The sequence below is a fragment of the Rattus norvegicus genome, chromosome 13 (genome assembly GCF_036323735.1).
Source record: "Rattus norvegicus strain BN/NHsdMcwi chromosome 13, GRCr8, whole genome shotgun sequence".
NCBI classification, from domain to species: Eukaryota; Metazoa; Chordata; class Mammalia; order Rodentia; family Muridae; genus Rattus; species Rattus norvegicus.
Genome location: NC_086031.1, coordinates 39,524,651 through 39,596,739, shown reverse-complemented (window position 1 = coordinate 39,596,739; position 72,089 = coordinate 39,524,651). Strand labels below are relative to the sequence as shown.

Sequence of the window (72,089 nt, the reverse complement as noted above, 5' to 3'; positions counted from 1 at the left end):
ACGCACGCACGCACGCACGCACGCACGCACGCACGCACGCACGCACGCACGCACGCACGCACGCACACATACATAACAGTCTGGAGTCGTGGATCAGCAGCTAAGAACAGCTGCTGCTCTTGCAGAGGACCTGGGTTCAGTTCCCAACACCTACTTTGGGCTGCTCGCAACTGCCTCTTACTCAAGCTCCAGCGCATTCGATACCCTCTTCTGACTTTCACAGGCTGATACACGTACATAAGCATTTTTTTAATCTTAAAAAAAAAGTTTTTTAATAAGTGAAAATGTATTAAAAAAATGTGTTGGAAGGGTCCTAGGGTGACACGGAAGTCCTCCTTTCGGCAGTCGCCACCATGTACTTTTCTCTCCCTGGTTTTTTCTCTTCACTTTCCTAATCTCCACTATATGCCTCAAGGGAAGTCAATAAATGGGCAATAATTCCCTTAAACTCTGTGAAATTAATTTCTTTTTGACTATCGGAATTGGCACTTCAGAAAAAACCTAGATGCCTTAATAATTAAAAAGAAACCTTAAAAGTTCCTCCTCTGAAGGTTCGTGGCTATAAAAGTAATAAATGAAGCGCTCAAAATGCTGTGCTGTGGGTCGGGTTAATAATCCCATCCTACTGGATTCTACAATTTAGCCAACCATCAGCATCCGTGCTGCCATAGCGCCCCCTGCTGGCCAAAAGCAAATAAGTTTAAGTGGGACGTCAACCCTTGTAGAGAGGACTGCCCTATGTTAGCCTCAAGCTCCCAGTGTCTCCTCTCCAGCCTTGACTCCTGCTTCCCTGAAAGGGTGAAAATACTGCTAAGGGATGTGTGTGTGTGTGTGTGTGTGTGTGTGTGTGTGTGTGTGTGTGTGTGTGTGTGTGTGTGTGTGTGTGTGTGTGTGCGCGCGCAGCAAAGTGCTCCTCTTAGCTGCTAAGCCATCACCCCAGTCCACCTCTCCTCCAGCTCCTGTTCCTTTTGTGGCTGTCGTGCCCCACTGCATTTAATTAGAGTTGGCTGCATGAGCATGGGTGGAAAGCTATTTACTTGAGTAAGACCATCCTGTGACATTCTTAATCTCAGCTGCTGGTATTTGAGTCCTTCGACGCCCTGCTGCTTGGCCGGCCGTTTGTACCAGAATCCGTTCAGAGACCCACGTCTGTTCCCTCTTACGCTGTGTCCACCTGTCCCCAGGTTGCTGCTTCTATAGCACACCGCTCTCTGTCTCTGCACTCCTGAGTGGCCGGCTGGTCTCCAGTCACTGCCCCATCTCAGCCACCTTTGTCAGTCCCCACTGATTCCACACGTCCAGGTTCCTTAAACTAAGATCTGTGAATGAGACCGTATAAACACCATCCATCTGGATGTCGGTTCAAACTGCGGACTCCTGAGATCTTCTGAAGGGTTAGTGCCAACAATTAAAACAAGTATTCTCTCTCTCTCTCTCTCTCTCTCTCTCTCTCTCTCTCTCTCTCTCTCTCTCTCTCTCTCTCTCTCTCTCTCTGTGTGTGTGTGTGTTTTGTCTGTCTGTCTCTCTATGTCTCTCTATGTCTCTGTCTCTCTCTGTCTGTCTCTCTCATGCACACATAGGCACACACACCTTGTTTTTTTGGTCTGTTTTGTTGTTGTTTGTTTTGTTTTCAGTTTCTCCAGATCACATGATTTTCTGTAGAAATTTTCTGTGGCTTGTAACCCTGTGAATAATTAGTGGAAAAGACTCATTCTTGCTTTCAAGGTTTGGGTACATTATTCAATATATTTGACATTGCTTTCCTTTCTGAAGACTGGCTATGTCCCCTGCACCACTGAGGACAGGTATGGCTGTATCTGGCTTTGTCCACTGAGTCGTTTGTACTCGTGATGTAGGCCGCCTCCAGGAAGGCACTGTCACACTTGTCCCATACTGTCTTTTCACCAGTATTGATGGCATCTGAGACACAAGTGTTTCTTCAGATGGCCCAGGACAGACACCAGGGAACAGAGGTGATGGCTGACCAGAAGGGAATGCAGTACACAGGGTAAAATGGAGAAAGAAACTGAGGTGCTACTGTGGCTTCAAAAAGCTTTTGATACTGCATCTAAGTCTGTGTGGTTTGCCCTGGAGTTATCTCTGTTTTGATGCTAATTCCACTGCTCCAAGGACAGCTGCCTAGTCACATACTCAGGACTCTGGTGACTTCACCAGAACCTTCTCCCCATTGAATTTGTAAAATACAGGTGAAGGGCAGGTACAAGATAGAAGGAGGCCTGTCATTGGAGGAGAAGGAAGGATGGGAAGGAGAGAAGTTTGAAGGAAGAGGAGGAGACTGGAACGGAAAGGAGGAGAGACAAGAGGGAGAGGGGAGAAGCCGTGGCAGGACAAGATGGCAGGTGATGTTAAGATTCTGCTCTGTGTGTTTACAGGTTGTTATTAATGTTCTTAAGGGATGGATGGTACTGGGCTTTGTATGTTTAGGTGGGCAACTATATCTTATCAATTGGATAGAGGTAATTGTGTTGTGTGTTCTTTCATGTTTAGATTTAAGTGTAATGGAGTGTGGGCTGGCTGGTCTGGGCCACCATGGAATTGGAAAGATATCCAGCAGATATCTTAGGGCACTGCAGTGCCAGATCTAGTGGGGATAAAAGACAGCCATTTTTTTTTTTTTTATATTTTTACAACCTAAGTCTGCCTAAGCAGACTGAGAAAAACACTCACAGTTTACTACACTGGCCTCTATTATTTTCTACATCAGTTATTTTTGTGTTGCTGTAAGAAAATACCAGACCAACAAAAAGATTATTTTGGTCATTGTTTGAGGGTACAGTCCATCATGGTGGAGAAGGCACAGCAGCAGGAGTGTGAGGCAGCTGGTCACATGACATCCACAGTCAGGAAGCAGAGAGATGAATGCTGGTGCTCAGTTCACTTTCTTTTATTCAGTTCAGAGTCCATGACTATGGTGCTGCCCAGGTCTGGGGTGGTTCTTCCCACCTCAATGCAGACCATCAAGATCATCCCTCACAGATGTACCCAAAGGATTGCCTCTTTGGTGTTTCCCAATCCTTTCAAGTTGACAATCAGCTTTAATCACCACAGCTCCTAGCACTTTATTATTCTAGTTACAAAACACCTTCCCCTAGGATTGCACAGACCTGCCCAGGTTTACAAAATTGTTTGCTTTCTTCTCCCCTGAGCCTCTCAAAAACTGCCCTTCACCTTCAACATCTACCCCAATGTCACCTTCTGGGTTGCCACCCCCTCACAAGGGTTACCTAAGACCAAAAAGAAACACTGATTCATTACAGTAGCAAAAGTAGTTATGAAGTAGCAATGACTATCATTTTATGCTTGAGGGTCACGCCCACATAGGGGACTGTATTACAGGGTCACAGCATTAGGAAGATTGAGAACCATTGCTCTTCATGAAGCCTTTCTTTCTTCATGATGGCTGAGAATGCCCACCCTTCTGAATCATCTCCAAAGACAACTTGTGCAACCCATTCACTGTTGTCATTTTAATATGTTTCCGTACAACATGCTTCTCTCTGCGGGCATCTATTCCTTGACACTGGAGCATCAATTCAGTGATGTACTCCCTGAAGCTTCTCGAATATTTGTTCCCCCAACACAGATGTGTTGAATCCAATTACCTTTCTCACCAAGAGAGCTGTTATTTGGTATACACATAATGTTTGTACAGGTAGATTTCAAAGAACATTTACCATGGTCATTGAGCAAGCAGAACTGAGAGGTGGGTTGTGTTATTTATATTTTGAATTTTACTTTTCTTGGATATTTTATGTATTTGCATTTCAAATGTTATCCCCTTTGCCACTTCCATTGCCCCCCCTCCCCCTGATTCTATAAAGATGCTCCCACTCCCACTCACCCACTACTACCTCAACACCTTGGCATTCCCCAACACTTGGGAAAGGAACCTTCACAGGACCAAGCGTTTTTCCTCCCATTGATGCTGGATAAGGCCATCCTCTGACACATATGGGTCTGGAGTCATGGGGCCCTCCATGTGTACTCATTGGCTGGTGGTTTAGTCCCTGGGAGTTCTGGTGGGGTCTGATTGGTTGAGATTGTTGTTCTTCCTATGGGGTTGCAAACCTCTTCAACTCTTTCAGTCTTTTTTCTGACTCCTCCATTGGGGTCCTCTTGTTCAGTACGATGGTTAGCTGCAAGCATCCTGATCTGTATCAGTAGGGCTCTGGCAGAGCCTCTCAGGAGACACCCATATCTGGCTCCTGTCAGCAAGCACTTCTTGGCATCAGCAATAGTGACTGGGTTTGGTGGCTGCATATGGAATGGATCCCCAGGTGGGGCAGTCTCTGGATGACAATTCTTCAGTCCCTGCTCCACTCTTTGTCCCTATATTTTCTCCCGTGAGTATTTTGTTCTCCTTTCTAAGAAGGAATGAAGCATCCACAGTTTGGTCTTCCTTCTTCTTGAGCTTCATATGATCTGTGAATTTTTTCTTAGGTATTCCAAGGTTCTGGGCTAATATCCACTTATCGGTGAGTGCATACCATGTGTGTTCTTTTGTGACTGGGTTACTTCACTCAGGATGATATTTTCTAGTTCCATCCATTTGCCTAAGAATTTGATGTAGTTGTAGTCATTGTTTTTAATAGTCAAGTAGTACTCCATTGTGTAAATGTAGTGTTGCTTATAATAGCAAAGACATCTAGTGAGTCAGATGTAACTCAAGGTTTCCATCTACCATTCTGCCTATCTCTTCCTGTGTCTCTCTCCTTTCATTTCCCTAGTTACACATGAGAAGTCATCTGCAAAAGAAAAGAAGAAGAAGAAGGAGGAGGAGGAGGAGGAGGAGGAGGAGGAGGAGGAGGAGGAGGAGGAGGAGGAAGAAGAAGAAGAAGAAGAAGAAGAAGAAGAAGAAGAAGAAGAAGAAGAAGAAAAGAATCTTGCACCTTTATCACTTGCTCTCCCTTAATTATTCCAAGTCTTCTTTAAAATTATGAGGCTATGTGTGTCGCAGCACACTTCTGACAGTCAGAGGACAGCACGTGGGAGTCTGTTTTCCTCCTGTGTGGGTCTTAGAGCTCAAACCAAGGTCATTAGGTGTGGCGGCAAGTTCCTTTACCCACCGAGCCATCTCTCCTGCTCATCAATCCAGATTTAATGGGAGCCAATGGGAAGCCCAGAGCAGAGGCTCGCCCTGCGTGCACCAGGATTGCCAAGGACTTCTTTCGTGGCTCTATTTTTTTTTTTTAAATCAGCCAACCTTCTATTTTAAGGGCAGGCAACGAGACAATGATTTTTCCATATCTGACTAACTTATCTGACCTTTGTTTTTACATTTAGGAAAAGGCAGGTCCCCACTTACGCTTCAGACTCGATTAATTGTAATTCCGATTTCAAAACAAGTGCGCACTGAACCCCAGCAACAAAGGGAGCCTCATTCTCAGTGACCACTAGCCGAGACTTCTTTAAAACTCCCTTCTGCTTCTAACAGCCCAAAGTCCTCCCAGACATTTTGGCCTTAATTGCAAAGCTGCTTCAGCTTTTTCTGAATCTATTTGAAAGGGATCGGAGACGTTACTTTTGGACTGCTTATCAGTATTACGCTACATGGTATTTTACTGCAAGCTAAAGATGCTTTGTACATATTAGGGGCAGAAAGTTGCTTGCAGAGCACTCCAAGCCTGCTGAGAGAGCTATAGAAATGGATTGTCTCTTCAGATTGCTCATTATCTCAGGAGGGGAAACATTTCTACTGTCAAACCTCAGATGACACACACAACAGAAAGACGTCCAGCTTTTTGTCAATCACTAAGTCAGCGTTTTTTTTTTTTTTTTCTAAGCCACGTTCTCTGGGATGGAAATATCTCTGTACAAGACAGCAAAAGAACAAAAACTCGCCAATCAAATACATTTAAAGAAAATTAAATTGGACTGTGTCTTAGCTTTTCTTCCTTTGTTGTGACATGATATCCTGACAAAAGCAACTTAAGGAAAGAGGGATTTATTTGGGTTTACAGCTCCAAGGGATACAGGTCATCGTCCTGGCAAAGAAGACGCGGAGAGAAGCAGGGAAGGCTTTTTGGCAGGGGCAGAGGGCAGGCTGATCGCACTGCGTCCACATTCAGGAAACAGCAAAGTGGGAGGGACTATAAAGCCTCCAGCCCCGCCTCCCCAGTGACCCACTTCCTCCAGTGAGGCTCCAGTTCCTGAATTACAACCTTCCCAAGCAGTAGCACAACTGAGCTTCAAATGGACAAACACACGAACATTATAGGGGACATCTCCTATTTAAACCACATCAGATCATGCCCAGTGTAAAACGTCCTCATCCTTAAAATCCTCTTTAATCATTTCATGGAATGCCGGAGTGAAACTTCCAACAGATCATCCAGCTTAATCCTGGAATCAGGTTTTGTTATGTTTTGCTCTGTAATTCTCATTAAGCCAACCTAGGGGACACTAGTACTGAGCAGTATGTATATATAGTACATATACATATGATAGCATATCTATGCATAATATACAAGTATAAAAATACATATTGTATAAGCTTGGCCCAGGAAGTGGCACTATTAGAAGGTGTGGCCTTGGAGTAAGTGTGTCGCTGTGGGCATGGGCTTAAGACCCTCACCCTAGATGCCTGGAAGTGTCTTCTGCTAGCAGCCTTCAGATGAAGGTGTAGAACTCTCAGCTCCTCCTGCGCCATGCCTGCCTGGATGCTGCCATGTTCTCGCCTTGGATGATAATGGACTGAACCTCTGAACCTGTAAGCCAGCCCCAATTAAATGTTTCCTTTATAAGATTTGCCTTGGTCATGGTGTCCGTTCACAGCAGTAGAACCCTAACAAAGACACATATAAACACATATATGCACATACACATACATATACATATGCATGCATATGTGTGGCTTGTTCTCTTTGTTCTGGGACCTGGCATGGCTGGGTATGACCTGTGGTTAACCACAACTTTAACGAAAGCATAGAATAACTCATTTTGTGTAAGGTACAACAATTTGCCTTTTAAGATTGTTTTCTTTGTCTTTATGTTTCATACATTAAGGAAAACCTTCACAAAAATTATCAGGATGAGAGGCTGGAAAGATGGTCAATAATTAAGAGCTCGCTGCTCAGTCATTGGGTCCAGGGTTCGGTTCCCATTCCCCACACTGGGGAGCTTAAAACTGTCTGTAACTCTGCTTCCAGGGTACGTGATACCCTCTCCTGGCCTCTGCAGACAGATAGCATGAACAGACATGCACACATGCAGGTAAATATAACCGACAAGGGATGTGATCTGAATGTACAACATCCTACACAAGGATTGGCTAACCTCTAATGTTAAATCATACCTGGGCACTTACTTTAGATTGTGCTAGGTAAACCACTGCCCTGTATTATATGTCGACATTTATTTAACTTATTTTTGTTATTACCAGATATCTCAAGGTATGCTAATAAAGTGAATTAACATTTTAATGGCCTGTCTGCATTTAGTATAACCTCTTTGCTCAGGTTTTAAAAAGACTTCTAAAACTCTCTCTGTCTCTCTGTCTCTCTGTCTCTGTCTCTTGTGTGTGTGTGTGTCTGTGTTTGTCTGTCTGCCTCTGTCTGTGTGTCTGTGTGTCTGTCTGTGTGTGTCTGTGTGTCTGTCTCTGCATGTGTGTGTGCACATTTGCATTTGTATGTCTGTCTGTGTCTCTGTCTGTCTCTGTGTGTGTGTATGTGCATGTGTTTGTGTGTGTCTGTGTCTGTGTTCTCTGTCTCACTCTGTGTGTGTATGTGTGTGTGCATGCGTTTGCATTTGTGTCTCTGTCTGTCTCTGTGTATGTGCATGTGTGTGTCTGTGTCTGTGCTTCTGTCTGTCTGTCTGTCTCACTCTGTGTGTACGCATGTGTGTGTGTGTTTGTGTGTGTCTGTGTCTATGTTCTCTGTCACACTCTGTGTGTGCGCATGCGTTTGCATTTGTGTGTCTGTCAGTCTCTGTGTGTGTCTGTGTCTCTGTCTGTCTCTGTGTGTGTATGTGCATGTGTGTGTGTGTCTGTGTCTCTGTCTGTCTGTCTCACTTGTGTGTGTGCATGTATGTGTGTGTGTGTGTGTGTGTGCACCCATGCATGCGCTCATGCATTAGTGTCTGACGATGAGTACAGCTACAAATGTACACAGAGGCCAGAAAGGGGCATCATTTGCTCTCTTCCGTCATTCATCCTCTCTCCTCCTTGGACCTGGGGCTTGCATCTTGGCTAGGCTGGACAATAGCAAGCCCTATCCATCCTCCTTGAAGCTGAGGTAACAGGCATTAGCTATACTGGCAGTTTATTTTGAGGGTTCTGGGATCTCAACTCTGGTCTTCAGGATTTACAAAACAAGAACTCTTGCTAGCTAAGTCATCTTCCCAGCTCAAAGGCTTGTATGAACTTGCATTCACATTCACAAACACAATACAAATATGGGGGGGGGGCAGAGAGACAGAGAGACAGAGAAAGACAGACAGAGGGAGAGCGTGAAAGAGAGAGAAAGAGGTGTCATGGTTTGAATATGCTTGGCCCAGGAAGTGGCACTATTTGGAGGTGGTGTGGCCTTGTTGGAGTAGGCATGGCACTGTGGGTGTGGGCTTTAAGTCCCTCACCCTTTCTGCCTGGAAGTCAGTCTTCCACTAGCAGCCTTTAGATGAAGATGTAAAACTCTCAGTTCTTCCTGCACCTTGCCTGCCTGGATGCTGCTATGCTCTTGCCTTGATGACAATGGCTCAAACCTCTGAACCTGTAAGCCAGCCACAATTAAACGTTGCCCTTATATGAGTTGCCTTGGTCATGGTGACTGTTCACAGCAGTGAAACCATGACTGAGACAGAAGGTAATTAAGGATCCCTGAATTGTGTAAAGGGAATTTTGAGTATACTGAGGCCACTATGAATACAACTGAAGACATAAGCTCTAACTATAAGTCTATAAATTGACCAGGTTGCCCACGCCACATCACCATTAAAAACCCAACGTACAACATTGTACAGTATGTTATGGTATATGTTAACTTCACAAATGTCAGATAATATTTATCTCTTATCTCTTCAAATTCTTCTAGAAATATTACCCACTAACAAAGCCTATTCTGAAAGGAGTGCAGGAAGAAATAACAGCAGCTCATAATGCTTAGGCTGGTGATGGCTTTAATTCATTTGCTAATAAGATTTTAGAGAGCATTGTTTCTTAATTAGCTCCTGTGTCCTTTCCGGACATTTCATTTGTTCAGCAGGCATGCCATGGATGGGTGCTATAGACCTGACGAAAAAAGTGGCTTCTGGAAAGTTCCAACCCCAGGTTGGCCCTGCATGATTGATATCAAAGTGGACGTTAGCATTCTTCCTGACACAGGGCCGGATACCTCTGAGGACATTTGCACTTAACCTTGTGAGCTCACTTCTATGAGACAATGAGTTCCGTCCGTCAGCTGGCAGGCAAAAACCAGTTTAATGTAAAGAATTAATTATGGCAGGCTGACAGGAGCCAGTATCTCAAGAAAAACTTTAAAATTTACTTAAAGGAGAAACATAGACGCACAACACATACCAAATGACCCTCCAAGCTCCTAGACACATCCATCCCCGCTCCCCTGACACTGCCTCGTTTCCATTTTGTTACCCATGAAGTTCTGATTATCGTCAACCATGAAATTAATTTTCCAGACAAAACACACTTTCTGGGGCAGAGGAGATGGCTCAATCTATAGAGTGTTTGTCATGTAAACATGAGAACCAAGCTCAGGTCCCCTGCAACCCCAAGAGGCTGGGCATAGTGGTTTAGGTCTGCAAGCTTAGTGCTTGGGGAGTTGAGAGTGGAAGAACCCAGGGACTTGCTGGCCAGACAGCTTAGCCAAATCTGTGATCTCCAGGTTCAGTGAGAGACTTTGTTTCAGGAAACATGATGGAGGCTGGAGAGATTCTCAGCCCATGGAGACACAGATGCCAAGCTGGATGACTTGAGTGTCATTTCTGGGATCCCACAGTGTGTCCCCTGACCTCCACATGTACTGTGGCATACACATACACAGAGAGATAAGTGAATAAATAAAATTTCCAAAACCAAAAGCAGAGAGTGGTCTCTACTGTGAATTCTGGCTTCCATCTGCACACATGTGCAGTTACACAAATGTGTACACAATTCTGCATCTATCAAAAAAACCCTCAAAACCAAAACACAAACACACTGTCTCCACCAGGACCATAATGTGACACATCGGGTAATAATGAGATTTTAATTATGCAGGAGAAGACTGAAAACAGAGTTCAGAGATTCTTAATGTGTTGAGCTTCAGAAAACTAACTACAGACTCTTGTTGGGGAAGTGGGGAGGCCATTAGCTACTACTTGAATGGGACTTTTGTCATCATTAATTTAAAACACTTTTTCTATTTTATTTATTAGTGTGTACCCTGTGCACCCATGGAAGTAAGAAGACAACTTGTGAGAGTCAGTTCTCTTCCCTCACTGACCTGGCAACAAATGACTACCAATCAAGCCATCTTCTTGGCTTCTCCCTACCACTTCTAAAGGTCTACAGTGCAGTCTCTATAATCATAGGGCCAGCTTGCCTTCCTCCCTCTGCTTCCCTCCCTTATGTATTTATTGTGACATCTAATGTCACTTGTCAGCTTGACACACTTTGGAAGAGGGACCCTCAACTAAAGAAGTACCTCCCTCAGACTTGTCTGTGGTACATTTTCTTGATTGCTAATTGATGTTGGAGGGCCCAGTCCACTATGCAAAACTGTCTTTTCTGCTCCTGTTGGAACTGTCACTGTGGAGGCTTACAGCTGAATAAGCTCACCCTTTCCTCTTCTTTCTGAACTCTGGCTAACTGGTTCAACAGCTTGAGTCTCTAAGCTGACTGATTCAATCTGGCTTCTCTCGTCTTCTTACTGAATTTCTCTGCTTGGCCTCAAACCAACTCTAGTGGCAATTGGTTCTGGTCTTCTGGCTCCTTCTTATTCTCTGGCACCAACTGCCTCTGCCAACCTGCACTGAACTGCAAGAGCTCACGAATGAAGGCAGCTCCATTGCACTGCAATGTGCTGTGCTGACTCCAAAGGACTGATTTCTGTTGTGGTCTGCCCTGGAGTTATCTGTATTTTGATGCTAATTCCACTGCCCCAAGGACAGCTGCCTAGTCTACTCAGGACTCAGGTGACTTCACCAGAACCACTCTCCATTGAATTTGTAAAGTACAGATGAGGGGCAGGTACAGGATAGAAGGAGGCCTGCATTGGAGGAGAAGGAAGGATGGGCGGGAGAGAAGTTTGAAGGAAGAGGAGGAGACTAGAACAGAGACAGGAGATGGAGAGAAGCCATGGTAGGTGATGTTAAGATTCTGCTCTGTGTATTTACAGGTTGTTATTAATGTTCTCAAGGGATGGATGGTACTGGGCTTTGTATGTTTAAGGGGGCAATTATATCTTATCAATTGGATCTAAGATTGTTGTGTTGTGTGTTCTTTAATGTGTAGATTTAAGTAATGTAATGGAGTGTGGGGTGAATGGTCTGGGCCGCCAGGGAGTTGGGATGTGTTTCCGCCAAGATATCTAGCAGATATCTTGGGACACCGCAGTGCGGACCTAGCGGGTAAAAGACAACTACTCTTTTTTATTTTTATATTTTTATAACAACAGATTTCTCTCCCTGTGCTTCTCTTAAATAGTCCCTATTTTCTTTGCTAGCCTACTGAGAGTAGGTATATCCTGTCTCTCACTTCTGTCAATCACTTTCAAGCATGGCTGCTTCCTTCTACCAACTAACCTTACCTATATTGTTTGGAATTAAAGGTGTGTGCTAAGGGTGCATATATATTCCAGCTAGATCACAGAGATTTATAAGGATGTGACCCCTTGCCAGAGCAGCCATGTTACTGGATAAAAATTCCTCTACATCACTGTGAGTGGTAAAGTTCTTATTCAATGGACCTATGCTGTGCGATTCTGGGAGCAGGCCAGTAAGAATTGCTCCTCTATGGTTTCTGCTTCAGTTCCTGTCTCCAGGTTCCTGCCTTGAGCCCCTTCTCTTACTTCCTTCTATGATGGACTGTGCCCTATAAACATAAATAAACTTCCATTCCCCCTATCCCCTGCAAGTTGCTTTTGGTAAGAACATTTTTCACAGCAACATGATAGCAAACTAGAATATTTGTTACACTATGTTATACTAGCTCCCAACTCCAGGGTTGGAATGATCTTACTTCTGTCTCCCTGGGAGGTGGTATACAGACCATGGTACCCAGCTTCTAGCACTTTACTTTTTTAGACCATCCCTAAAATACAAATCACAGAGGCCAAGCACACACCTGTAATTTCAGCACTTTGGAGTACAGGCAGGAGAATTAGGAGTTCCAAGGACAAAATTAACTATACAGTGAGTCTGGGGCTACGCGGGGAATAAGACCATCTCAAAACAACAAAAAGAACAAGAAGAATGGGAGAAGGAGGGCAAGAAAGAGGAGGCAAAAGAAGAGGAATAAGGAGGCAAAGAAGAAGCAGGGGCAGGGCATTAGAGGAGAAGGCCACAGCAGACACCTTTGGTTGGAGAGATCACAGCTCAGTGTATAAGAGCACATACTGCTCCTACAGAGAACCCAAGTTTATTTCTCAGCATCCACATTGATTGGCTCCCAACCACCTATAACTCCAGCTCCAGGGGACTCAACACTCTCTTTTGGACCAAAAGCACTGTACTCGTGTGCATATATCCACACATAGATATACACATATCCACATAAGAAAAATGGGCTGCTTCCATTTGGAACAGAAAGCAGGAAAGAGTAGGATCTTCAGACATCCTGACCTCTGCTGAGACCATATTACATATTAGTCCAGAGGTCATGGGCCACCAGGGCTGCTGGAGTCATAACCCCTTCTTATCAACTGCTAGGTCAGCCACAACAGAACTAGACCCAGAAAGGTGTGGGTTCTGTCACATACACGATTGGCCTGCCATCCCAGAGTACCTAGTGCTTCAGAGATGGCCTGTCCAAATGAGAAGTCTTTACAGGAGCCCAGTGTGGTAGATGGCTGTCTGTCAATGCAGGAACTAGCAGGATTGGCTGCTGGGTGACATTGGTGGCCTGAAGATGAGCCAGGAAGGCTGATGTGGACACTGTCTAACGTTGGAGCTCAGCAAGATGTATTTGGAAAAGTTCACCATGGGCAATATACTTCCCACCTGAAGATGTGAAGATCCTACTGCTGAATGCTTCACACTCGTTAGAAGAAATCCTGCTGGAACTAAGCTGGAAGGTTCCTTCCTGCTGGCTGGCTTTCATAGTACTAGATGTGCTATGCGAGCTCTGGGGAGAAAAGCCATCAGCAGGCTTACTCGACTGTGGACCCCATGTGCTACAAACAGACCCACCAAGCAATGTGCCCACCAGCGTAATAATGGCGTGACCATAAGGGGACCATAACTACTCTGGCTGTATTGGAGGCTGTCTCCACCAACGGGAATCCACTTGTTACTGTAAAGCTGTTCAGTAGCCTTTGGATGGGGACCTAGGTTCTACTGAGAAGGTCCTGCTGTTGTCCTCGATTGGGTAGGGGCTCCTGAGGCCCTACTCCACCAGGGGAGATAGTAGCCATGGCAGGCTGCTAGGGAAAAGGTAGTCATTGTCATTAGTGACATAACCAGTGACAAGTTACTTGTGAATCAGTGGACAGCTTCACAGTGGCTCACGAAGCAAAAGGAAGAACAAGCACATAACACTTCACAGTGAGATAGGGACATGGCGGAAGGATGGTGTGGGAAGGTGGGTTGGTGGGGGTAGGAGAATAAGAGGGAGAGGAAGATGAGAAAGCTAGATTATATACATGTACAAAATGAACCAGAATAGATCAATTTAAAAAATAATAAATTGCCGCCCAGAATAACTTCAGGGGAAGATGGCAGATAGGGGAGTAAAGGGGCAGTGATTCACCCCAATATTCACCAGTACAATGGTCTTCCCTCCAGGGAGGTGCTGCAGAGCCACCCCCCAGGGTAGCAGAGGTTCAGTCAGTAGTGTCTAAAGCCCAAGTGGCAGTGATCATCTACGAGACAGGAGTTCACCCACTGTGTCCATTGTATTTAATCATCTGACGCCTGGGTTTCACTTCCATGGTCTCAATTATTTCTCCCTGGAAACTGCTCAAGGTCTTTGTAAATTGTGATAGCAAAACCCAGAAAACTACAAGAATTAGTCTTGAAGTCTTTGAGTAATTGACAGGCTTCTTCACGTAAGTTCTAAAAATTCTTCAGAAATCCACATCGTGTGTGTGTGTGTGTGTGTGTGTGTGTGTGTGTGTGTGTGTTTGCATGTATTCATGTCTGCCTTGAAGAGGTGTGTGTGTAAATGTGAGGAATGTGTACAGGTGAGAGGTCACTATCAACAGCCACTCCTCAGGCACTGGATTTTTTTTTTTTTTTAATTTTTGGTATGTTCATGTGCCAGGCCCACACAAGCCGGAGTGTGTGTGTTGATCAGAGAATACCCTCGGAAGTTGCTTGTTAGGCCCCAGCTTGCTAACACTGTAACGCTGTACTGGATACTTTAGACTCCCAGCTTCCTGGTAACTCTTTGGTCTTTACCTCCTGCCTCACCTCAGGAGTGATAGGATTACAGAGGCAGATCTCCACATCACGCTGTTTTATACAGGTTCTTGGGATCAAAGTCTGATCCTCAGGCTTGGGCAGTGATCAGAGCCATCTCCCTAGCACAACAAAGCGTTTTTTGAGTCAGGGTCTTCCTACCTTGCTAACTGGGCCAGCAAGCCCCAGGGGTTCTCCTGTCTCCACCACCTCCACGTAGGGCTATTTTTATATGTGTTCTGCACTCAAGCCCGCATGCTCAGCAAAGCAAGCACTTTGCTGACTGAGATCTCTCCCCAGCCTCTACTTCCTTTGTGTGGCTTTTACCCTGCCAACCAGCATTAGTTTTAGCATAAGAATTTCTGGTGGCCCCAAGTGAGAAACACAGCTGTCCGATACTGTCTGTGTCAGAACTAAGCAAACAGCCACATTTTAGATTCAGGGTAACACCAGACCAATTTTAAGAATGTAAAGAGGATAAAGCTGAACTCTGTAAAAAGACTTTTTTTAAATGAGATTCATTAAGAGGATCAGAGAATGATTCTCACTTCGCTTGAAACGGGAATGGATTCTGACTGACCAAAAGCCAGAGAGTCCTCAGACACGGGCTCACCGACAGGAGCAATGCCAGAAGCACACGCACTGCGAGAATGCCTAAGGCCTCGATTTAGGAGTCAGGTAGGAATATTTTGACAAGTTTTTGATACATATCTCATTCTCTAAGGCTGGCCCCATATTCTCTAGGTGGGATGCATAATTTTGACCTCCTGATCCCCCGCTTCTGCGTCCTGAGTGCTGGGATCACAGGTGTGCAGCATTTCTCTTCCTTCATGCAGGCTGAGACCGGAACCCAGGGCTTCAGGTGTGCCGGGCAAGCATTCCACCCACTGAGAGGAACTCCCAGCCCCACGATTTAATGGTAGACAAAAAATAAAAATACAAAATTTTAAAAAATCAAATGTCATCCTTTAAGCAGTTTTTATTTGCCTTTCTTTTTTATTTTAACCATTTAAATTTACTTAGGAAAAGTAAGATTATTTAAGGAAGCAGCACCCAGTTTTAGAGTAATTTAGCACATTTATATGTGAAAAATACAAAATTACTCAATACATCTTTAATACACAAATACATATACAAACATTTTATTCTAATAATATTCTTTATCACTTCAATTTAAACCATTCCATTATGAAAATTTCTTAATTGAAGAGAGAATATTCCTTTAAAACTCTAAATGAAACAGAGCTTTCTCAACTAATTTATAGCCACACAGCCTTTAGAATACATGATTTTCCAGTTCACAAGTCTTCCCTTTAAAACTGTTACGGCTTGTCATGGTTTTTAAGATAGAAGGCCCCAGACAGCAGGGAGGACCCCAGCGTGCAGTGCTCAGAGCAGGTCTTCTCAGGTGCCCACCCACCCTCTAAGTGCCACCAACCTCGCATGAGCACACTTGCCACACTAACATTTCTTCTGAGTGCTCACTTGGCCATCTACCAAACTCAAACCAGAGCCTGCACCACTGCAGGCGTGCAGGCTGGCACCCGCCGTCAGAAATGCTCATCTCACGTAGGTGAGCTCCCGGACACTGGGAAGTATGTTAAACAGGGTCCCCAAAGGAATCCCGTTCCTTGAATGGTCCACCTATTCCTTAACTGAACGGACACGTAAGGCAGGCTGGTCCTGGACAGCAACTGGACTGCACGCACTACAGGGAACGCCCTTCACCCTGAAGAAGAGGCACACGTGTGGACGATGGAGACTTTCAAAGAACTGAAATGGCTCCTGCTCAGACTAGGCACTGAAACACCTCTACAAAGAACTCGCCAGATTGTCTCTTCACTGTAGAATGTTCCATTAAACTAAAAGGAAAAGGATACAGAAAATGGTTATTTATCATTCACATCATCTTAATGTCTATACTATCGAGTCTGAGAAGTTGAAATACCCATTATACACAACACACATATTTATTCAAGTAATTGGTGCTTGAACATGAGTTAGAGGAATTCAGGATAGGGCCAACAATATGGCTCAGGAGAAAAAGGGGCTTGCCACTGAGTCTGCTTGACCTGAGTTCAATTCTTAGAACTCACATGTGAAAGAAGATCCAAGTCCCTCAAATGAGACTCTGACCTCCAAACATATGTTGTTTGTTGGGAGATGGAGACAAGGGATTCCCTGGGATTTGCTGGCCAGCCAGTCTAGCTTAATGAGTGAGCTCCAGATTTAGAGAGAGACTGTCTCAAACATAAAGTCAAGACTAATAAAGGAAGACAACAGATGTCAACCTCTGGCGAGAGGCCACATACATGAACACATGAACACCAAGTAAATAGATTAAAAAGAAATAGGCACTTAGGATAAGTTTCATGGCAATGGCAGGTCTGACAGCACCACTGAGTGAGAACTGTGTGCCAGGACTTCGTTTTACTTCTGGCATATTCTACTGTGCTCTGTGGGGCAATGCCTCCTCCTAGCTGGTTCTGCTCTAGGCTACCCAATGATGCTCCACCTTCTCTAGTCTTCACTATCTCTACTTTCTCTGGTTCTCACTTTTCCCACTACTGAAACACTACCTGGGTGGGTTGGGCTTGAACATGACTCTGAGAATGAGGACAAGCATCTCATGGAAAGACAACCTGTAAATAATGCAGTGGCGCTAAGAAGCTGTAAATAACTATGTTTACACTCATTTACAGCTTAACGATTTTATTTCTGTTTGTGTGTGTCTCTGTCTGTGGGTGTGTACACACAAATGCAGTGCCTGAGGAGGCCAGAAAGGTCAAGGGATCCCCTGCAATCGGAGTCGCAGGCAGTTGTGAGCTGCCTGACACATGTGAACCAAGCTCTGTATCTTTGAAAGAAACTCAAGCACTGTTAGCTCCCGAGCCTTCTCTCCAGCCCCATTATTTTTAATTGAAACACGGCACACCTCTTTCCCACGCCTCACTAAAATGTCAGTAGATAATAAAGGACAAGTGTTCTTAGAAGGAAACTACATGAAAAAGAGATCAAGCTACAGCAATCAACTCTTGGTGGCTGTGAAGAAATACAGCTAAGTGCTTCAGTCTGAAAGTGGGAGGGAAGCAACAGAAAGTACATTGAATGTCAGCTCTGCAGTCACATAGCTTCCCTGTATTTTATACAACAGAAAAATTGTAAAGTTTATTCTCTAAATACAATGGCAGGAGAAATTCTAGAGAAAATATCAGGTAAGGTAGAGTTTTAATGATGTGGTCATATCTTATTTAGTCGTGGAAATATAAACACAGAATATAGATCTACCCAAAATTGTGCAGCAACTATACAAAAGTGTGGAAACTTTGTTTTGTTATTGGTGTTTTCTTTTTCCTCTGAAATAAAGTCTCATGTAGCCAGGCTGGCGTCAAACCCACTGTATGTCGAAGGACGGCCTTGAGCTCTTCCTGCATCTGCCTCCCAGTGCTGGGTTCATGGCCTGTGTCACCATGCGCCATCAGATGATGGAGATTGGCCTTTCCAGTCTGGCTAGAATGGCATGCAATTGAGAGGCAAGCATGTGGTGTGGAAGTGGAGATCCTGATCTGTCTTACTGAAAAGTTTTGTCAACTGCCATGCCTGAAGTTGGACAGACAAGCAACAGAAAAGGAAGAATAATCTATAAAGAGACAGGCAAATCCAAGAAAATCAGCCAAGACTTGGGGTTAAAGGCAGTTAAGATTTGATTCCACCCCCTCCTGAGGTTCTGGTAAGTCAATAGTTGCTGAGGAAGGAGCGATGTTTTCTTCAGTGCTCTACCACAGGCAGGCTGCTCATGCTCTTATCAAAGTAACTCCTCCCCACGTTCCTGTAAGAACAGCACACACAGACACACACACACACACACACACACACACACGCACGCACGCACGCACGCACACACAGGAGAGGGGCAAAGTTAAAGGACAGCATTTGAAGAGGGTGAGCTCAGCAGGAGTGGAGAGAGTCAAGACAGAGTAACAGGGAATAGGTATGATCCAATGCCTTACACACGTGTGTGGACATGTCATCATGAAATGCATTGTTACATGTAACTAATTCCTGCTACAGAAGTGTCTGGAAGAAGACCCAGCTATTTGTTTTACAGGACCTAGGCATAAGCCCACAAGCTGGTTGCCCACATGTTCCCAGCTATGCTGTGGCCCCATGTGATTTCCTGGGGGAGCAGAGTGGCCAAGGCAGGGAGGCTGCTCTGTACAGCTTTGCAGAGCCCGACCTCAGACTGTGTCCAAAGATACAACCACAGAAACCCAAGAAAAGTAGCTTAGGGTGAATTACGATGCAGATAACAATTAGGCCACAAGACCCAAGCTACTGGTAGAAGCTGGAAAAGCTGCAGGAAGTTGTGGGTGGGAGGGAAACTCCAGGCAAGATCATGAAACAGGCCAGCAGGAAGTGTCTAGGGATGTCCCAGGATACAAGGCTGGGATCCCAGCACGCCAGTCCCTTACTGCAGCTTCCTAGTCTCAGTAAGTACGGTGGATTTGTGCCTACCAACCGTATGCTGGTTATTCCAAGATGTTTGTCAACTAATATCCGTCATATATGCTCTCAGTCTTGTAAGAAATATAAAGGGCACCAATTCTTTAAAAAAAAATTAAAGTAGGAAAATGATTCTGAAACATTAACAAAAGCAGCTCACTACCAGTCATATAAAATATACATATGCACATGCGCACACACACATACACACATGTACACACATGGTGGGGAGCAGGAAGAGAAGATGTGATTCACTCTAAAAAATTTTATTATTCTAAAGTTTATAATGAGGACATGTCTTTCTAAAGTACATAATCAGATAAAATGATTCAGCATAAAGAAGAGCAGGATAGGAGGCTGGAGAGATGACTGAGCTGGTAAAGTGCCTGCGCTGAAGCCTGCGGACCTGAGCTCAGATCCCCAGCATCCACATAAGAAGCCAGGACAGCAACGCACACCTGTAATCCCAGTGCTTGGGAGATGGAGACAGGGGTGGGGTGGGGGGGTCCCTGGGATTTTCTGGCCAGCCAGTCTAGCTTAATGAGTGAGCTCCAGATTTAGAGAGACACTGTCTCAAACACAAAGTCAAGACTAATAAAGGAAGACAACAGATGTCAACCTCTGGCCAGAGGCCACATACATGAACACATGAACATCCATGCATGTGGAGGAACACAAGCGTGCACATACACAGACAAAATGACTTAGACTCACTGACTAATTTGAGAAAGGAACCGCTGTGATACTTTGAACTCAATACCTGCAAGATGGTTTTATCATAATGCATTTCCCAAACAAGGAAGCAGGCTCAAAGAGACCAAGAAACTGAAAGTATCATCAGCCATTTGTGGAAGAACCTGGAGACCTGGAACCCAAGTGGTTTGACTCCAGAAGCTGTACCACCTTTGGCCACCTCAAGCAACTCATTTGAGGAAATCTTGCAGGGACAGAGTGTGGTGTGGCACAACTTAGATCTCAACATTCTAGGTGTAAGAGGCACATAGATCTCTTTAGGTTTGGGTTTGTCTGGTCTACATAGCAAGTTCCAGCCCAGGCATGGTTATGTAGAGAGATCTTGTCTCACAGAAGAAAGAAGGAAGGAGGGAGGGAGGGGGAAGGTGGGGGGAGGCATGCAGGTAGGCCTGCCTACATTTGGATATCCCAAGAATGAGAAGACCATGCAGCACAGTGCTGGCTCAAATACACACCTGACTACAGACCACAGCAGCTAAGCAGCTCCATCCTCCTGAGAAACGCTGTGCATCGAAATGAGGCTCTCGCACTGTTCACTGTCTTCTGAAACTCTAAAGGAAAAAGGCAACAGTTAACAAAGCTGTAGAACTCAAAAGAAACTTCAGAAATGATCCGCTACCCTAGCTAAAGCTGGGAGGTCATGATAAAGCAGTGGTAGAACCTATCAGTTCCCTGTTCTTGAAGCACAATATAAAAGTCTTCTCTCTTAAAAAATGTTTAAAAAAACTTAGAAAAGAATATATAAGACAGGGTTAACATATTATGACCTGCACCCAAACCAAAGTTTTCTACATTTAAATTAATTGTAGACCATCAATAAGTACTCTTTGTTTTACCTGTGAACCAAAACATTTCCTTCTTAAAACTTAGCAGTAGAGAAATTATTTAATCATCCTAAGGATCCAAACGCATTTCTTTCTCCTTATACAATATGAATTATATAATTTGTTCTTTAACAAATCCTGTCAAAATCTCTAAAGCCACTGTGGTGATTCTCCATTTACTTAGCTAACCCATCACTGTTGTCTTTTGAGACAGGGTTTCCCTCTGTAGCCCAAACTGGCTCCAATCTCCCAACCCTACTGGTCTTCCTGAGTTGCTGAGATTAAAGCAAAGCACAGTCACACACAGATCAAACATAGAAGATCTATGTTATGATCCCAGAGTTCAATAAGCTAAGGCAGGAAGATCACGAAGAGTTCAAGGCCAGCAAGGATTACAAAGTAAAATGATAGCTCAAAAAAAAAAAAACAAAAACAAAACAAAACAAAAACCCCAAAATAAACAAAAAATAAAAATAAGGGCCAGTGAGGCTTGGTTGGTAAAGTACGTGCCCCAAAGCCTAAGGACATAAAGTCAATCTCCCCTAACCATAAAAAAACAAAAACTCAAGGCAACACAGGTGGATCTGGGGCTCACTGCCTGCCAGCCTAGTTAAATTGGTCCAGGCTACCCAAACTGGCCAGTGTCAGTACAACGCTCAAAACGAAGGTGGAGTGATTAGAGAAGACACTTGACATTACACCTCTGATCTCCCCTCATACATGTATACACACATGTAGGTTCATGCAGACACAAATGAATGGATGAACACACACACACACACACACACACACACACACACACACAAGCTAAAAAACATTATGGGATAAAACGTACCTCTGAATTCGATGTTTTCTGCATATAAAGGCAAAAACTCTTCTGACTCCTACCATCACAGGATCCCAATTATTATAATGGCATAGGAGAGTAACAATAAAAAATGAAAAAAATACAGGGATAGCGCCTGCAAAAAATAACCAAGAAAACTGCACCTAAAACAAAAGATTAAAATAAAACCCCAAAATTATCATTAAGGCAATTTTTTTTACCTTTAATGTACATTAAAATACAAAGAAGACAGAGTAAACACTGACAATATGTTATAAAGTATTACTATTTAAGAGGATTCAGGACTTCAATTTACAATTCTACTTGCCTAAATAACCAGTAGTAACACTTACTACTCTAAAAAGAAAAGTAGGCAAAAGAAAAGCAACAGCGGCGTGCCAGTAGTTACAAGGCCGCTGCCCAGAGAACGGGAACGACCACAAATGGAGGCTCTGGGCCAAACACCATGTGATGCTCATTTCCTCTGCCATGGTCACCCCTGCTCACAATTGGAGTTTCCTTCCTCAATTTCCCATACTATCTTCAAAATTTTACATTTGGAAATAAATATTATGTTCCAGCTGTAGTTCTTAATGTTAAAAGCAAGTGAAACCCTTAGGACAACTTCTGCGAGCATTAGTGTCTGGTTCCCATGAAAGTATCCAAAGCAGCTCTCTAAGCAGCCTGCACCGAGGCCTGCGGTGGATGAGGGACACACTGGTCATCTGGTTTATAAAAGCCTGCACCAAGGCCTGCGGTGGATGAGGGACACACTGGTCATCTGCTTTACAAAAGGAAATAGCCACTCCTAATTGCTAGATGAGGAAGATGCGTTTATCCTCTTCTGGGAGTTACAAAGAAAGATAAGGATAAAGCAGATGGCTCAATAAAGTGTTTGACTTGTAAGCAGAAAGAATTAAATGTGATCCCTAGAATCCTAATAAAAATTCTGGAAATCCCAAGAACCCAAATAAAAAATAAGTGGGTAAGGTGGTGCATACTTGCCCTAGCACTGGGCAGTGGAAACCCAAGGATCTGTCAAGCCCACTGGCCAACTAGTCTACTTAGCAAGCCCCAGGGGCCAGGGAGAGACTGTCTCAAAATGGCTGGACAGCACCTTAGGAATAATACTCAATTCTGTCCTCTGGCCTAAATTTGTGCTCGACCGCACGCGCGCGCGCACACACACACACACACACACACACACACACACAGAGAGAGAGACACACACACACACACACAGACACACACAGACACACACACACACACACACATGTGCCATATGTACTTATCCAAACACATGCATGCGCATAAAAGAAAGGAAAGAAAGGAGAGTTTTCATAGGCAAAACTCCCTCTGCTGGAAAGCACATGCTGGCCCATTTAACACCACCATTAAAACAGAAAAGTTTCATGAGATGATGTGTTTGGTGAAGGCTTTCAAAGAAAACATAACAATAACCCTCCAACAGTGTTTACCATGCAGCCTCTTTTACATGGTATATACACACAGAGGTTAAGTGACTTGGGTAACGCTTACCCAAGAATGAGTACTCACTGCATTTAGATATCGAAGTATTGATGAACTGTAACATTTTTGAATGATTACCAGAACATCTAATAATGTAGAAATGCCAGCACAGAAGTGTTTGTAAAGATGTATTTATTTATGTGTCTATGTAAGTTCCTGAGTATAGGTATGTAGAGGTGCTGGTAGAGGCCAGCAGAGGGAGTCAGATCTCCTGGAGCTGGCTGTAAGCTGCCTGAAGGAAACTAAACCCAATCCTCTTTAAGAGCAGTGCATGCTCTTAACATCTGAGCTAGCTCTCTAGCTCTACAGTATGATTTTTAAACAATGAATATGTATATCATTTAGAGTATTTGGCCTTTATCCTTGAGCTATACAAAGACCTTAAGAAAAATAGCACTAAAATAAGGCTATTAGCATACACTATAAATCTTGTAACTTTCAAATATTTCTCTTTTTAAATTGTATTAAGCTAAAACACACATATATACTATGATTACCTATGACTTAAAATATTTAAAATTCAAATGCAGAATAAGTGGCTGTCTTCCTCACAGTTTTAGGCAAAGGGACACCTCTCTCCTCTGCCACCCTTAGAAGCCCTGAAGAAACCTTTTCCTCAGGATGTGGTGGCACATGGCTTTAATTCCAGAACTTTGGAGGAAGAGGCAGGCAGATCACTATGAGTTTAAGGTCAGAAAAGAAACTTCTAAGTCATATGGGTAGGGGTGAACTAGGATGCATGCTATGCCATTACTGTAGACGCCAGGGGTCACCTGGTTGTCCTTCCTTAGGTGCTGGCTTTTCAAAGAGTCACTTACGACCAGACTCTCCCTGTGGCTAGATGGGCTGCTCAGTGAGCCCCAGGATTTCTCCTGTCTCCACCTTCCCCAGCATTGCAAGCAACAATACTCCCAGCACTTTTTTTCACATGGATTCTGGGGATCGAGCTCAGTCCTCAGGTTTGTGGGGCCCCCTCCTCAGCCCCAACTCTTTAGGTCTCTATGTCCCAGAGCCTCTCTTAGAAAGAAAGGCATCAAGCATTGTCCATGTCTGCCTCCCTTATTACCGACATCGCCCTTAACCATCACTAGGTCTCCTTAGCCAGCCCTGCAGTATCTCCTGAGCTTACCTTTTGCATGCACATGTCCGCTATGATGGAGAGAGGTATCGTAAGGCTTAGTGCAAGTGTGCCTATCAACGATGAGGTAAGAAAGCAGCCCCTAAAAAGAAGAAAGGAAACATAACTTCTACATTGCAAACATACGAAAAATGCCACTGAACAAATTGAGCCAACATTTCATGTCCTGTAATATGTGCCTGAAAGGGGAACACTGAGGGCAGACAGGGATACAAAAATAATAGCTACTAAAATGACTCCAAAGCTTATCTTTGACTAATGAAAATGCAAACATGGAATTATAATGTGTTCTGGGTACTTTATAGTATTTATGAGATCTGCTTGCATATATTATTCAACTCTGGACATATAGTTTATATTTCATTAATTTAAAATATTACTGAGCAGAGGTTTTAGTTTTGTGCTGATACCTAGCAATACCTTTAGATTAAAAAATAAATTTTAAATTATGTGTATATGTGTGGGTTTTTACATGTGAACGCAGTCTCCTTAGGGACCAGAAGAGAAGGTGGGATCCCTCTGAAGCTGGAGTTACAGGTAGTTGTAAGCTCCCCAACATGGGTGCTGGGAGCTGAATTCAGGTCGTCTGCAAGACCAATATGCACTTTGAAACACAGAGACATCTCTCTAGCTTCCAAAAACAGCATTATTAAAACTGAAATCACACATAAACTTTAAGAAACTGATAAGCTTGTGCCCACAAGGCCCACCTCTTAAAACTTCAATCTGAGAGAAACTGAGTTAAGTATAAGACTATAATGAATGAATCACAAAGTCTATATGGGATACTGTGTTCAAATGTACTTTAAACTTATTGTCATTAAAAGAGAAAAACTGTAACACATGTCAGCATCCCAAGCTAGTTCATTCATGATTTCCATATCTGGCTCATTCATTTGCAATGTACTGAATATAAACATAACCACAAAAAGAGCCTGTGAACAAACAAATATTCCTACACTCCTCCCTAAGTAAGCAATCCCAGAGTCCTATATCCGCAAATTCACATTGCATTCCCAGCTCGTATGCTGGATGTCCATTCCTTCACGGCAACTTTCATTTGTACAAGACTACTCTTTATATGGTGTGCACGCACGTGTGCTCATGCAGGCTAGAGGCCAACAACCACTCTGTCCCCTCACCACCTAGTTTCCAGATGAGCTCTCGAGCTGACCCTAGGGCTCAGTGGCTCAGCTATGCTAGCTGGCAAGCAGCTTCCATGGCTGTCTCCATCTCTGTGCTGCCTGAGTGTTAGAGCTGTGTGCCACTCTGCCTGGACATCCAACTCAGACCCTCGTGGGTGCAGAAGAACTTTATCAAGTGAGCCATCATCCCAGCCCCCGAAACTGCACTTTAAAAATAAATATTTTTACTTTTTGGCAGTTCCATACATGTGAACCAACACCTTGAAAGCATTTTTACTACCTTAAATTATTTCTCTTGTCCTACTTAGCTTCCACTATCAACTTAATACAGCCTAAAGCAGGGATTCTCAACCCTCCTACTGCTATGACCCTTTAACACAGTTAGTGGTGACCCAACCATAAAGTTATTTTGTTGATAACTTGATAACTCTAATTTGCAGGATATCTGATCTGTGACTTCTGTAAAAGGGTCATTCCATCCCCAAAGGGTTAGAACTGCTGGCTTAGTGTCATCTGAGGGAGTCTGAATTGAGGGATTGGACTGGCCTGTGTCATGGCGGTTACAAGATTGTCTTAATTGATGATTAGTGTGGGAGGGGCTGCTCCGACTTCCTCAATGCTGGGCTGTAACCTGAAATGTAAGCCAATAAGCCCTGTGCTAAGTGGCTTCTGGTAAGTGTTTTCTCACAGCAGCACAGAAGCAGAACACAAAGAGTGTTCGTTCACGTATTTGTATTCTTTCATCTATTAAACAGATTTTGAGCTTCTTTCTACGTGTCCTCTTTGCAATGGGTCCACAAAAATTAAAATATATTCGATTACAAGTATGTATGCAGAAGGGAAGTGCACAGAAGGGACCATAAGAACTCAGAAGACTGTTCAAATTACTCAAAAGTTAGCAAACCGACAAGGAGTGAACCACAGGAGAAATAAGAGAGCCTACCATAACCACAGAAACTCGGACAGAACTGTTCCAATGAGGCCGTTGATAATGATACACAGCAGTACCACTTTATTGGGAAACTCGAAGTCCTCAAAGCCAGTATAATGAAGTAAAAAGAAGCCCGGCCACAAGAGCAGCAGATTAAACAGACCTACAAACCCTGAGGATAGAAGAGACATGTTAAAGTCAGGACTGACTTCAATCCTCCAAACTTCACAGCACTGTGAGAAACGTGAGCTCTCCCAAGGGGCTTCAGCTCGTTGCCTAACTGGAGCAGGTGTGGGTTGGTTTGAAGATCCGATTCTACAAACAGATCAATAGCAGGAAAATACTCCACCAAGCACCTGGCAACTCAAGTGCGGTTCGGCTGAAGCCAGCTCAGCCGGTGAAATACCGGCTGCTCAAGTGTGAGTGGACTCCTCAGCAGGCAGGTGGGTCTGGGGACATGCACACATGGCTCCCTGGGACCCACTGGCCAGCTAGTCTGGCTGAATTGTGAGCTTCAGAAAGTTCAGTGAGAGAGCTTGGAACCCATAACATTAAAATCTCATGGAGGAGAAAAAAGGCCTCCATCATCTCTCAAAAATGACCTGTGAATTTATGATGTCAAGTAAATAAACATGAACTTGCCAAAAAACATTGGAATATCCAATTTATCTTCCCTGTCTACCTTTCTCTTGATCATCACAATGTAGACAGCATAGAACATAGCTCCAGCAAGGGACCAAATGGAACCTGTGAAAACCAACACATGATTTAAACTTTGTCTGCATTCATGAACTCATTCAACATATCCTACTGCACATCCTGAGAGTCTAATAATACATTGATACTAAATAAAGAAGTGAGCATGCACAAGTTAAAAAAAAAACCTAACTCATTCCATCCAGATCCTCCCAATAGGATAGGAAGGGAAGGGACTGATGGATAAGCAAATATAAGCAAAAACATTTGCCTTGGTGACCTAACCAAATAACCACACAAATTCTAACAATGTAAGTCAGATAAGTAACAGTTTGTCTCTATTTTGAAGCATACACTTCCATTTTTTTCTCTATATCACTGATTCTCAACCTTCCTAATACACTTCCCTTTAATACACTTCCTCATGTTGTGGTGACTTCCATGGATAGATTCATTTTGTTGATACTTCATAACTGTAATTTTGATACTATTATAAGTCAATCTGTGTTTTCCGATGGTCTTAGGTGACCTCTGTGAAAGGGTCATTTGACCTTCAGTAACTCGCAGGTTGAAACATCAGCTCTCCATGAACACTTTGACATGTGCTATTTTGTACAATTTAACAGACGCTTCTTTCCATCTCTAAACCATTGCTTGATCTTGTTCTTTCCATCCTTCCATATGAATTCACAGATACCCCACGACAACACCCACAAGGTCACACCTCTTCCACCTAGCATCCTCTTTCTACTCTAGTTTCCCATTGATTTGTCCTCTGTTTTAGAGAATGGAACATTTAGTAATGTTAAATACAGGGTTACAGGTTGGGAAGATAGCCCACAGCATGAGAACATAAGTCTGAATCTCCATGACCCACATCAAGTCAGACATAGAAGTGTGTGCATCTTTAATCCCAGGTCTCCTGTAATGAGATGGGGGACAGAGACAAGAGACTTCCAGGAGTTTACAAGCCAGCAGCCAGGCATACACAGTGACAAATAACAAAAAAGCCCATTGCAAACACGGGAGAAATCAAGGATCAACACCTGAGGTTGTCCTCTGACACCCACACAAGCATTGTGTCACACATGCACACCCACATGTACACAAAACACACACCATATATCCAAAGAGTAAAATGTGTCATTAACTTCTTCTCTAGTAACTTTATTTTATAATTCTCGTATCTTATTTTATATCAAGAACTCTTTGAAAACTACAAATATAATTAATATATGCATATAATTGGTTGAAAATGTACAATATAATGTGAATCTCAGTATGTAAATAATTACTACTGTCTTCATTAACTTGTGTTCAATGACCCTTATATAAGCCTTTAAAAACAATTCAGCAATGTCCCAAGTGACCATACTCAATAGTTTAATCTACTCAAAAGAACAATATTAGTCTATTTTTATTATTATCAGAACTTTTAAAGCCTGTTAAAATTCTGCACTCAAAAAACAAATGTATATTGTGTTTTATATACACAGAGTAGCTCTGGGTCAGAAAGAGGAGACGTAGGTCAAAGCACAGGTGACCAGGCAGTAACCACAAAGAGTCTGAAAACCACTGCTCTATTCTATGAACTTCAAATATCTAGAGAAGTTAACTGATTTGGGCTCTAGTTACCTTTGTTTTTGCTAAATGTAGCCAGTGGATCTAAATTAAATGTTTTTTATAAATAGTGACTGCTAAAGAAAGGAACAAGATGGGTAAACTAGTGGGTAAAACTAGTGGGTAAAAGTAAGAAATGCAGGCACAGGAAAGGGAGCAGAGACTGAGGAAATGGCCAACCAATAACTAACCGGCCCAACTTGAGACCCATCCCATGGGCAAGCACCAATCCCTAACACTATTAATGACACTCTGTTATGCTTGCAGACAGGATATTGTCCTCTGTGACGCTCCACCTAGCAGCTGACTCAGAGAGATACACTCACAGTCAAAACAGTGGACAGAACTTGGGACTCTTGTGGAAGAATAGGAGGAAGGATTATGGCCCAGGATATAGGAACTCCAAAGAAGACTAACAGAATCAACTAACCTGGACCCTTGGAGACTCTCAGAGACTGAAACACCAATAAGAACATACATGGACTGGACCTAGGGTTCCTTACACATACGTAGCAGATGTAAACATTGACCTTCATGTGGGCCCCAGACAACGAAAGAGAGGCTATACCAAAAGCTGTTGCCTGTATGTGCAATATGTTTTTCTAGCTGGGCTGCCTTGTCTGGGCTCAATGGAAGAGGATGAGACACTTGATGTGCCAGAGTTGGGGCAATAACTAGGGGGTGCCCCACATTCTCAGAGGAGAAAGGGAGAATGGAGAAAGGATTGTAGCAGGGGGTGACTGAAAGGCAGGCAGTCAGCAGGATGTGAAGTGATTAAGTAAAAAAAAAAATAATAATAATATAAAATAAATAAATAAAATTTTTAAAAAGAGAAGACCATCCTAGATTAGGGAATAAATCATCTATAGTCTAATTTCTTACTGTACTTTGAAGATACAGAGACTTCCTTTCTATTCCACACGCATTTTGTGCAAAGCTATATTCTCAGTACAGTGTGCTTGCAAATGATTAAACTTGTCATTAAATAATAAATAATACTTACAACTCTCTAAAAGAAAAAGAATGACAACAGGATATTTCTCTAGCCTCCAAGTGTCTCCCCACAAGATGCTTGTTACTTCTAGTCACCTGGCCCTGGAATACCCTGCAGACACTACTGTAGTACCTTCATCCCTAGCAATAGGTTAAAGCAATGTCATGGGTCCTTGCAGAAAATGTAGCAACACCAATCACATCAGGAAATATTACTGTCATGATATTAATACCAATTTGGACAGCATCAATTTAACGAGGAATAATTCTAGACAAAATCCAACTCAAATGGAGAAACACCGTACAAGATAAATGAGCTGTACCCTCCATAGTTGTCAAATTCATAGAAGACAAATGAGACTGCATTAGGGCTACTGCTGAAAGGACATTAGGGGACCAAGATAACCAAATAAAAAGTAATAAACGATTCCAGGCCAGTAAAAAAAAAAAAAAAAAAACACTGTGAGAAAGATGGCTACATTAAGGATGGGTCTATAGCTCATACTATCAAAATTAAATGTCCACTATAATAGTAACTGCTCGTGAATGATACAAAAGTGGCTGAGAAAATTAGTAGGTAATGCTAATTCTTGATTTTTGTAATTGCTCTGTGGTTATATAAGTTCACGTCTGGAGAATTTGGATGAAGGTCATATAGAATTCTATTAACAGCCTTTTTTATCACTTACAAAGGAAAAGTTAAATTTAAAAAATGACTTTTTAAAAGACCCCGATACTGGGTCAGCAAAGTGGCTCAGCCAGTAAAGAGGCGCTTGCTTCCAAGCCTGGAAACTGAATTTAGTCCCTGGGACCCACAGTGACAGGACAGACTTGATTCTTATAGGTTGTCCCTGACCTCCACACATGAGATGTGCAACATGCACACCCACACACACGTATGCACACACACACACATGCAAATAAGTGTAATAAAACTAACTGCCTGTTAGTGCTCACTGTGTGTGCATAGGTCTGCATGCACTACAGTAAGCACAAAGCTTGCCTAAATGCCCTAGCAGAGCAGTTAGGGTCTTACCTATCGTGTCTCTTCCAGCAGACTTTTCAGATCCAGACAGGTTCACCAGCACCACGCCTCCAATGCTGTGAGAGCAACACTCATTACTGACGAGCAAAATAGCAAGGGCCTAAGAAACTAGTCATCTGGATTAAAGACCAGGAACTCCTCTTAGCTTTGGGTAAAACTGTCTGAGAATGTACTGATTTCATTGATGAGTGTTCATGAGCTCACCAGCACAGCACAGTGCAGCTGACTGACAGCTAATGCTCACAGATGCACACCAGTGACTTACAGGAAGAATTCTTACTAACAGCCATGGGAAAACCGAGGCCCGGAAGAGGTTACATGTCTTGACCAAGACCACGTAACAGGCTGGAACACAAGCAGCCTGGCCCCAGAGTCCATCATGCTTACACATCCCTGTCTTTTAGTTAGGGAGAAGGGATTCCTGGTCATCCCTTTCCCAAGCCTTCTTTCAGAGTGAGAAATAAGCCAAATCGGTATAAAGCTAGAAATGGCACTCTTCCTGCAGTGAGACCTAAACAGAAAGGCTGTCTTACACACCTGGTCAGTCCTGTTAACCACATGGTTTTAATGGGCAACTGAAGACAACTGAAAGCTGCTGAGTGGCCAGAGAACATTGATTCGTCTAACTGTTATTTGTTGAGAATCTAAAGTGAACAAGATGAGCGATTCTGGTCTTAAAGAGCCTGCACAGCCTTTTGAATTCTGCAGAGCTCATCAGTTGTGTATACACTTTTTCAAACAAACGAAAATGCTACAAATTTAAAAGGCAGTCTAACTCTCTCGCCCAATACCCAAAGGACTCTAACGCATTTGAGGAGCAGTAGATAAAAAGAATATTTCTGTCCTGTATGGAATAATGTGATTGGAAGTTAAGCAGAGCACTCCTTACGGTGAATCCTCCTACTCTCAGTGGTGCATCAGATTTCCTGCTATGACCACTGTTTGGAATAGAGTCAGCTGTTGTTTACCAGTTCCCACAATATAACAGAAAGCACTTATCCATCCAGAGGCTGGTGCCATGGAGGTGCCTAAATATACTGAGCACAAGTTGTTCTTTGAAACAGTTTAGAAGTTTGACCTCATCCCTCTGCATAACAATCCCATGAGACAAATTCTACTGTGATCTCCAGTTCGCAGAGGAGAAAACAGGCAAAGGGGTTTTAAAGAAGTGTACAAGATCTCAAAACTAGGAATAGAAGTGGGACTGGATCACAGACAGCGACATTTCTGAGCTTGTCAAATGTCTTTCAAGGTTGTAGCTCTATCAGGTTCTGTATGCGGGAACAAAGACTCAATCTCATTGTTTAAGGTCAATTCAAAACAAAGTATTAAACAGTGCTTGTTAGAGTATTCTTAAGAGTAAAACTACACACAAAAATGTTTCAGTTGTCTTAACTACAGCTCAGACTTCATTTTTTAAAGAACAGAAAGTAGTTACTTTTGACTTGTGGGGCGTGGGGTTTCTCTCACATCTCTACTGCCCCATGGCAGCCACAGATAAGCAAATGAATGAAAATGACTGGGTTTTAATAAAACTTTATTTGTAAGAACTGGCAGGCAGCTGAGTTTCCTAGTCTCCATTCTTAACCTACTTTAACAAGAAGTAATATTCTGTAAGGCACTTGCAAATTCAGCATTTTATATCCATTCTATTCTTTATCACATGGTACTAAGAAAACTTGTATCACATTGTACTAACTAAAAACTTAGCATATATTTCAGGTAAAATTTAAACCTAATTTACTTCCTCAGTATGAATGTATATATTTCCAAATACGAAAATAGGTTTGGTTAAAATACTAGTCATGCAAACAAAAGAATATATCCCTGGTAGTCATGAAGACTAAATGCACATTAGCTGGGTCAATCAGGCTATCACTGAACCAACCTTGGTCAGCTTTCCCATGTGTGCACAAGCTGTAATACAGAATACGGTAAGAGTGATCAGTCTTCTACACTTGCCAAGTTCAAGTCCCCAGATACTTCATAGACATTGCTCCAACAATGCTTTACAACAAGCAGAAAGCTACAGTCTTCCTAACTGCAGCAGGCCATAGGGGAAGCAGCAGAAGGCTGACTCAGTCTGAGCTACTAAGAAACAGTTTCATCATTAAGTGTGTCTGTTACCTCCTTGGCTGTCTCATTTTCCAAAAAATAGCAGCTTTGTCAAACTAAAGCATCTCCTCTGAGTGCTGTCTATGGGAAAAGCCCTCTGCTCAGCTTTTGGCAACACACACACACTATGAAGCCAAGTTTCAGCCTTTAAAAATGTACAGCCCAGCAGAGAAGAAGGGAGAAAGCAGCTCACAGTCACATATGAAAGACTGAAATGTAGTTATTAACAATGTGGCTGCTGTGCCCTGAGATAAAATTGCCAAATGAATTAAACAGAAAGTGAAAGATCACTACAGGCTAAAGAACTGGGAAAGACTCAATTTGGTTTCTAGAAGAAAAGAACAAAGAGAAAACAACATAAAAGGGGGATTTGTGTCAGGAAAGGAAACAGACAACTAATGATTACATTCACTGCTAAATGTGAGAGTGAGTCCAATATCTGGTAGTTTTTCAGTCAGTGAGAACCAGTGAAGGGGCACCATAGCTGTCCCGTGACCTTGCCCTCCACTTACCCTAAAGGGACACAGGGCTAAACAGCATCATGTCCACAGAAAGCCTCTTTTGGTCTCATCTTTCTTTGCTTATTCATTATAACATAAATTAAATTATTTCAACATCATACTTTAAAGACCTTATCTATATTTGTGTCTACATAGGTATCTGTGTGCAGGCTTGCTTTTGGGCAATGAGAGGCCAGAAGAGGCCAGAAGAGGGTGTTGGATCTGTCAGAGAAGGCATTATAGGCTTTGTAAAATAGCCAGTTTGATGCATGGGTGCTTAAATCTGGACCCCAGTCTTCATAATTGTCCTAGTAAGCTCTCTTAACTTCTAAGCCATCTTTCCAGTCCTAATACCATATTTCTTAAGCAGAGTAAACTAGCATATGTTATACTCTTACCTTAAAATTACAGCTAATAGTTTAGAGAGGGTAAACCTGTCTCCGCTGTTACTCGGAAATACAGCTGCAAGGATTAAAGTAAAAAGTCCTACAAGGAGGAAAAGAAGGACAGAGAAGCTGGTAAGATTACTTGCTACCCACATTCTTCATCACTAATACCAAGGGTGACATGAGTAAATCACATACATCATGTTTTGTTTTGTTTTGATAACATACGGTAACTTTGAGACAGGGTTTCCTCTATGAGGTCCTGGCTGTCCTGGAACCCATTCTGCAGATCAGACTTACCTCAAACTCATGTAGATCTGCCTGCCTCTGTCTCCCAAGTGCTGAGACCATCATGCCAAGCTATGTAGACCTACTTAACTTTTAAGCTAATAGTTTTTTCTATTTTAAACAAATGATCCTGCATTTACTTAAGTGGAAATGTTTGAAGGTTGGATTAAGAACAGCTTCTAAACTAAGGCACATTTACTCTAGCAGTACAGATAAGGACAGGCCTGCTTATTTTTAAACTAGTAAGTATGAAGCTCAGCCTGTGGAGTAACTCTATGACCTCATCACAGTCGTGCCCATGGTCTAAGGTTATTTCCACAGCTTCAAAAATACTTTTTATCTTCCAGATTTGGAAGGTGAGTCAATGTTAAAAATAAAACCTCTACTACAGTGCAAGTTTTAGATATGAAATAAGCAGTAGCATTTTAAAAAAAGGATCTAGAAAAAGATCTCTGAAAAGGAAAAATGCAGGGTAAGACTACCATCAGGGGAAGCTAGGCGAGAAACCCGTCATACACTGGAGAATAAAAACCACAGGGGGGGCTGGAGAGATGGCTCAGTGGTTAAGAGCACCCGACTACTCTTCCAGAGGTCCTGAGTTCAATTCCCAGCAACCACATGGTGGCTCACAACCATCTGTAAAGAGATCCGATGCCCACTTCTGGTGTATCTGAAGACAGCTACAGTGTACTTATATATAATAAATGAATAAATCTAAAAAAAAAACAAACAAAAAAAAAAAAACAAAAAACACAGAAGGCCAGGTGTGGTGGTACATGCCTTCAATACCAGCACTTGGAAGGCAGAAGCAGGCAGATCTCTGAGTTCAAGGCCAGCTTGGTCTACTGAGTGAATTCCAGAATAGTAAGGGCTACACAGAGAAACCCTGTCATAAAAAACAAAAACAAACAAACTAACAAAACCCACTGGGGGGCAAGAGAGGACACATGCTCAGCATGCACAAACTAGAAAATGTTCATGCATTTCAGGATAAAAACCATAGAGGGCCATGTATTCACGGGAGGGTAAGTAGCAAACATGCTAAGCCTACACAGGCCCGGTACTGATCCACAGTACTGAACAGAAAGAATAGCCAAACCCAGAACTATGTTCTTGAGGGATCACCAATAGTGTAAAGTCAGGCAGTAAACTGTAACCATGGCTATATGTGCCTGCAACCCTGCTTGGAACATAGGCACAGGCAGGAGAATTGCCACAAGTTCAAAGCCATCCTGGTCTACACAATAAAATAGCCAGAGCTAAACAGGAAGAGTCTCAGAACCAACCCCCCCACACCTGAAAAAATTAGTTATAATAGCTAATGTTCAACAGAACAAAAAACTTAGAAAACAAAATTGTGTCGACACACATACACATATCACTAGAAATGCATACGTCAATTCATAAAGCAGATTCTGAAGACACACTTCTTACCAGAAGTTGAAGACAAAATATTCACTATGGCAACCTGTGTATCTGAAAGTGCTTCTTGGTATGACAAATTTGCCAAAAACCACTAAACCAAAAGACAAAGAAAAGAGAAAAAAAAGAGTGAAACCTCATGAAACATATTTATATCTGTCAGTCTAATTTACAATCCCTTCCCTGACCCTCCTAAGCACTGTTACTATATGAGATTTGTTTGACTTTTTAAGATTAATTTATTTATTATGTATACAGTATTCTGCCTGCATGTATGCCTGCAGGCCAGAAGAGGGCAGCAGATCTCATTACAGATGTTTGTGGGCTATGTGTAGTTGCTGGGAATTGAACTCAGATCCTCTGGAAGAGCAGCCAGGGCTCTCGACCTCAGAGCCATCTCTCCAGCCCACTGTTTTGCTTTTAAGATTAAAGAAAGGAATCGTGTGTATAGTGTGTATCTGTGTTGGGGTATGGGACCTTGCATACAGTGCCAGAAGAGGCGAGGATACCAGAAACCTCAGACTGGAATCAGGAGTTTGTGAGCCACCAAACGCAGGCCTGGGAACTAAACTGTAGTCCCCTGCAAGAGCAGGATGGACTTAACCCTGAGCCATCTCTCCAGTCCCCACAAGTGGTTTCAAAACTGTTCTTTGAGAAAAACAAAATCTCAGCAACCAATATAAGAAGAAACATTAATAATCAGAGCTAAGATCTTGCTATCCAATTCTCTGAAGACACTGTCAGACAGCGGCACACACCTGGGACCCCAGCACTCAGGACTGAGAAGATTACAAGTTCCACAGGTTGACTAGTCTCCACCCGTACTAGTGGGACCTTGTCTCAAAAGACAATTTACATTAAATTGCAATAAAAAGCAAACAAACAAAACAAACAAACAAAAAACCAGAACTTGTCTAGCATGCACAGATCCTGGGTTTAATTCCCAGCACTACCAACAAAATATAACTAACAAAAGATGGTTAAAAAAAATAGGCATTCAGAACTGGAAAAAAGACTCAGCAATTAAAAGCACTTCTTGCTCAGGCAGAGACCTGAGTTTGGTTCTCAGTACCCCCAATGCTTGCCTCAGAGACTCTTGGAATTCCAGCTCTAGGGAATCTGATACTCTCTCTTCTGTGCTGCACAAGGACATGCACACTGTGTGTGTGTGTGTGTGTGTGTGTGTGTGTGTGTGTGTGTGTGTATAAACGTAAAGGAGAGACTGAATATCAATCAATTCCATTTTAACATTTGTTTATTCATGTACCTCTCATGTTTCATTAGGTTCATCTGAGTTAAGTTCAAATTTTGGGAAACTCTCTTACAGTAAAACACAGGGCCCCTGGAAAGATGGGTCAGTGAGAGTGCTTGCTATGCAGTCATGTGGACCTGAATTCAGAGTCCACGTTCACCTTAAGAAGCCACACATAGCTGTATCTACCCCTGCAATGATAAACTCAAAAGTTACCAAATTGTTTGTAGGTGTAGGTGTGTTTATGCAGGTGTTGTGTTCTAGAACCTGCTGGTTTCATATCTTTATTATGTGGGGTGCCCTCTGTTTACACATATGGACGTGGAAGCCAGAGGTGAACTGTGGCTGTCATTTCTTGGGTGCTTGCTGCCCATAATTCACTGAGACACGCTATCTCACTGGCCTGGAACTCGCTGAGGAAACAGGCTAGCTGGTCACGGAGCCTGGGGATCCATGTCCCTCACACTGGGATTACAAGTGTGCAGCATCACACCACCTGTGTACGGGGCCAGCAATGAACTCAGCTCCGGCGCTCACAAGGTAAGCACTTCACCGACTCAACCGCTTCCTCAACTTTAACTTATAATTCTTGGAGGTATGATAAGTATTCACTAATTGGATATTCTAACACCCCAGTGTTGCAGACAGCAGTTAAAAGAACAAACAACGGAGAACTCTACATTTCAAGAACCTTACATTTTAAGCTGCATTGCTGGTATGTGTGCCATCTTAAATAAGGAAGAAAGAAAACAGGCAGAGAAAGTACTGTCATGCTAGTCTGACAACCCGAGTCCAATCCCAGAACACACACAAGTGTGGAAGGACACAGTAACTTCCTCAAGGTGTCCTCTGACCTCCACATGCATGCTGTAGCAGCCCCTCACTCTCCTACCCACACAGCACACACATGTACAACGATAATAAATCTTTAAAAGACACTTACCACAAAGCAAAAAAAAAAGCTAATTTTTGCTACTTGGGTTGCAGTCAATTTCCCTACAGTCTTCAGTATGGATTCTTGGTCTTTCACAGTGGGATAAGACATTCGAGACAGCTTGGCCTCTAACGCATGGCTTGATGGGAGCTGTCGAATCTCCATGATATTGCTAAACCTTACACGGGACTTCTTGGGAGCTAAAAGAGAAAACAATACAAAACATTAAATATACCCTCATATCCAACAAAAATTAAACAGAGTATTCACGATAGATACAGACTATTCCGTTCACTTGTGATCAAAGCAAGACAATAAAAACACTAGTTATTAATACCTGGGGCAGCTTTGCTCAGTCAAAAGAGCTAGAAAAAGTGATGTAATGTATGAAGTGTTTCGGAGTTTAAAAAGGGTGAGCAAGATAGAGCCATGGGTAACCCTACCATCAAGTCTGAGGACCTGAGTCTGATCCCCTAGGACCCACATGGTGGAGAGAAAGACTTGACTCTCCATCTCTATACAGGTATATAAAATGAAAAATTTAAAAGTAATTTTAAAAATTTAAACAGTTTAGACTATTAAAATTCCAACAAAAGTTTATAATAGTGTATATATATATCGTTTACCTGTATATGTATATGGTATATATATCTGATCCCTTGGCTCAGGATTTTACTATGCCTATTATGTTAGCATTTACAGTAAGACACTATTTTGATTATTCTTCATGGCTAGCTCATTTGTGAGAACTGTTTTCCTAGGCAATCATTCAGAACACTTCTCTCCAGTCTCATGCCTTGCAAAGGAAGTAACAGATGAACACTGTGCCTTATATGAGGCTGACATTCTGAAATAACTCAGAGAGCCAGGTGATGGTGGCACAGGCCTTTAATCCCAGCACTCAGAAAGCAAAGGCAGGTAAATCTCTGAGTTTGAGGCCAGCCTGGTCTATACAGCAAGTTCCAGAACAGCCAGGGTCACACAGAGATCCCCAGTCTCAAAGAACCCAAAAAGCGAAACAAAAAAACCCCAAAACACACAGAAGTAGCAAAACTCTCATGTTTGTATTGCATTTGGGTCTTTGAGGACATGTTTATGAGAATATTACTCATTTAAGAAAATAAATAGAAGGGTTGGGGATTTAGTTCAGTGGTACAGCGCTTGCCTAGCAAGCGCAAGGCCTGGGTTCGGTCCCCAGCTCCGGGGAAAAAAAAAAGAAAAAAAGAAAAGAAAAGAAAAGAAATAAAAAGCACACATATGTGCGTGTGATTGGAATTTTGGCTCCTTTGGTAACTGATAGATTCCTTGACTAGCCGGGCTCCTGGGTTCCATTCCCCAGAACTGATTAAACCAAGCATGGATTATGCCTATAATCCCAGCATTCAGGAGGCACAGATGGGCCACCAAAAGTGCAAGATCATCCTTGGCATACAGTACAATTGTACTAGGCTACATGAGATCCTGTGTCAAAGAAAAATTAGTACATAAAATTATATATATGTATATTCATATAAATATAAATATATATTAAATCATATAAATATATTTTCATAAGATTGATGAAGAAGAAGAAGAAGCAGAAGAAGAAGCAGAAGAAGAAGCAGAAGAAGAAGAAGAAGAAGCAGAAGAAGAAGAAGAAGCAGAAGAAGAAGAAGCAGAAGAAGAAGCAGAAGAAGAAGCAGAAGAAGAAGCAGAAGAAGAAGCAGAAGAAGAAGCAGAAGAAGAAGCAGAAGAAGAAGCAGAAGAAGAAGAAGAAGAAGCAGAAGAAGAAGAAGAAGAAGCAGCAGAAGCAGAAGCAGAAGCAGAAAAGAAGAAGAAGAAGAAGAAAAGAAGAAGAAGAAGAAGAAGAAGAAGAAGAAGAAGAAGAAGAAGAAGAAGAAGAAGAAGAAGAAGAAGAAGAAGAAGAAGAAAAAGAAGAAGAAGAAGAAGAAGAAGAAGAAATAATCATGGAGCTTCCTGGAATTTGGAAAATATTTCCAGTTGAATTGATACAGAAATTATACTGTATCAGATTCACAATACGGGTCAGAAGCCTGAAGGCCATGTCAACCCTCACACAAATCAAGACTCCATGTGAACTTGGTGAACCCACAGTGGCTTAAAGAAAGCTAAACTTCCCCTTGCTCTCAAGCATGGAACCCTAAGCGTGACTCACGTTTTTCGGTCCCAATGTTTGTGCTCTCAAGCTTCTCACTTGGAAGATCATGAAACTTGACAGGAACATACAGAGGTTCACTCTGGAATGCAATGCAAACAGAAACAAGCATAAACAGCAAAAGCCAAAGCCGATCAACGGGGCAGACATTAAGTGCAAGGCACACAGACCCAGGACCTATCGCAAGCTGGCCGTTGCCAGCACACCTAGCTACTCAGCACCACTTTCCCCAGGGATGGGAAAGGGACCTCAACCAGTCCATGCAGGCACAGGGACACAAGAGAATCACTTTAGAGCAGAAATGTCAGCCCTGAGATGTCTCAACAGGCCAAAGTGCTTTCTGTATGAGACTGATGTGGTGGTTTGAAGATGCTTGGCCCAGGGAGTGGCACTATTTGGAGGTGTGGCCTTGTTGGAGGAAGTGTGTCATTGTGGGTGTGGGCTTTAAGACCTTCCTCCTAGCTTCCTAGAAGCCAGTCTTCTCCTGTTTGCCTTCTGAACAAAATGTAGAACTTTCCATTCCTTCTCCAGCACCATGCCTGCCTGGATACTGCCATGCTTCTTGCCTTAATGATAATGGACTGAACTTCTGAACCTGTAAGGAGCCCCAATTAAATGTTGTCCTTTATAAGACTTGCCTTGGTCATGGTGTCTGTTCACAGCAGTAAAACCCTAAACACCTGACAAGCTTTGGGCATTAAAATCCACAGTAAAAAGAAAGAACCAACTCCCCCAAACTGTCCTCTAAGCTCCCCATATACATACACACATGGCTTGACACTCCCTCAACAACTACTACTACTGCTACCACCACCACCACCACCACCAATAATAATAATAACAATACTAAATAAAATTTAAAGTTTAGAAATGAAAAATGGTATCTTTGGCACATTCTGGGAACTAATACCTCTATATCATAAAAAAACAAGCCTCTGTTAGGCAACAGAAAATGTTCTGCCTCCTTTCATTCTTCAGATACACACAGCACTCTATGCTGGAAGAGGTACACATACGAATGCCCTGCTACCTGGGCAGCTGAGGAGGGAGGAACATGGAGCCAGCCCATGCAACAGTGTGAACCCTTGCCTCTCCCCACAAACAAACCACAACAAAATCCCTCTGAACACTTCCTAAACAGGCACTGTTCTAGGTCCTATGAATAGGAGTAAACCAAGTTTCTTCCCCCAGAATCATGCAGACTAGTGAGGAAGGCAACTAAGGAACAAATATTCAAAGATACAGTATATCTGTATTTGTCAAATTATTTTACTATACATAAAACTCAGTAACAAGAAAAAATGGTGAGGGGGTAGGGGTATGGGTGTACACGTCTGTATGGCTACAGGTGAGGGGTGGGGGTATGGGAAGGGGTATGGGGGTACACTTCTGTATGGGTACAGGTGAGGGGGCAGGGGTATGGGAAGGGGTATGGGTGTACACGTCTGTATGGGTACAGGTAAAGGGGCAGGGGTATGGGTGTACACGTCTGTATGGGTACAGGTGAGGGGGCAGGGGTATGGAAAGGGGTATGGGTGTACACGTCTGTATGGGTACAGGTGAGGAGTCTAGAGATCAATGGGAGTTGCTGGTTCTCAGGAGCTGTCCATCTGGTTTTCTGAACTCTGTCTCACTGGGACCTGGTGCTCACTGTTAGGCTGGCTGTTTGCTAAGCTAAGCTCCAGCTAGCTTCCTGTTCCTGCCCCACAGTTCTGGGATTACAAACTCCTGTTAACACACCTGAATACTGAACTCAGTTGCTCACACTTGTATGGAAGGACTATAGCAACTGAGCTTCTGCCTGAATCCCAAATCAATTTTTAAAAACTTTAAATGATTAAAAGATGGGGTAGGGGAATCTGCTACCGATTAATTCTTACAAAACAGCCCAAATGTCTTTCTCATTGGTCAAGGCAAATGACTTTACATTATATCATTGATGCTTATGATCCCAGCTTTTTCTCCAAGTCTCATATAGTCTTCACAGCATCTGCTAACCCATTTGACACACACATAGTTTAAAACTCAGATAAACAAACAACAATAACATGAGAACCATATTTTAAAACTTATACTACAAGGGCCAGTGAGACGTCTCAGCAAGTAATAAAGACCTAAGTTTCATCCTCAGAATTCAGATGGTGAAAACAGATAAATGTCTCCTAGAAGTCGTCCTCTGACCTCCACACACCTACACACACACACACACACACACACACACACACACACACACACACACACACATACTCTGTGGCACATATATGCACAAACGCAGAGAGACAAAATAACTACTTAAGTATTAAAAGCAAGCAAGCAAGCAGTGTAGAATAAGTGAAAGAATAATGTGCCTATTCTTAGCATTGAGCACCAGCACTTGTTTCTGAATGGTAATAATCCATTGAAAACAAGCATTAAGTTGGAAGTCAGTAGAAACACAGGCCTGACCTGGGCTTTATCCTTTTCCTTCTGTAACTAGCTTCCCCACTCCCTCTCTCCTAAGAGGCAGCTGACCTGCTTACCCCTAGCCCCTCAGTCTCCCTAAGGAAAGGAAGTGTCAAAGTGATTCTCTCAGAGAACACACAACACAGAGCTGTGTCTCTTATATAAGCAGGGTAGCATCAAAACTGTCTGAGCTCTTCCTGCTATGGCTGAATGAGACAGGCAGCACTTACCAAAGAACTACTCATACTTGAGTCTGTTGTGCAAGCAGCAAAGTAACCTTCAGCATCTGCAAACTGAATACAGAGAACAGGACATCACATTCACGGAAGCTCGTCATCATGCCCAACTGCTCAGAGATCAAATGAACACAAACTAAAGTCCAGAATAAACTCATGCATCTAGCTATGTTCTCAGGAACAGCAGCCAATGCCAAGGGTGCAGCCATGCAAAATAGGTCTTATCATCTTGTCCTTCCTGATGAAGAAATTGAGGCTGGCTATTTCATCAAAGTAGCAGGGCCGGGATTAAAAGCTCAGTGAGTCATATAAGGCTAAAGCTCAAGCAAGTCCTTTCATTACACTACTGGAATATTTCAGACAGAAGAGAAAGATGGGGAGTGTCACAAGACTGCGGCTAACCTAAAGAAGTGTCTAACAGAGCTCAGGGGCTGGCCCATGCTGTAGAGCTACTTAATACTGTGAGTACGCTTATTTTCATAACCTGCTATTCTACCAAGAAACTACTGTTTAAACCCACAGAAACAAACAGAAAAGTAGCTCATAGCTACTAGTGTCTAGGAAGGGAAGACCAGGAATGCTTTTCTTTTTTTCGTGTTCTAATAAAACTGTATTTAAGAGGATATTTTAGAGGTTAGAGAAATTAGAGATTATTATTTAATAAGCCCAAAGTTTCTATTTGGAATGATTTTTTTAAAAAGCCCTAGAGATTGACCGTGTACAGAAAAGCAAATACACCTAGTACCACTAAACTATATGGAACAATTGGTCCAAATAATAAATTTGATATTTTATATATTTTGCAATAATAAGAAGGGAAGGAAATGGCTAAAATTTGATTTTATACTTACTACAGAAGTGGAAAAAGAGAAATTGTTTTTAAAGAATAAATAGAAATTACAGTTTTACATTCTTCCTTCTCAAAAATGGAAGGCATCTATTATATAGAGGTAAGGTGCTACATAAACTACCATATTTATCAATACTATGAATGAGCACCTTACAAAAGCATCCATGAAAGAATGTCATTTGATTGACCAAATATCCAACATCCCGAATAAAAAATTTTTACTTAATGTATGAAACTGAATTACTTCATTTTATAGTTCACTTTACAGTTCATTTCATGACTCATCCAAAGTGCAAATGACAAAAGACATTAGGTACTGTTCACATGCCTTCTTTTCATCTTGACCATAGAAGCTGATGTAGTCTACTTCAACAATCATTAACCACACAAAGTTATCAAAACAAAAGGGACAGAAAGTGACATATACTTTTGATTCCTCACAAGATACTACACTGCCAAGTCGGAAGAATAGGTCAAACTTATAGACATGGGCTAAAGCAGTGAGTCAATGGTTAAAAGTGCTTTCTCCAAAACCATGAGGATGGGAGTTTCAGATCTGAGTTCCGATTAACAAGTAAGGCTTCTCATAAATGCGTGTTAACTCCAGCTCTGTGAGATTGGACACCTGATTCTGACTTCTGTGCATGTACACCTGCACACAAATGTGTGCACAACTTGCTTCTCTGTCTCTCTGTCTCTCTGTCTCTCTGTCTCTCTGTCTCTCTCTCTCTGTCTCTCTCTCTCTGCTTCTCTCTCTCTCTCTGTCTTTGTTTCTGTTTCTCTCACACAGACACACACAAATAAAATGCATCTTAAAAATAAAATACAATTTCAGTCACAAATAGCTTTTGTTTGTTGGTTGGTTTTTGGGGGTAGGGGCATGTTGGTTTTGGTTTTTGGTTTTTCCAAGACTAGGTGTCTCTGTGTAGCCTTGGCTGTCCTGGGACTTGCTATGTAGACCAGACTGGCCTCAAACTCAGAATTAAAAGTGTGCCCCACCACTGCCTGGCCTTTTTTTTTTTTTTTTTTTTTTTTTTATTAACTTGAGTATTTCTTATATACATTTTGAGTGTTATTCCCTTTCCCGGTTTCCGGGCAAACATCCCCCTCCCCCCTCCCCTTCCTTATGGGTGTTCCCCTCCCAACCCTCCCCCCATTGCCGCCCTCCCTCCCACAGTCTAGTTCACTGGGGGTTCAGTCTTAGCAGGACCCAGGGCTTCCCCTTCCACTGGTGCTCTTACTAGGATATTCATTGCTACCTATGAGGTCAGAGTCCAGGGTCAGTCCATGTATAGTCTTTAGGTAGTGGCTTAGTCCCTGGAAGCTCTGGTTGCTTGACATTGTTGTACATATGGGGTCTCGAGCCCCTTCAAGCTCTTCCAGTTCTTTCTCTGATTCCTTCAACGGGGGTCCTATTCTCAGTTCAGTGGTTTGCTGCTGGCATTCGCCTCTGTATTTGCTGTATTCTGTCTGTGTCTCTCAGGAGCGATCTACATCCGGCTCCTGTCGGTCTGCACTTCTTTGCTTCATCCATCTTGTCTAATTGGGTGGCTGTATATGTATGGGCCACATGTGGGGCAGGCTCTGAATGGGTGTTCCTTCAGTCTCTGTTTTAATCTTTGCCTCTCTCTTCCCTGCCAAGGGTATTCTTGTTCCCCTTTTAAAGAAGGAGTGAAGCATTCACATTTTGATCATCCGTCTTGAGTTTCATGTGTTCTAGGCATCTAGGGTAATTCAAGCATTTGGGCTAATAGCCACTTATCAATGAGTGCATACCATGTATGTCTTTCTGTGAGTGGGTTAGCTCACTCAGGATGGTATTTTCCAGTTCCAACCATTTGCCTACGAATTTCATAAAGCCGTTGTTTTTGATAGCTGAGTAATATTCCATTGTGTAGATGTACCACATTTTCTGTATCCATTCCTCTGTTGAAGGGCATCTGGGTTATTTCCAGCTTCTGGCTATTATAAATAAGGCTGCAATGAACATAGTGGAGCACGTGTCTTTTTTATATGTTGGGGTATCTTTTGGGTATGTGCCCAAGAGAGGTATAGCTGGATCCTCAGGCAGTTCAATGTCCAATTTTCTGAGGAACCTCCAGACTGATTTCCAGAATGGTTTTACCAGTCTGCAATCCCACCAACAATGGAGGAGTGTTCCTCTTTCTCTGCATCCTCGCCAGCATCTGCTGTCACCTGAGTTTTTGATCTTAGCCATTCTCACTGGTGTGAGGTGAAATCTCAGGGTTGTTTTGATTTGCAATTCCCTTATGACTAAAGATGTTGAACATTTCTTTAGGTGTTTCTCAGCCATTCGGCATTCCTCAGCTGTGAATTCTTTGTTTAGCTCTGAACCCCATTTTTTAATAGGGTTATTTGTTTCCCTGCAGTCTAACTTCTTGAGTTCTTTGTATATTTTGGATATAAGGCCTCTATCTGTTGTAGGATTGGTAAAGATCTTTTCCCAATCTGTTGGTTCTGCCTGGCCTTTTTTATAGTCTACCATCACATACTCGAATGGACACTTTAAAATTCTGACTTTAAGGAAACTGATATGCCACTAAAGTTTGAAAAAATAATACTTAACAAAGTTGAAAACTTACAAAAGCAGCAGGCTTTCCTCTAAATCCTCTTGTACACTGTTGCCTCCAAGGCTTCCAAATAATGAAGCCCAAAAGGTAGAGAACAAACATGGATGTTTTCGCAAAGGTGCTGAAGAATGGCTTGTTGTATTGCGTGAAGACATACTGTAGAGAGAAATGTTATGTTACACAAACAACCTTAAGAGGTTTAAAATCTACCCATCTCCATCTTGTCATCTTTAACTCTTAGAAATCCATATGAGTAGAAAAGGTCAAAGAGAAAAACACTTTCAGTTCATCTCTGAATACTGTATGTGCCTTGCACATAAGAGGTAATATTGTTGAATGAAGCAGCAACAACCATTAAAAAAAGGGAGGGGCAGGGGTGGTGAGGCTCAGTCTACTGAAAACTATTACGCAAAAGTATCTGGGTTAGGGGTTAAAGAAAGCTAAAGCAGTCTTCCCAGCTCCCAAGGAGACACATACATGAAGAAACGTGCTAGGTTATCACACAGGAGTTTCAGGGGTCATGGAAGCACCAAAGGGAGAAAAGAACAGGTGTAGGGTTATGGAAGTTTCCCAAGAGGTTCACTCTGTGTCTGTGTCTGTGTCTGTGTCTGTGTCTGTGTCTGTGTCTGTGTCTGTGTCTGTGTCTGTGTCTGTGTCTGTGTCTGTGTCTGTGTCTGTGTCTGTGTCTGTGTCTGTCTCTCTCTCCCTCTGTGTGTGTGTGTGTGTGTGTGTGTGTGTGTGTGTGTGTGTGTGCGCGTGCATGTGTTTGTGGGTAGACACATGTATACACATGCACATGGAGGCCAGAAGACAAGCCCCAGTGTCAGGTATCATCTTTCAACACATCTGTTGTGTGAACCATGGCCTCACTGTCCTAGAACTCACTGAGAAAACTAGGCTGGGTATTGGTCAGTTGATGAGTTTTACTTTTTTAAGTGTGTGTGTGTGTGTGTGTGTGTGTGTGTGTGTGTGTGTTGGTGCTGGTTAACCAACAGCTTGTAGGAGTTGGTTCTCTTGTTTTATTCCTTAAATCTCTAGGATAAAAATTGGGCACAGTGTGAGCACCTCTATCTACTGAACCATGTCAAACTGGCATCACCAAAAATAGCTGTGTAGCCTCCTATCTTGACATCATAAAGTACCCAATACTACCAAGATATTCTTGCCCCCAAACTGGCCCTAAATCAAGCCCTAATTCCATTTTATATGAAGTGAAAGACCAAGTGAAATGACAGGACAAGGAAGCAATGAGCAAGGCCAAAGAGGTGAGGTGTCTCACAGGACGAATGACCTAGTTTCTCCAGTACACAAAGGAAAAGCAAACAGGGAGTGGTGAACACTTCAGAGGTACAACAAAAGTCATGCGGCTCTAAGCCTAACTGGGCTGTATGTGTGTGACCCTGATACATCAGGAAGAACATGACTATGAACTGATTAGCATGTAATCTTAATGAATGATCATTCTTTTTGTTAGATATGGTAATAGCAGTGATTATGCTTTTAAAATAAAAACAATGTGATTTTCAGTGAGATAAGTAGGAAGACATTATATACTGAGAGTTTGCATAAACTATACCAGGAAGCATGGGATGAGCACGGTTGATGAGATTAGAAAGACTGACCACTGTTAAAGTGATGAGCTATGGGGATTTATTACACCATTTTAGTCTCTCCTTTTTCATGTGTTTGTGTCTCTAGTGTCTGTGGTGTGTATATGTATATAGGTACTTGTGTGTACAGGTGTGTGTGCAGATGTCTGAGGCTGACATTCCGTATCTTTCTCCATTCCTACTTATGAGGTAAGGTCTTTCCCTGAACCTATAGCTTGCCAATTCTAGCTAGTTCAAACTGGCTAGCCAGTTTGTCCCTGGTATTCCTGGCCTCTGTCTCCTGTGTCGTGCTGGAATTACAGGAGGCTCTGCGTGCTGGAATTACAGGAATTACATAAGTTCTAAGGATCCAAACTCTGGTCCTTCTGCTAATGGGGCAAATACTTTGTCCTGAAATCTGATATGTTTTCCTGGCTGAAGATTTAAACCTGTTATATATGCTTTAAAATAACAAGCAATCATTTTTCACTAAAGCATCTTATATGTTTAAAAACTAATTTCTTTCCTAGCTCTTTTGAGGTATAGCCACAGAAGAGAACTGCAGCTCTATACGTGGGATACTCATATAGTCTCAGCACTTAAGAGGAAACCTGGACTAAATGGTGAGCTCCAGACCAGCCTGGGTTACACAGGGAGAACCTAAAATACTAAAAACTGAATATGCAGAAAGCACCCTAAAATATGCATTCTGTGTACAATATAATGCTTCATTAACTTTTCTAACTTTTAGACATATATTGCTAAATTATAATTTAATCTACTGCTTCCAAGTTCTAAATCCTTCCTTTGGGCAGGAGTAGGGCAGGAGTCAGGGTGACAGAGTCTCACTGCAAGCAGGAGCTCACAATATAGACCAAGCTCACTATGTGGGAACTCAGAGAGATCTGCCAGCCTCTGCCTCCTGAGCACTGGGATCTAAAGGTGTGCCTAGCCTTGTTCTAAAGCTTTTTTTTTTTTTTTTTGAGAAGCAATTTTTTAATGCTACAAAATTTAAAAGTTAGTTTTAGGATCCCAATAACACTAAAGAGATTTCTCTGAAACAAAATTATGGAACATTAATCTAAAAGGAGAGTACAGAAAAGTTTTCAAGTAAAAAAAAAAAAGTGTCTGTGGTATTCCAGAGCCAAATCTCAGAAGGGCAAAAACTTACTTGCTCTCTAGATAAAACCTCAACTATTGACTTAGCTGCAGCGTGAGATCCAGGATATCAAACAGCCTGTTCTGACATTTAAAGCCATTTTATAAACATTAAGTTTCCTCGTAGATATTTCCTTATGACTGCAATATGTGAACCCTAAGTGATTAATTCTGAAAATAAAAGTAGTTGTGATAGCCAGATGGCTCAGTAGGTAATGGTCCTTGCTGCCAACCCTAACAACATGAGTTTGAGCCCTGGATCCACATAGTAGAAGGAGAAAAAAGACTTCCACAAGTTGTCCTCTGAACAAACAAAAAGAACCTAAAATACATATTCTGTGTGCAACATACTTCAGTAACTTTTCTAACCTTTAGATATATATTGCTAAATTGTAATTTACAGCTTCTGTGTTCTAAATCCTTGGCACGTGTGAGCACACATACACTCTAAGTAAATAAGCAAATAAATAAGTAAATGTGATAAAAAGTATAAACAACAAATTATCTTCTTACAAAGATCATTAGCCAAAAAGAAGTATACAAATCAGAAGTAAAATTAGCTTATAAACTCACAGTATCACACTACTACAAACGAGGGATCAATTAACAAAAAGCTTAATGGAGCGAATCATATGCTGTGCTTTTGATAAACATGTGACTCAGCAAGCACACAGATGTGGCTTCACCAGCGTACGCATGTGGATCACGGTGACTTGTACATGAAAAATCTGATGGCTCGTGTTTACTTTTCCAAAAATAGCTTCTTTTTCAAATTAGCAAGAATCTACTAAGCTAAATGCCCAGACTATACTTTCTACTGGCCCTCAATGTTCATAAAAAACAGTATTTATGAAGAAATAAATTCAATATTGACTAAAAACAAAACCACCTTTGTGTAATTAGAAAATATATTCTGTGATATGTTCTCTACAAATGTGAGAAAGCTGCAGGTAGGACTGTAGAAATGGCTCCATGGTCCACAGAGCTTAGTGTTCCTTCAGAGTTCAGTCCCCAGTACCCATGCCGGGTGGCTCACAATTGCGTTTGAGTTCCAAGGACCCAGATCAGATGCCCCCTTCTGGCCTCTACAGGAACATGTACACACATCTGCATATATACAGACACACACACACACACACACACACACACACAAAGAGAGAGAGAGAGAGAGAGAGAGAGAGAGAGAGAGAGAGAGAGAGCGCTTTTGTAACTTCAGGAAAGAACAAAAGCATCATGTCAATTTTTACTTGAAATGACATTAATTCAGTACCAAAGAAAAACAAAGAATTCAACAATGTTTAAAATACTGGTGTTAGACGCATGAGGCACTAACAGAGAAATACTACAGCTTGACACTACTTGTCATCCTACGTCATTAGCAACGTTACTACAGGTGAGCGTTAATTCTACCACAGTGCAATACCATTGGTGGAGAAATACATACTGAGGTGAGTTCTGAGGACGCCACCCATATCACATCAACCAGCAGGAGAATCACTATCCCCAGGGCCATTCGCCTGCGCTGACTGAAGCCACTGCTCTGGGAATTCACACGGTTCATGATAAACACATAAACCATTTGCAGTCTGTTAATTTAGAAAACACAGATCTCATTAGAGTCTCTTTGAGAAGAACCCACATAAAAATTAGAAAGCCAGGGCAAGGAAACAGGAGACATTTGGATGAAGTGTACGATTTACCTTGTGGCGAGGGCTTCTCTGAGATCCTCAAATGCAATGCGGGCAAAGCGAGCAGATACCTGTCTAAATGGAGGTGAAGAGCTCAGCCCACCTAAAACAGCACCACGGAAATAACGCTTAGGAAAAGTTCAAGTATAAAGCAGCATCTTTTCCACTCTTCACCTTCAAAGACTATCAAAATGTGTTCAACAGAAGCCACACTCTGGGCATGGAACTCAGTAGTGTAATGCTTGCTTGCCTAGTTAGCACGCATGAGTTCTTGGGTTCCATCCCAACCACTTCCCAAACTGGGCACAGAGGCACACATCTATAAATTCTAGCACTTGGGAAGTAGGGGAACGGCAGAATCAGAAGATCAAAGTCAGAATACAGGGTGAGGTCAAGGCCAACATGGGTCACATGAGACCAGATCATAAAATAACAAAAAAAAAAAAAAAAAAAAAAAAAAAGAAACCCAGGCTGGAGGTGTAGTTCAGTTGGTAGAGCGAATGGAGATAGCCCTGAGGTCAATGGAACCAGTGCATAAAACAGGGGTGCCGGTGCTTCTTTAAGGCAGAAGATATGATTTTGAGACCAGTCTCAGATACATAACACCTGTCCCAACCTGACAACCCCAGCTCTCCCAAAAGAAAAAATTATACTTAAAAGAAGTCCTGGGTACCAGGAGGGTTAAAAAAAAAAAAAAAACATTCCATATATGGCACACTAAAGAGAGCCATAAACATATCCTCGAAGTCTCACAAACAGAACTCTCTAGATCCTCTCTTCAGGACATCCGCCCTGGCAGTCTAGACACGCGCGCGTGCATCAAAAGTGTCCTTACCCCCCATCTCCAGGGGATTCGGCTCGCTGACAGGAAGTGATGTGCGAGGTTCCACTCCCCTCATGTGAGGACCAAGATCATCCTCGCTCCCCACACGCCCAGTCACTACACCCTGGCTGCAGTATGAGAGGACAACAGAAAACAGCTGGGACAGGGAAATCGCCTCTTGGTGAGGAAAAGACGTGAGGAAAACCGAGCCTCTTGCCTTGTGAGGGGTGAGAGGACTCTGACCCGTCCTCCATGGCCGCGGTCGCCGGCCCACCGCCTACCTGGCCTTCCTGCCCCTCGATGGAGTCGTGGCGGCACCATGAGCGGCCCCGGCCCGGCCCGCCGCCCAGCGCCGCCGCCTCACACCGCACGCACAGACCCCAGCATCCTGCCGCACAGCAGACCCAATCTCAGTCACCGCGCTACCCCTCGGCTTAGGGCCGCGGCTGTCAGGCAGGCCAGCACTCGGCCCCACTGAGGGGAGTGACCCAGGCCACCCGACCGACGGCGCTGGCAGCGAAAGTCCTGGAGGCCCGGATTGCGGCCGCGGCCCAGGCCCCGCCCCCGGTCGGTCAGCCAGCCAGGCCACGCCCATTGCTGGCCAAACAAGCCCATCCCACGGCTGGCCAACAGGCAGGCCCCGCCCCCTGTCCGTCAGTCAAACAGGCTCCACCTCCCGACCAGCGACAACCTGGACCCGCCCCCGACCAATTAGCTAAGCAATGCTGCGAGATCCCAGGCAAGCTCTTTCCCTGGATAGCGAACCTGGCCGCACAGCCTGGTAGACAGGAACCTCTCCAGGCACCCTGGACCCCATCCTGGAGACTCTAGGCCCCCAGCTTGTCCACCAACTAGGTGACATCCTCCCCATCACTGAGTCAACCACTCAGTTGTCAGTTCGTCCATCCGGGCTCCTCCCCCAGTTGACAATCCCTACCCTAAACCCGAGTAGTCAGCCCAGAGCCCGGCCCCCGGAGAGCCTGGCAGGCCCCGCCCCTGCCCAGCAAGCTCCTGTGGCCCCGCCCTCTGGCCTCAAGATTGAAGGCGCGCGGGTTACGTCACGCTGGGCGCCACTTCTGGCCGGCGCAGGGCTAGTCAACCGGTTGATGTTGCGGTAGTGTGGACTCCAGCTGCTAACTGGCTTCTGGCTTGGAGTCACGTTGGTGGCGCGAAGGGGAAGAGAAGGGAAGAAAGCGAAGGGAGGAGGGTGGGGGTATGTAGGACAGGGAGAGCCCAGCCGTGGAAAGGCTGCCAGACTTCACCCCAGCCCCGCCCTGAAGCGAAAGCTGACTGCACATTTTCCTCCAAAGTTTAGGCAAGCATTTTCCAGTAGCTCTTTCTAAAAACAGTCAGTGTAGCTTGGCACCCGTTGGATTCCTAGATCGTTTTTGTCCTTAAACTAGAGCTTCATTCTTGCAGTTAGTAGTTGTCTAGGCCAAGTTACTCATCTCTCTGGCCCTCACTGTATTTTAACCCATAAAAAAAAATAGCATAAAATGTTGTGAGTGCCTCGGGTGTATGTTTACATCAGGTCAAACAGAAAGGAATCAAATCAACCTGTGACAAATTAAGACCCCCCACAGATGCTAGCCTGACTAAAGTATGGGGTTTTAAGTTTATTGAAGCTCGCATAAAATAGAAGTTCGCCAGCATCCTGATTTATATTTAGAAAACACAAGACTTAAGGCTTCTGTGGCCAGAATTGCATTGTTAGCATTTTTATCAAAGGAGGCAAAGAAATAATTTTGGGTTTTGCTCATGTAATCACAGTGTGGTCCATCCTTTCTCTTTTAACTCTTTGTCTACATAGTCTAATGACAAAAAGTAACATGAACATTTTGTGATCTGGTCAGATTTAAAAGAAAGACACACACACACACACACACATACACACACACACACACACACACACACACACACACACACACACACACACACACCTGGCATCGAACACTTCCAGTCATTGAGAAACCCACTGCTGGAACAGGAGAAATGACTCTGTGGGCAAAAGTCCTTGCTGTGAAAGCGGGAGGTCCTGGTTTCAGATCCCTATCACCCCAGTAAAAAGTTCGGCTTGATCATGTGTACATTTGTAATCCCAGCACTGTGAGAGACAGAACTGGGAAGATCTGTCTTGCTGGTTGCCAGACACTTCAGGTTTAGTAAGAGACCCTTGTCACAGGTGTAAGAGGGTAAGTGACAGAGCTCCCTAATTAGAGACCTAATACTCTCTCACCTCCATCCATATACTCCTGCACACAAACAAATACAATTTGCTTGGCCATTCAGTTAAGAACAAATGATTAAACACTTTAGTGGTTTGAATATGTTTGGCCCAGGAAGTGACACTATTTGGAGGTGTGGCCTTGGAGTGGGTGTGTCACTGTGGGCATGGGCTTTAAGACCCTCTTCCTAGCTGCCTGGAAGTCAGTATTCTCCTAGCAGCCTTCAGATGAAGATGTAGAACTCAGCTCATGTACCATGCCTGCCTGGATGCTGTCATGCTCCCTCCTTGATGATAATGGACTGAATCTCTGAACCTGTAAGCCAGCCCCAATTAAATGTTGTCCTTATAAGAGTCGCCTTAATCATGGTGTCTGTCCACAGCCGTAAAACCCTAAGACTCCTACTGTCTGTTCTTACCTGTTTAAAATTTGGTCCACCCTCTTTTCAAGAACAATATCGTAAATGGACCTTGGAAGCAGGAAGGTAGACCATGGACTAGTTCCATCAATTTCCAAGAATATGTGCCCTATTGAGGGTCTTAAAAATGAAGAGGGGGGAGCTTATCCTTCAGAGTAGAAAAAATTATAGCCATAATATAGCATATATTTGAAATTACTGTACTGCATAATAGGGATTTGGCTATACCCATACATTATATTATTCCAGCCAAAGTTTTTGTCTCTCATTAACATCTTTAGTAGTCATAGTAAGTATAATTTTTATGCTATATGTCTGATATAGTTCAAAATAAAGCATGGTGAATCAGTCTCAAGGCTAGGCATGCTTTAATCCCCGTACTTTAATTTCAAGGCCAGCCTGGTCTACATAGTGAGTTACAAGAAAACTAAAGCTATATAGTGAGACTCTATCAGAGAGAGAGAGAGAGAGAGAGAGAGAGAGAGAGAGAGAGAGAGAGAGAGAGATCCAGTTTGTTTGTTTTGACACAGCATCTCACTTGGTAACCCTAGATGGCCTTGAAATCACACAAATCTGCCTGCCTCTCCATCCCAAATGCTGGGATCAAAGGTGTGTACTACCACACACCCAGCACATGGGTTTTATTTCAGAAAATGTGTTATAGAATAGTTAGGATTATCTACAGTGTACCTCAGTTTCTCCATCTATAAATACGGGTTGCTTAAAATGAGAGCTCGTACACAGGAGTTACTACTATTAGCCTGTATTCCCAGAGCATCTGCTAAAGGGCAGTGTTTGTGTGAGGAAAATTCTCCAAGACTGCTCCATAAAACCAGGCTAATCTGGCTAGATTTTATTTTTTTAGGTTTGGCACAATTCAGGATCATCTGGGAAGAAGGAGCTGGAAAAATGCCTCCATCAGATTGGATCGTAGGGTATTTTCTTAATCAATGACTGATGTGAGAGGGCACAGCCCACTGAGAGCAGTGCCATTCCTGGTACATGTGGTTACTTGGTCATATAAGAAAACTGAGGAGTAAGCCAGTAAGCAGCACCCTCCACAGCCTCTGCTTCAGTTCCTGCCTCCAGGTTCCTGCCCTGCTTGACTCCCTCAATAAGAGACTATTGTCTTAGGATTTTCATCGCTGTGATGAGACAATATGACACTATGACCAAGGCAACTCTTATAAATGACAACATTTAATTGTGACTGGCTTACAGGTTCAGAGGTTCAGTACATTATCATCAAGGCAGGAGCATGACAATGTCCAGGAAGGCATGGCACTGGAGGAGCTGAGGGGTCTACATTTTGTTCAGAAGGCAGCTGTGAGAAGACTGATTTCCAGGCAACTAGACGGAGGGTTTCTCAAAGCCCACCCCAGCAATGACACACTTCCTCCAAGAAGGCCACATCTCCTAATAGTGCCACTCCCTGGGCCAAGCATATTCAAACCACCAGAACTATGAAGTAGACGTGTAAGCCAAATAAACTCATTCCTCCTCAGGTTGCTTTTGGTCACGGTCCTTACCAAAACAGTAGAAATTTACCTAGAACACTGGCCTGCTGTGGTTTTTCTGCTGCAGCACCAGCCTGACTGTGTTGGCCGGTTTTGAGTCAACTTGACATGAGCTTGAGTCACCTGAGAGGTAGAAACTTGCAGTGAGAAAATATTTCTGTAAGCCTGGCTGTAGGCAAGGGTGCAGGGCACTTTTTTCTATTAGTGATTCATGTGGGATGGCCCAGACTATAGTGGGTGGTGCACCCTTGGACTGGTGGTTCTGGGTGCTCTAAGAAAGCAGTCTGAGCAAGCCTTGAAAGACAAGCTAGTAAGCAGCATCCTCCATAACCACTGTGTCAGGTCTTGGACCCAGGTTCTTCTTGAGTTCCTGTCCTGACTTCTTTTGGTGGTGAATCCTTTGATGATGAACTGTGATATGAATCATGGCATTTTATCATCACAGTAGTAATCCTAAGACACTGACTAGACACTTTTGCCCCATGTATCCACCTATACGTCTTACTAAGATTAACTCCTCAGTCACCTAAAAGTCTTGGAAAATAGCTGTTGTCTGGTCTTCTAACTTCAAGTCTTGGTTTGTTTGTTTGTTTGTCTGTTTTTCCTTCAAAGAGTTAGAGTTTGCATATGCAAGGCAAAGTCACAACCATTTCTAATGTCTGCTTACAGCTGTTTTTAAACTCCTGGACTCATGTCCTTCCTGTTATAGAATAACTAGAACCATGCATGTACCACCATTCCTGGCCAGCGCCATCTCTTAATTATATGGGAGATACGTCTTAGAAACCTGTCACTGGCTTTCCCTTCCCACCAAATGTCAATGGTATGCTTTTAGTATTAATTCCACCACAACAGGTATTTTCATTCTGCTTTCCATTGTGCAGAATAGCACCAATGACTGAACTGGTAATTAATATTTCTTAAGTAAACTTGAGCTTCCTACTGCCCCTTGATCATTCCAGTATAATGAATCCCTTTCTTGTCTCCATTCCTATCTGCTTGTAGTTTTTTACCTCACTCCATTGGCTTAATCTGTTTATTAATTTCCTTTTTACTCTTCCCAGTTGATCACTCCAAAAGGTCTTGTGAAATCTATTATCATTTGTTAAGATGCATCTGGTATTGAGTGTGACATCTTTCAAAACATTCCCAGAAATGCAGCCTGGAAACAGCAATCCTCCCAAATTATTTGTGCCATAATATAAAATCAAATCTGTGTGTGTCCAGCCTAGTCCTCCATTGACTGGCCAGTTAACAGTCTCAAAGGCTACAATTTAGGTTCAAGACATAGGAAGTTAACAAAGAGAACTTCAGACCAATTTCCCTTATGAATATCGACGCAAAAATACTCAATAAAATTCTGGCAAACTGAATCCAAGAGCACATCAAAACAATCATCCACCATGATCAAGTAGGCTTCATCCCAGGCATGCAGGGATGGTTTAATATACGGAAAACCATCAACGTGATCCATTATATAAACAAACTGAAAGAACAAAACCACATGATCATTTCATTAGATGCTGAGAAAGCATTTGACAAAATTCAACACCCCTTCATGGGTGGAAGTCCTGGAAAGAATAGGAATTCAAGGCCCATATCTAAACATAGTAAAAGCCATATACAGCAAACCAGTTGCTAACATTAAACTAAATGGAGAGAAACTTGAAGCAATCCCACTAAAATCAGGGACTAGACAAGGCTGCCCACTCTCTCCCTTATTATTCAATATAGTTCTTGAAGTTCTAGCCAGAGCAATCAGACAACAAAAGGAGGTCAAGGGGATACAGATCAGAAAAGAAGAAGTCAAAATATCACTATTTGCAGATGATATGATAGTATATTTAAGTGATCCCAAACGTTCCACCAGAGAACTACTAAAGCTGATAAACAACTTCAGCAAAGTGGCTGGGTATAAAATTAACTCAAATAAATCAGTAGCCTTCCTCTACACAAAAGAGAAACAAGCCGAGAAAGAAATTAGGGAAACGACACCCTTCATAATAGACCCAAATAATATAAAGTACCTCGGTGTGACTTTAACCAAGCAAGTAAAAGATCTGTACAATAAGAACTTCAAGACTCTGAAGAAAGAAATTGAAGAAGACCTCAGAAGATGGAAAGATCTCCCATGCTCATGGATTGGCAGGATTAATACACTAAAAATGGCCATTTTACCAAAAGCGATCTACAGATTCAATGCAATCCCCATCAAAATACCAATCCAATTCTTCAAAGAGTTAGACAGAACAATTTGCAAATTCATCTGGAATAACAAAAAACTCAGGATAGCTAAAACTATCCTCAACAATAAAAGGACTTCACGGGGAATCACTATCCCTGAACTCAAGCAGTATTACAGAGCAATAGTGATAAAAACTGCATGGTATTGGTACAGAGACAGACAGATAGACCAATGGAACAGAATTGAAGACCCAGAAATGAACCCACACACCTATGGGCACTTGATTTTTGACAAAGGAGCCAAAACCATCCAATGGAAAAAAGATAGCATTTTCAGCAAATGGTGCTGGTTCAACTGGAGGTCAACATGTAGAAGAATGCAGATCGATCCATGCTTATCACCCTGTACAAAGCTTAAGTCCAAGTGGATCAAGGACCTCCACATCAAACCAGATACACTCAAACTAATAGAAGAAAAACTAGGGAAGCATCTGGAACACATGGGCACTGGAAAAAGTTTCCTGAACAAAACACCAATGACTTATGCTCTAAGATCAAGAATCGACAAATGGGATCTCATAAAACTGCAAAGCTTCTGTAAGGCAAAGGACACTGTGGTTAGGACAAATCGGCAACCAACAGATTGGGAAAAGATCTTTACCAATCCTACAACAGATAGAGGCCTTATATCCAAAATATACAAAGAACTCAAGAAGTTAGACCGCAGGGAGACAAATAACCCTATTAAAAAATGGGGTTCAGAGCTAAACAAAGAATTCACAGCTGAGGAATGCCGAATGGCTGAGAAACACCTAAAGAAATGTTCAACATCTTTAGTCATAAGGGAAATGCAAATCAAAACAACCCTGAGATTTCACCTCACACCAGTGAGAATGGCTAAGATCAAAAACTCAGGTGACAGCAGATGCTGGCGAGGATGTGAAGAAAGAGGAACACTCCTCCATTGTTGGTGGGATTGCAGACTGGTCCAACCATTCTGGAAATCAGTCTGGAGGTTCCTCAGAAAATTGGACACTGAACTGCCTGAGGATCCAGCTATACCTCTCTTGGGCATATACCCAAAAGATGCCCCAACATATAAAAAAGACACGTGCTCCACTATGTTCATCGCAGCCTTATTTATAATAGCCAGAAGCTGGAAAGAACCCAGATGCCCTTCAACAGAGGAATGGATACAGAAAATGTGGTACATCTACACAATGGAATATTACTCAGCTATCAAAAACAATGACTTTTTGAAATTCGTAGGCAAATGGTTGGAACTGGAAAATATCATCCTGAGTGAGGTAACCCAATCACAGAAAAACACACATGGTATGCACTCATTGATAAGTGGCTATTAGCCCAAATGCTTGAATTACCCTAGATGCCTAGAACAAAAGAAACTCAAGACGGATGATCAAAATGTGAATGCTTCACTCCTTCTTTAAAAGGGGAACAAGAATACCCTTGGCAGGGAATAGAGAGGCAAAGATTAAAACAGAGACTGAAGGAACACCCATTCAGAGCCTGCCCCACATGTGGCCCATACATATACAGCCATCCAATTAGACAAGATGGATGAAGCAAAGAAGTGCAGACTGACAGGAGCCGGATGTAGATTGCTCCTGAGAGACACAGCCAGAATACAGCAAATACAGAGGCGAATGCCAGCAACAAACCACTGAACTGAGAATAGGACCCCCATTGAAGGAATCAGAGAAAGAACTGGAAGAGCTTGAAGGGGCTCGGGACCCCATATGTACAACAATGCCAACCAAACAGAGCTTCCAGGGACTAAGCCACTACCTAAAGACTATACATGGACTGACCCTGGACTCTGACTCCATAGGTAGCAATGAATATCCTAGTAAGAGCACCAGTGGAAGGGGAAGCCCTGGGTCCTGCTAAGACTGAACCCCCAGTGAACTAGATTGTTGGGGGGAGGGCGGCAATGGGGGGAGGATGGGGAGGGGAACACCCATAAAGAAGGGGAGGGGGTGGGATTAGAGGGATGTTTGCCCGGAAACCGGGAAAGGGAATAACACTCGAAATGTATATAAGAAATACTCAAGTTAATAAAATAAAAAAAAAAAGACATAGGAAGTTACAGATGATTCTGTCCTGGGACATTAGGCCTCTATGTTGATAGTTGAACCTACTTTTAAATCCATGAATCCCACGTATGGGAATAAGTGCACACCTATATGCAAAGAAACAGATATTGGCAGTCCTTGTATCTATAGGTTATACGTCATGAATTTAACTAGCTACAAATATAAAATTGACACCTGTAGAATATGTGAAGACTTTCTCTTATTGTCATTTTCCCCTAAGCAATATATTTAAAAGAACTTTGTATTTATATTGAAAGATGAATTAGTAGGAAAAAATACTTGCCTTGCAAGCACAGGGGCCCAAGTTCTATCCTCCAGAGCCCACATTTAAAAGAGAAAAAGCTAAGGGTGGTATAATGCTATATAATCCTTATAATCCTAGTACTTGGTGACAGAGACAGGCATATCCCTGTGGTTCTCTGGCCAGCCAGCATAACCCATTTGGCATGCCCTGTGCCAAAAATTAAATGGGGAGGCTGAGAGATGGCTCAGTAAGACCTACCGCTTTCAGAGATGACCTTGGTTCAAATTTCCAGCACCTACACAGCAGCTCACAACTGTCTGTAGCTTCAGTTTCAGGGGATGATCCAACACCCTTCTGCAGATACCAGCCATTCAAGCTCCCACCTATGTGCACAAGTGCTTGTACATTCATGACCTGCAAACAGGAATGCAGAGAAAAACTATACAACATTACTTTGTAGTGGATATTATAAAAAATAGGGAAATTATTTAAAGAAGATGAAGAGAATATAGGTGAGCTTTATGTGTGGGGCATGAATATCCTTAGAGTTTGGGGTTTGAATGAGATCTTGGGACCAGAACCCCAGGAATACCAAAGGGTCCACCTGTATTTAAGCTTGCACCAGCCAATCAGATAGCCAGCACTGCTTGTATTTGCCAGTGACTCAAAGGAAGCAAGGCAGTAGAAATGCTTTTAGTCGAGGAGGAAGACAAATACAGGTATGCCGCCTAAACCCAAGAAGTCAATAGTAGATATAAGTTGGCTGACAGTTAATTAAAATAAGCATATAAAAAAGTTGGCTGGGCTGTGTAATTGACTTTCTCTGGTCTAGTCTAAGTGGACATGAGAGATCTGCGAAAGCTGGCAGTTATTTGTCACGTTCTGGCCACCTGATTTGTTGTTCGTGTACAAGGGTGGTGGGTCAGAGTCCTGTTTCTATACAAGCCCAGCTAGGGTCTGTCAGCACATTGACCCTCTCACAAATGTCAACTGTATGTGGTACCTACCAGCATGCTAGGCACATGGCTAGCTCGGGAAATACCAATCTATTTGATTTACTTCAGAGAAATGATTAAGTGGGTTAAGATTCCAGATGGTTTTTTTTAGAAGTATATATTGTTTATATAATAGTTCCTTTAAATCATGAAAATATACTGCGTTTTATGGGTATGTAACAGATGTCATAAACTTGGGAAATTCTTAGACACTTAGAGTATTAACTATAATTGTATTCATAAAACCATAAATTCCATGAAGTTTATGGTCAAGTTGGAGGAACAAACCCTGTGGGCATTTTAAAAATAGGTCTGTATCTCTGTACTTAGTCACCAGTCTGTACTTCGTACCCTGTCTGTACCACCTTTCCCACAGGTCTTCTTCCTGCCCCTACATAATCTCCCTCTTGTGTTCACATTTTGTGTATAAATATTTTACTCTAACTTTGACACATAAGAAAAACCATGTGATACTTGTCTTTATGAGTCTGACTCACTTCACTTAAAATTAAGATCCCCAGGCTCATCATAATTTGTCATCCTCTTTTATGACTGAATAAAATGCCTCTGTGTGTGTATGTGTGTGTGTGTATGTGTGTGTGTGTGTGTATGTGTGTGTGTTTGTGTGTGTGTGTGTGTGTGTGTGTGTGTGTGTGTGTGTTTCTGGAGATTGAGCCCAGGACCTTAAACATGCTAGCCAAGAGCTCAACAATGTTGTGTAAAATTGCTCCTCCAGTTGAAACATTCCTGGCAGGAATGTTCATGAGACTCAGAAAGTAAACACACCTCTCCTGTCTGGGAGACACTTACAGAGTTCAGGAATGCCCCTCCTCAGGGTTGCTGAAGCAAGATGTAACTGCTGGGGGTTGGGGGTGGGACCGGCCAGCTCAGCTGCTGAGAGGAGAGTCTGGGACCTGTTGTGCTGCCTGCAATTCCTGCAGCTTTTGTGAGTGGTTACCCTTGTTGGGGTAGGCTTCTTAGCAATGCATTTGAGTTTTCTCTATCCCTGTAGCACCTCCTCACTTGTACTCCTGTCAATAACCCTAATAAAAATTAATCGTTTCACAAAGTTTAACTTTTAATAGATAGAATCATTACTCTGACCTATGTTGGCTTCCCTAGCAGGCATGAGCAGTCATATGTCAAACCCAGGAAAAGTCTTTTACACTATAGCCAGTGAGCAACCTCACCAACCTTGGGCTTGATTTTAATAATGTCGATACAATGTTAGTAGTGGGGAAAGTGTAGGGTTATTTAAGTCAGTAAGAAATGGATGAGGAAGAGGAAAAGGCGTGTCCGAAGAGTCATAAAACTGGTTTGGCAGAGAAGAGCGGGTATGTAGCAAAGCAAGTGAAAATCAGGTTGGTCAGGTAAGCTGTGGGAAGGCCAAAGTTCGACCTGAAATCAAGACAACCCAGTTTAGACGTTAAACCTGTGTGCAATGAGAACCAACAGGCTTTGGCTTGAGACATGGGCACTTGTGGGCAAGCTTTCTACCATTGAAGCTCCATGCCCAGACAGAGAGAAAGAGTAAAGCAGACCTCATCAAGTGTCCACTGAAGTTGGGCAGCATGGAGATGTTGTAGGAGCACCCATTGGCCTGACCTCAAGGAAATGATATAAACAAAACTTATTGTCAAGTCAAGGTGGTATTTGCTGAGGTAGAAGACAATGAATAGACCTTCTCAAGGTCCATAAATGCCCAACAGATACATGAAAACTTTCTCAAAACCACTAATCACTAGGGAAATGCAAATTGAAAGCAGGTGAGAGCCAGAGACATGGCTCAGCAGGTAAAAAGCCCTTACAACACAAGCCCAACAGCCTGAGTTCAATCACAAGAAACCCTGTAAAAGCCATATAGTATGGGAAGTGTCTGTAATCTCTGCCGTTTACAGCAAGATGGGAGAGAGAGGCAAGAATCACCAAGAAGGGTGCAGGCCAGCCAGCCTGGAGTACTTACCATGGCAGAAAGAAGAGACATGCTGCCTCAAATGTAACATGGGAAACTATTAACTGCCAGAAGCTGTCTTCCAACATCTACACATATGCCATAGCGTGTATGCTTCCATCCTGAGAAAATAAACAGCAGCAGCACAGTGAGGCAGCACATCACACACATCACACACACATCACACACACATCACACACACATCACACACACATCACACATATCACACACACATCACACACACATCACACACATCACACACACATCACACACACATCACACACATCACACACACATCACACACACATCACACACACATCACACACACATCACACACACATCACACACACCACACACATCACACACACATCACACACACATCACACACATCACACACATCACACACATCACACACATCACACACACATCACACACATCACACACACATCACACACACACCACACACATCACACACACATCACACACACATCACACACCACACACATCACACACATCACACACATCACACACATCACACACATCACACACACATCACACACATCACACACACATCACACACACATCACACACATCACACACATCACACACATCACACACATCACACACACATCACACACACATCACACACATCACACATCACATACACATCACGCACATCAAATGACTAATATAAAAAAAAATGAGGGCTCAGCACATCAGAGCTGTAATGCTCTTGCAGGGAATCCAGGTTTGGTTCCCAGCACCCACATGGCAGCCCACAAACATCTGTAACTCAGGTTCTAGGGATCCAATCCCCTCTCCTGGCCTCCATGAGCACTGTATATATGTGGTACAGTTACATATATGCAGGAACAACATTTGCCATACATGTAAAATGTTAACTAATCCTTCATATGTAATCATTAGAAATGAATCCTGTTAAGAAGACAGAAGGTAACTTTGGAACTGTATAAAGAGAAAGTCATCTCGTCGTTGATGAGAGTACAAATATGTGAGAGCGTTCTGAAAAATAGAATTCCTCAAAAACTTTAAAGTACAACTGTGGTATGATCCAGCACTCCCATGACTGGATGAAGCAATAAAAAAAATTGAAACTTTTTTTTGCACTCTTGGGTCCATTCAAGTTTTATTCACAACAGCTAAGATGTACAATCAAATTACTTGTCCGTTAAAAAATACACAAAGAAACTGGGTGTCTATATATAGAATAGTATCATAGTCTTTAAAAGTAGCATTCCTTTAACAAGAGGATTCCATCCTTTATGGGCATGAATGAAGCTGAAAATATTCAGAATGCCCTCTTAGACATAGATCAACAAGTGCTGCGTGATTCTACTTCTATGTAACATCTAAAACAACTGAATTCTTAGAGTGGGTGGTGACTACTAGGGTGATAGAGAAGGATGTGGGGAAGCTGGCCCATGGTATATAGTTCCTGTTGGACAGGAGAGAGCCCCTGTACAACATAATGACAGCAGTTAATTATAATGAATTATAGCCTTGAACATTGCTAAGACTCTAGTTGTCACAAAAGGTATACAAATATCATAGGAAGTAATGTATGCATGTCAAGTCAACAGCCATTCTACATTGTAAATACTCAAATTAACATGTGTGGGATCAATACATGCAGGATTGTAGATGAAAATGAATAAAATGTTAAAGAATATTTCAGAAACAATTGTCGGAACTTCAACATGGATTCTGCAGTAGATAGTAATATGGTATCTGAGTTGTGCTTACTGAATGTGTTAATGTTCTGGATTCTGAGAGAATATTCTTGTTTTTAGGAGGCACCTGAGGAAAGAGAGACCGTGTCAGCAACCTCCTCTTAACAATTCAGTACTGACAGCAGCAGTGATAAGAGGTGTTGGTTTACATAACTAGACAGAGACGTAAGGTAGATAGAAGACAAAGGATGGATAGATAAATTTACATGATAGAGATAGATACATAAATAATTGATATATATGATAATAGAAGATAGGCTTGCTGTCTAGATGAGATATTGCTACAGGATAGACACATGATGAATTTATATAAAATGTTGATAGATAAATGGATAGACAGACAGACAGATAGATGAGGGGAGAGACAGAGAGAGAGAGAGAGAGAGAGAGAGAGAGAGAGAGAGAGATTGATTGTAGGGCAAGTGGAATTGTGTCACCAAACAGAAAAACTGATAAGGTTGTACAGAATAAAGAACCATGGAAATTCTCATAATTGAAAATGGTAGGCATTTGAATCTGCTCGCAACTCAGTTTCTGTCCCGGAGCACATGACAATACCCCCCTAAGAGGATCATGACAAGTGGTCATGAAGCATATAGACTAGAGTTCTCCATGCTAATGAGGTATCTAGATAGGCCCTGAATGTCTAAGCAATGAGCTTCCCTTTCCACACAGTACATCTTGCAAAAGGTATTTAATCTCTGGTCCACTCTGAATAAGTCATATACATCCCTTTCCACCATGAATAAACAGTTTGAACAAGCAAGGGTTGACTCCTTCCTCGTAGACTACCATGGAGCCGGGGGAACCTTTGTCATACAGAACCTCCCCTAAATCTCTAGCAGAAGGCCTCTCCAAACTCCTGGCACTCACCCTGAGCTAAGCTGGATTCCCAACTCCTCAAGGTTTCCAGAAGCATGTGGGTGCCCAGGAACTTGAGAACTACAACCTTCACCATTTGTTACCCAGAGAAACATGGCCTGGGGCCCCTATATTAGGCTGCATTTCACTTCTCCAAGCAGGTTCCACAAACTTGACACCCCAAATGGGGAGAAAGGAATGTAGTCAAATACCTCTATATTTCAATTCCCTGACCAGCATTCTGACACTCCAGCATCAGGGGGCACAGAACCACAATAGATAGATAATAAATGAAAGCAATGGAAGATTGTGAAAAAAGATGGGATAGTAGATGATAGATAATAGAAACAAATTACAAGTCGAAAAATGTAGGATACTGAGATAGACAGCAGATAGATAAGATGATAGATAGATAGATAGATAGATAGATAGATAGATAGATAGATAGATAGATAGATAATGATGGTGAAGATAGAAAGATAGACAGAAAGATAGATGAGTAGATGGTGGAGAGATAAATGAATGAATAGATAGATAGATAGATAGATAGATAGATAGATAGATAGATAGATAAAAAATCAAAAGTGGCAAGATGGTTCCCATTAAGTAATCAAGAGAAACAATGTATTATCATTCACTGTATTAGTCTTAGAAATCATACTGTCTGTTTAAATTACTTTTTAAAAGGAATTAAAAATTCACACATATACTTAAAATATTGTGAGGAAAATTCGCTTAGGGTTGGGCAGTTGCAAGAAGCAACTTTTACAGCAAAGAAAAGAAATTTTCCTGGAACAGAAATGACATGTTTCTCATGTTCTAGAAGCAGGATTTTCTCACTTGGGCTTCAGCATGGTGCTTCTGCAAGACAGAACTAAGCCAGTTAATATGGGCTGTGCTTTCTTATGGCAACATATGCTGAAGCCACATTGGATATTACTCTTAAGAAACCTAAATGGAGACATACTCTAGCTTTCTGCTCTAGCTGAAGGGAGTGTCCAATGTGTATCCCTACAGTTTCTTTTGCCCATCCCTTCTTCAGTGTCTAAAATAGCAGATCAATGAAAGAGTGTGGTCAAAACAGAAATTAGGGGATGTAGGGGAGGAAACGCCTAACACTTTTTCTATCTTTTACTCCGAGCTATGAAAATATTTTTATTTCCTGCCCATTACAATTTCTCTTTAAATACTTGGTTGTTTTGTTTTGTTTGTTTGTTTTTCTCTGCCATGACACTCCTACAGGGCTCTGTATTTCTTCAAAGTTTTGTAGATACTTTCTATATAGCCAAAGCAGTCTACCATGATCTAAAATGACTACAGACCATCATGCATGTTTGTGATCTCATAATAGACGAAGTTGTGTGATTTATCACCTAAAATCTGTCTTCTGATACAGGATCTCATATCCTACACTGGGATCGAACTCACTATGTAGGCAAGGTGGATCGTCCTGCGTCTACTTTCAGCTATTGGAGTTAAAGGTATAGGCCACTTAAGCCCCATTTTATGCAGTGCTGGGGTCCAGCCCAGGCCTTCAGACATTTGGGGAATTACATCCCCAGTTCCTCATTCAACAAAATATTTATTGAATGCCAAATATTCTCCTTTAATAGCCTTTCATCATCTTAATAAATGGGCCTGCCCTCCACTGCAAGGCCAGGGACATCACCCTTTTCAAATCCACCTTTCTTCACATCCTAGTACATCAAGTTCTACCACTCCAAACTGAAAATTTCTCTTGGATCCAGCCCTGTCACAGACTCTGTCTCTATATTCTGCTCTAAACATCACCTATCACCATGGCTGCCCAAATGCCTCTGATGGATCCATTTTTAGTCTTGGTCTACACAAACTATTCCCAGAGCAGTACCTAGAAAAATCTAAAAATAGAAATCAGGGCTGAGAATGTAGTTCAATTGGGAGAGTGGCAACATAGCATGCATGAAGCTCTGAGTTCAACCCCCAGCACCTCATTAAATGAGGTGTGGAAGCACATATATGTAATTTCAACACTTGGGAAGTAAGAATCAGGGAGATCAAGGCTATCCTAAGCTAGAGACTCTATCAAATGGAAACTAATAAGTAAATAAATAAATAAGTGTGAGATCGTGCTGGTCCCATTTGCAACACTATTCTGCAGCTGCCATCATAGTGACTAGTTTATCCTTCTATGAGGTTCTAAATCCATTGGTCCTAGCTATCTCTAATGTCAGTCCCTTAATGTCTTAATTAATGTTACTTTATTAAGTGGCATTAATGAGTTAATTCTCAGGATCCCAGTCATGCCACTTTCTTCCTTCCCTTGCACCAACCCTTCCACCTCCAGCCATGGGGCCTTTGTACCTGACATTCTTTTTCCTACATTGTTTGTGATATCTTTTGGCATTATTTCCTCAGAGCATTTTCCTCAGTCTACTCAATCTAAAATGATGGTCTCAACCCATATCCTCGCCTCCTTCCCTCCTTCCCTCCTTCCCTCTCTTCCTCTTTCACCCTTTACTTTTTTATGTGGTTTTTACTTTTTCATGGTACCCATAACTAAGACTATAATGTGTGCGCATATTTCTGTGTACACGTGTTCACACAGTGTGTACACGTGTGAGATAATCTCTCACATGCATGACTGTCCAAAAACAACAAACATTAACAATTCTGTTGATGGTCTGAGTAGGTGAAGCAGGATCAATATATGGATGCAGGTGAATTAATAATTAAACGACTAAGAGTAGAATTTCAGGGCTAGGATGACGGCTCAGTGGTTAAGGTGATTACTGTGCAAGCATGAGGACCTGAGTCCAGATCCCCAGAAGTCACATATAAGGAGGACTGAGTAGTATGCAACTGTAACCTCAGAGCTGGGGGTGGAGGCAGAGACAGCAGAATCCCCCAGCTTTCTGACCAGCCCAATTAGTGAGCTCCAGATACAGCAAACAGACCCTGCCTCAACAATAAGTAAACAAATAGGGCTGATGAGATGGTTCAGGGGGGAAAGACGCTTGCTATCGAGCCTGATGACTGAATTCTATGCCTCAGTCCCCTGTGATTGAAGGAGAGAACTGACTTCTGCAAGGTGTCCTCTGACATGTGTGTGTCTATATACACCCTTACGCGCGCGCACACACACACACACACACACACACACACACAAATATAAAACAATTAAAACAAAATAAATAAAGGTGGAAAGGGATACAGGAAGTGGAAAAGAGTAACTGGGGGGGGGGGAGAAGGAGGGAGGGAGGGAGGAAGGGAGAGAATGTGCCAATGTGTGTGTGGTGTGTGTGTGTGTATGTGTGTGTGTGTGTGTGTGTGTGTGTGTGTGTGTGTGTGTGTGTGTGAGTTGGGGTTGAGGCCATAATTTAGCCTGAGTAAACCGAAGAAAACACTCTGAGGGATATGATGCCAGAAGGTGTCACAAGCAATGTAGGAAAGAGAGTGTTAAAGTACAAAGACCCCCACGGCTGGAGGTGGGAGGGTGGGTGAGAGGGAAGCAAGAAAGTGGCATGGCTGGAATCATGAGAATTGGAATTAAGTGGCATTAAGTCATTAATTAATGTCACTTAATCAAGACATTAAGTGACAGTAAAGATAGCTTGGAACAATGCATTTAGGGCCTCATAGAAGTATAAACTAGTCATTATGATTGCAGCTATGGGATAGTGTTACAAATGAGACCAGCATGATCTGACCTCTATTCTTTCTTTCTCCCTTTCTCTCTTTCTCCCTTTCTCCCTTTCTCCCTTTCTTCCTTTCTCCCTTTCTTCCTTTCTTTCTTCCTTCCTTTCTCTCTTTCTTTCTTTCTTTCTCCCTTTCTTTCTTTCTTTCTTTCTTTCTTTCTTTCTTTCTCTCTTTCTTTCTTTGTTATATTATATTTTATAGACAGAATCTGTAGCAGAGTAACCTTGAATTCCCTTTGTAGGTTGAGATATCCTTGAACTTCTGGTCTCCTCAACTCTTATCCTGAGATTACAGCCATATACAGACTCTTATCCCGACCTAATCCCTAAGATGACAGGCATATTCTGCCACATCTTGTTTATGAGGTGTTGGGGATTGGATCCAGGGCTTTGTACCTGCTATATAGGGTATCTGCCAACTGAGCTACACCCCCAGAGCTCTAGAAAGTTAGAAACCAAGGATGACCTAGACCTTTTGCTTCTCCTGACTCTGCCTCTAAATTCTGAGATCACAAGCATGTGCCACCATCCTTGGCACTAGTCACAAGTACTTGAGGAGGTTCATTTTCCTCTATGGTCAGTATCTTGCTCTCATTGGCACAAAGAGGCTCTCAATAAATTCTTGTGCAGTAAATAAATAGATTCCTGTCTCTTTGTTTACTACTTTCTTTCTCTGGCCATCCATTTAAATTTTTGCTCCCAATTAAATCTTGCCTTTAGCTACTCCAAACTCTCATAGTTCTTTTCCAGCATTAATCACGCTCCTGGATCTTTTCCAGAAATAAATACACCAGCTCCTGGTTAACAGCAGAGCTCTTGGCAGCCGAGGCGAAGGACGCAGATGCCATTCTGAAATCTAATCTCTTCAGCCTAACAGTTAGGCTTGCCAAGAAACTGATTCCAGTCCTGTGCTCTCAGCCAGAACCTTCCATTCCAAGGTGGCTGGCCTTCCTACCAGGTTCCAGGTTATTTTCATTGGCATTTTAACTGCTCCTGTGTTCCTTATTCTGCCTTTCAAATCAACACATTCCTTGGAGTTTAGATCAAAGAATAACCCCTATAGAGACCTATTTCTTTTATTATTTTAGTTTGTACTATGTGTGCGGTATATGTGTTTGTGTACAAGGTCCTGTGTGTATGTGTGCATGCAAAAGTGCACATGCACATGGGTATGTGTGTCTGCCAAATCCCGATTCCTGCTCTTTAATAACTTTCTTTCTTCTTTCTTTGCTCCTTTCTTTCTTCTTTCTTTCTTTCTTTCTTTCTTTCTTTCTTTCTTTCTTTCCTTACTTATTGTATCTTTCTTACTATACCAGAAATGTGCCAGTTTGTCTAGATTGACTTTCAGCAAGCTTTGTGGATCTGTTTCTGTACCGTTCTAAAGTCCTAAGTATCGGCAGGCTATTTTAAAATTTCTATTTAGTTAATATAATTAAGTATTCTGGGTAATTAAAAAAGGAAGGGTAGGACTGGTGGATGGTACTTCCAACCAAGGTAACCTGACAACCTGAGTTTGACATGAGGAACCCCACATGGTGGAAGGAAAAACGGACTCCATAAGGTGTCCTGTGATCTCCACATACATAAACACACAAACAAAAATGTTAAAAAAGAAAAGAAGGGAAGAAGGAAAGGAAGGGGAAGGAAGGAGGGAGAGAGGGAGGGAGGGAGGGAAGGAGGAGAATGGGAGGGAAGGAGGAAAGAAAGGATGAAGGGAGGAAAGGAAGGAAACAGTGAACGGAAGCACCTACAGTTGTCATGACAATCTGACTAGCCTGAGAAGATACGAATTATTCTGAGTTCCCTGCAGAGCATGCACTCGTAGCTTTCCCATCAAGGCCTGGCACAGAAAGTGTGGCCATTGCCTATAATCGGGCCTGAAAAACTGCATGGATGCTTCAAGCCTCATAAGACCTAAATCTGGAAGTGCCAGAATGAGACTCACGCCATGGTCCAACCCTCAAACAAGTCTCTACAGCTGAGGTCCAGAGCGAGGAGCATTAGACTTCAGTCTCAATGACAGAGGGGAAAAATAAAAGGCCATCTCAAGTCTACCACTATGGCTATGCCTTTTTGTATTTGTTCTGTTTTGTATGCGTGCACGTGTGTGTGTGTGTGTGTGTGTGTGTGTGTGTGTGTGTGTGTGCGCGCGCGTGCGTGTGTGTGTGTGTGTTATAATATACATGGGCATATTATACATGGCTATATTTTTTTAATTTTTTATTATATATTTCTTTACTTACATTTCAAAGGTTATTCCCCTTCCCGGTGTTTCCTGTCCGTAAGCCCCCATTCCCTCCCCTCCTCCTCCCCCTCCCCCTTATAGGTATTTCCCCTTTACAGCCCCCTTATTGCCCTCCCCCATATTCCCCTGCACTGGGGGTCCAACCTTGGCAAGACCAAGGGTTTTCCCTTCCACTGGTGCCCCAACAAGGCTATTCTCTGCTACATATGCAGTTGGAGCCTTGGTCAGTCCATATACACGGCTATATTACATGTGGAAATATTCTGAGGTGTAAGAGTATGGAGGCTAGAGGAGAGTATCTGGTATTCTCATCTTCTACCTTGTTTGAGGCAGCATTTCCCGTTTGCCAGTGTATATGCACAGCTAGTTAGACCATGAGTTTCTGGGAATTTTCCTGCCTCCACTTCCCATCTGATCATGTAAACACTGAAATTACAAACATGTGCTACTGTGTCTGACTTTAAGTGGGTTCTAGGGATTTAAACTCATGTCCTAAAGATTGAGAAGCAAAGGCTTTAACCACTGAGCTATCTTCTCAGCCACTTATTCTCCTTCAATTACATTTTTCATAACCATGAACTTCGAAGATGACAATGTCAGATCATAGCACCAAAAGGTTGGACATACCCACATGAAGTATTTACTAACTAAAGCATTGAACAAATGCAAAAACAAAACAAACAAACACAGTCTGTGGACTTCAAAATATTTAGTGCAATAAAGAGATAGGGACAAACAGATATATAGATTAAATATAAAATCAACCAACTCCTTATACCTGGAACCAGATGACAGTTACCAGGGATGACAGATGACATTACATCACTCTTCTTTCATATACTTCTGACATTTTTTCTTAAGAAGAAAGTCACACACACACACACACACACACACAAGTGGAAG

General features: G+C 42.6%; 1 protein-coding gene across 5 annotated transcripts; it reads right to left on the bottom strand.

Annotated features, from left to right (window-relative positions):
- Nucleotides 1–15,529: 15,529 nt before the first annotated feature.
- Nucleotides 15,530–52,487, bottom strand: Slc35f5 (solute carrier family 35, member F5). 5 transcript variants are annotated; one of them, XM_063272063.1, is made up of 16 exons: nt 51,014–52,487; nt 50,191–50,281; nt 49,935–50,076; nt 45,756–45,899; nt 42,297–42,359; nt 39,625–39,706; nt 37,479–37,669; nt 35,296–35,377; nt 33,586–33,673; nt 30,564–30,628; nt 26,861–26,965; nt 26,231–26,390; nt 24,134–24,224; nt 21,484–21,638; nt 20,280–20,375; nt 15,530–16,430 (listed from the first exon to the last, which is right to left on the bottom strand). In XM_063272063.1, exons 1-15 carry the CDS (start codon nt 51,075–51,077, stop codon nt 20,300–20,302), a joined length of 1,599 nt encoding a protein of 532 aa, XP_063128133.1. In that variant the 5' UTR covers nt 51,078–52,487; the 3' UTR covers nt 15,530–16,430; nt 20,280–20,299.
- Between the last annotated feature and the right edge of the window lie 19,602 nt (nt 52,488–72,089).

Excerpts from the sequence above, each read along its gene's own strand:
- Slc35f5 (XM_006249671.5), bottom strand. The coding sequence starts at position 51,872 with ATGGGGAGGATGTCACCTAGTTGGTGGACAAGCTGGGGGCCTAGAGTC. Across the intron at positions 26,966-30,563 it reads TGCTGGAAGAGACACGATAG|GTTCCATTTGGTCCCTTGCT; the intron begins GTAAGACCCTAA and ends TGGTTTTCACAG. Across the intron at positions 21,639-24,133 it reads CGGACATGTGCATGCAAAAG|GTGCAGTTTTCTTGGTTATT; the intron begins GTAAGCTCAGGA and ends CTTTTGTTTTAG.